Raw genomic sequence first — 72,089 nt, 5'->3', positions numbered from 1 at the left:
ATATGAGTTGTGCATATTGTCTTTCCAGACATGCTGCATCCAGTTGAACACTTAGATACCTATATGGCGCAAAGCCTGATGGAAGCTTAACAGGTGTAAGTTACTATCTGTCTAGGATTGGCGATAATGGTAGTTGTGTATAGGGCGATACGGTTCCTATTGATTTAAAAATTCTGCCATGAATTAGCCACACAACACATCCTATTGATTTTAATATTCTGCTATGAATTAGCCATACGATACATCCTTTATGAGAGTCACTATTTGTAATGGGCTTAAGTGGGAGACTGTGATTTGAGTGTAGCACCAGGTGCATGAATTGCTTGCACGGTGTAGGTTCTGGTAATAAGGCACTGATAAGTTTGACACTTGTGGTTATATTTGATTTTCTGTAAGTGTTATAAGTGGACACTTTCTGGTGATTTGGGCAGTAACGATTTTCTGCCAGCTTGCTCCTCACATATGTGGACAGTAATGATGATGTTTTTGTGTTTTGTACAGTAATGTATTACCCTGTCCTGAGGAGGCTAAGAAGATGATAGGCTGAAACGTGGTCACGCCGACACTAATAAAGAGGAGTCAATATAATTGTAGTGATGCTTTAAATTGTAGGGTGTCACACTAGAAAGATTGGATTAGTTGACTAACCTTTAAGTGTGTTACCTGGACTACCTCTTAGTGGTCTGTCCAGAATCATATGGAAGACACTAATGTAAATATACTAATCACAGATCTCCAACAACTCTGTTGACAGACAAGATCCCACGTTGAGAGTGGATCGTTAGAGAGACGTTGGCAGACATCATGGCAGACAACATGCACTGGTCTGGCATTCACTCCTTCCCGTTAGTACATCGATTTTACAGTCTTGCTCATTAGGCAGTGAGTGCGGACATTAGGGTGTATCATTTATGTGTCAGGTGCCTGCAAGTCTATTAACAGTAGTGTAGACCACGGCCTTGGGGCACAGGGTGTTCTGTGCGTGAAATCAAGTGCGCCGGTATACCGCCATTTTAACAGTCATTCCTTTGCGCCTTTTTCCTTAACAGTTGCCAATAAACTTTTATGCGCGCTTTACTCACAACCCGGCCGCTGAAGTCTGGTTCATATAGCACGCTGTAGTCATATATCGCGGCATGCAAGCATTGCCTCGCACAGCGATGAGGTGAACTAGGTGCTCAGGGAGGCCTCGTGGTTGTCGCCGGGTCCGGGCTCCGATTCGCTCTGCAGCCTCCGGCGGTCAGGGCAAAGGGTTGATTTTCTTCATTTCCCAGGTGCGGATTCGGCTGAAATTTTCCGAAATGCCGGGTGTGATGTTCCGACACTTAATTCCCCTCTTGAAACAGGAGATGGGGTCGATTTGCAGCTCTTTGTTTCCAAGAGATCGTAGCTGCCTGGAGGAGTAAAGAATTACGCCGCCATTTCTCCGGCGTCCAAGCCACGTCCCCTTCCCAGGACATTTCTAATGCAACAAATGCTCGTCGCAAAAAATTCCTTGCCCTTCCTCCTTAAATGCGCCAACTTAACATCCAATAGAGAATTCTTCACCCATGTCTCTGCAAGATAACTCATGATGGTCGATCACATTCATTTGAAGACCCGGAAAAACTTAAATCTTACCTTCAAGGTCTACCATCGTATGGAATGGATACTAATGCTTGAACTTTACCTTCAAGTTCTACTATTATATGGATTGCATGCTAATGTTTGATTTTTCTCTTTTTTAGGAATTTCACCTCTTTTTGTCATGTATACTTAACCACTTTTTTAATTTTATGGTTCTGCATGCCTTTGCTTTCTTATGAGGTTCTTATCCTCCTCTCTTCTTTAGCTCTTTTATGGAGTCCTCTTTCACTGGCGCTTCTTCTGTTGACTGCTTCTGTTGACTGCTTTTTGTCTTACAGATATGGATGTTATTCCTAGATCTGTTCTCTTCTGTCTTCCTCCTGTTTCCTTTCTTTTCTCTCATCTTGTCTTGTGTCTTTTCCTCTCTATTATTATATTATGATAATGTGGGTCTTTTGGAGATTTTTTGTTATGTAATTTTTTCTTGAAGTGTGTTTTCTCTTGTAGTACCCTTGAAGTGTATCTGCTCCAAATGTGCTGTACATTCCCTTTGCTCCCTTATGTGTAACTTTGTCATGTGGAACGTCTGTGATCTCGGGAGTCTAGTCAAAATACAAAAGGTACTGTCTCACCTCTCCAAATTTAATTCTCAGATTTGTTTTCTTCAGGAAACTCATTGTAATGATGTAGAGTCTCTTAAGTTGGAAAGACAATGGGTGGGGCAAGTTGTTTTTTTTCTCCTGCATCTAATAAAAAGGGGGTGTAGCTATACTGTTCCATAAAGCTTTATCAGTACAGATTTTATCCACACAAAATGACAATAATGGACGATGGGTAATGGCAAAGGTTGTGGTACAAAAGAAAACGTTAGTCTTGCTAAATGTTGGTGCTCCCGTGAAACAAGACCCCAAATTTTGGAATGACATTAAAATCTTATTGTCCTCCATTGATTGCCCTAATATTATTGTTGCTGGTGACTTCAACCAATGGCTAGATCCTTTTTCCGATAGATTGTCCAAATGTAAATTTCAACCTGATAAAATCTCATAAAGCTTTTCAGTCTGCCATTGCTTCTCGATCATTATATCATGTTTGGAAAACTTGTAATCCTGATTTGCTTGAATGTACTTTTTTTTTCAATGTTATTCACACCCATTCTAGGATTGATTATATTTTGGTTGGTAAATCTTTACTTCCCTCTCTCCAAAAATCTGAAATTGGATCTATTTTTATATCGGACCATGCCCCTGTTTATGCTGTTTTAGACCTCTCCCTCACCTCTTCCCAATTTAGCTTTTGGAAACTTAATACTTTCTTGTATCTGACACAATTTTCATTAAAGAAGCTACCACTTTTATTAATGAATTTTTTAATATCAATAACCCATTGGCTACCTCTATTCCTAATACCTGGAATGCTTTTAAGGTGTCTTTTGGTGCCTTCACCATCTCCTTTGTGTAAAAAAAAAAAAGAAATCCACACGGAAAAAGTATGAAGGTTAACTACAGAAACTTAAAGGCTTAGAGCATACGTATTTTACCTCTAGATCACTCACTGCCCTTCATGATTTGATTTCAACAAAAACAGAACTTAACAAATTAGCAACGGTTGATGCTTGTAATATTTTGCTTACAATTAAATCTAAATACCATGGAGGTGAGAACAAAGCGGATAAATTGTTAGCTAATTATTGAAAAATTAAGTCCGAACGTAAGAACATTGGCCGTATTCTTAATGAATCTACTACCAAACTAGTCTCATCAGATGAGGAAATTGCTGAGGTCTTTCATGAATATTATAAATTTTTTACTCTGACGATACATTCCCCTCTGACCACATCTTAACCCCCTTTTTTTCAGGCCTCCCTTCACCACCTTCTCTCCCTGATGAATTTAGCGCATTGGAGAAAGACATCACTCTTCAAAAGTCACCACTGCTATTAAAGCCCTAAAAAAGTCCAAAGCACCAGGACCCGATGGTTTATCTGTTGAGTTTTATAATACCTTTACTTCCGTTTTTGCCCCAAAGCTCCTCCAACTTTTTAATTCCTTTATTTCCAACGCCAAAGCTTCTGGTTCTTTTATGGATACCTTATTTGTTATAATACCTAAAACTGATAAAGACCACTCTTACTGTAAAAATTATCGTTCTATATCGTTAATTAATTATGACTGTAAGATCCTTGCCAAAAATCCTTGATTCCCGACTTTATACTATAATTCCTTTTCCTATCAAAACTGATCAAGTTGGTTTTGTAAAAGGCAGGTTAGCATCTGATAATGCTCGGATGTTTGCTAATATCATTTCCTATGACAAAAAATATAAATTTCCCTCTACAGCCTTGTCTTTAGATGCGGAGAAGGCATTTGACCATATTAATTGACAGTTTATGTTTCAAACTCTCCACTGGTTTGGTTTTGGGCCCTCTTTTGTTTCTTATGTTAACCTTTCATACTCTTGCCCTAGGGCCAGTATTTTTGTTAATAATTATTTTTCCAAGTCCTTCTCTCAGTCCAGAGGTACAAGGCAAGGTTGTCCTCTTTCCCCTTTATTATTTATCCTATGCCTTCAACCATTTTAGAACGTATTCGTATCAATTCCCAAATTGCTGGATTCAAACATAACTCTATAGAAACTAAAATATCTTCCTATCCAGATGATATATTGATTTATATTTCTAATCCTGTTGAATCTCTCACTCATTTTTTGAATGAAGTTCGACTATATTCCAGTATTTCTGGCTACAAACTCAACCTTTCAAATACAGAAGTCTTACCTTTAAATTCTATATACTACCAATTTAGCTTGGTGTCCTTTAAAAATTAAATACCTTGGCATCTGGTACTCATCATCTCTTAGTGATACAATTAAATTCACATTCACTGCATTAATGAATAAAGTCCAATCACTCCTCACTACATGGTCCCCCCTATATCTCTCCTGGTGGGGCAGGCTAGATACTATTAAAATGATGATTGTACGTCATGTATTATACATTTATCATAAGTGGACTAAGACACTTGTAACTACGTTACACACAGTTGTGTAGATAACCCTCATAAACGTTATGGTTGAGTTGTTGTGGTTTATCTTGATTCTCCGCCCCACATAAACGTTATGGCATTTATCATTGGGTCATCTATTGTGCTCCATGCCAGCCTCAAGCCTGAGGTCAACTCTGGAGTAGCGTAGTAGTGTCCAGAGAAAGGTGCCGCCACATGAGAGGGTAAATGTTAAAAAACAGCTACATCCAAAACCACTTTATTCTAGAACGGATGTGGTCTGTTATTAAAAAACTACATTTGGGTATACAGTTGGATCAAGTTACTGGGTCCTTGTATATCACTTAGAACAAACTGTCAACATGTTTCTGCTCCCTTTGGCCCAGCCGGGACGGTGGAGCATTCGTCAGGACAAAAACAAATTTAAAATTATACTCACACACTTTTTGTGTTGTATGTCAGTGGTTATGATTGTACCCACTGTGATTTTTTATGGAAGGTTCTGTTAAACCTAGAAAGGAAATTACAATTATATTCATCGCGTTTCTGCACCTACATTTATGCAACATTGAATCGCACTCTTAGCTTAAATTTCTCTGCGGGCACATTTTGCCTGTATGAATTCTTCAATAAGTGTTAGCATTAGTGGGGGACTAGTTGGCGAATTGCAGTGGGGAAGTTAATTGTGAGAATCGGTTTGTATGTTCTTAACCAGGCAAGGTTATTTGTTATGGTTATCGGTTGTACAAATCTGTATCTAAATTCATTCGACACCGTGTTGTTCGTACAGTTAGTGATGTCGAACCTTGTTAGCAAATGAATTATCTGGGTTCTGGTTTACTTCGAGTACATTATGAATTTTAAAAGGTTTACTTCTAGTACGTCATGAGTTTTTAAAGGATCATGTGGCTCATCGTTACTTCTAATGCTCAGTGGTACTCCACATAGATACATAATTCATTATGCTGCGTGATAAACACTGGTTGTGAAGTTACATACGACATATCAGCACAAACATTACCTCAGTTGTGTTAAGTTGTGTGTCCTCGGGGTAATGGACACATGGGTCCTAGGCTGTGGACAAAAGAAGGGGCAGTTTGTGAACATTACCGTCATGAAGTTGCGAACCCACAGTGTTCAGCTGTTGAGAACGATCTCGTTGTCGCTGCGCGTCTCTCCTTACCCGCAATGGAAGGCGTGTTCCGTGTCTGGTGCAGGCGCTGCCCCCGGACATGAAATGTCGTCAGGTTAGAGTATTTGTGTTTTTCAAATTCATGAAGATAGAGGACGGACACACAAAGGATTGATTAATGAATAGACAACAAAAAACGGACTTCCGTAGGTGATAAGGAAGCCCATGGGTCATTTTTAGCGCATAGTCTATGAACCTTATTTTATGCAAAATGGTGCCATTGAACATTGTCATTGAGACCCCTTTGGTGGGTTTTAAGTCTGTTTACCCATCTCTGTTCTTTTTCGTATAGGGTTTTTTCTGCATTGCCCGTTTTATCTGTCAACATTTCAATTACAGTCCATTTTAAATCTTCTGCTTTGTGGCCACTTTCTACAAAGTGTATACAGAGTTTGGTATTGTTCTTTTTTATCCTTACATTGCTCTTATGTTCCCCAATTCTGAGCTTGACTTTCCTGCACGTCATTCCAATGTATTGTTTATTACACGGACATGTGATCATGTATATGACATGTCTCGAATTGCAGGTGGTATGTTGTCTCTGGGTCCAGAGTAATGTCTCTGTTAATTGTAAAGTTTTGCTGGTCGTGGTCAGGTTGCAGGCGAGACAACTCCCACAGGGGTAATGACCCGTTATTATGGTCATTGATGGGTTTCTTAAATTGCACATTGAGAGCTGTTTCTTTGGACGGGTATGAACAAGTATGTCTTTAAGATTGCGAGTTCGGCGATTTGCAAATCTGAGCTTTGGCCATTCAAGATTCCCCGAAGTTAGTATTCGCCAGTTTTTGTTTACCAGTTTCTGAACTTTGTAGGTGGCCGGGCAGTATGTAGTGACACACGTGACCAGATCTTGGACGGGTTCTTTTTCAAAGGTTTCCAGCAAGGCAGTTCTTGGTTGATTGTTCGCCCTTTTTTCTGCATTTTGCAATGGTGGTCTTTTTGTAATCACGACACTGTAGTTTTTTTGTTAGATCTTGTGCCTGTTTCCTGTAATCATTTTGTTGACTACAATTTCTTTTAAGTCTCAAAAACTGGCTATAGGGCAAGTTGTCCCTCAAAGGTTTTGGATGAAAGCTTTTGTATGATAATAAGCTGTTCTTCGCTGTCGGTTTTGTAAACGTTTTTGTTTCCATTTGTCCATTTTTTACAAAGATTGTCAGATCTAGGAAGTCTATACTGGTGTCATCTGCTGAAAACGTGAAATTTAAGCATTCATCTCTCGTGTTTAACCAGTCCATGAATGAATTCAGATCTTTGTCCTTCTTCCAGAACATCAGAATATCATCTATATAACACTTCCAATAAAGCACATTAGGAGCGAAGGGATTGGCGTCAGAAAATACATTATTGCTTTTGAATTGGCTGACAAACAGACCTGCCACCGAAGGGGCAAATGCACTTCCCATGGAAGTTCCATGTTTTTGTAAAAACAGGTTGCCGTCAAATTCAAAATAATTTTCAGTCAATGCCAGTCGGCAACATTCAAGGCTAAAATGACGCGGTGTTCGATAATTCCATTCCTCAGAGAACAGTGTATCTTTCAGCATTTGTAGTGTCTCTTGCTGTGGTAGGCTAGTATATAATGACTCTACATCGAGCCCTACTAACAGCATTGTAGTACAATGTATTTGATTGAGGAGATCTCGAGTATCTTTGAGATAAGTCGATGTTTTTTGGAGTAGGGGTTTCAAAAATTGGTCTGCAAATTGTGATAGAGGCTCTAACACTGAGCCTATGCCCAATACTATGGGGCGACCTGGAGGAGGGGGATCTATTCTTGTGTGTTTTTGGTAAAGAATACAAAAAGGGGATCTTGGGTTCCTTCGTGATTAAGTAATCAGCCTCCTTCTTATATATCCAGGCGTTTGTCTCTCATAGACCATCATGGCAATGGAATTCTTCAATCTTGGTGTTGGATCAGAGATTATTTTAGAGTAAAATCTCTCGTCGGCCAGTAACGACAGGCACTGTTGTTTGTAGCCTTCTTTTCCAAGGATAACAATACCTCCACCCTTATCTGTGGGTTTTATGACGATTTTGTCATTGTTTCGTAGATCTTCTAGGGCTTGTTGTTCTTTTTTTGACAGATTTTGGTAAGTGTGGTTATCTTCAGTACTTATTCTGTCAATTCCTTTCAAAATGGCCTGCTCAAAACGTCATGTATTATATACATTATCTATGGTCCCTATTGGAATCGCTAATGTATATTTTTCTCAAATTAACTCTTTATGTACCAAATTCTTGTGGAACAATAAACACCCACATATTGCCTTAAATAAACTCATTTGTCCTCGGAATGAAGGTGGTGTACGTTTCCCAAACTTTAGAGCTTATCATTCAGATTTTTTATTTAAACAATCATTTGCATTAGCTTATGACTTTGTGGATATTCCTGTCCCAAGATGGATTCTTTTTGAACGCTCCTTATTAAGAGATTTTTCTTTTCAGCATGTAATATTTATGTCTAACTGCACCTTTTTGTCCACTGACCCAGTTTTAAAATACTCCCAAACCTTACTGTAGAACACATTTTCTAAGAATTTTACTCCTCTTCAATGCTTTTTATCCTCTACTGTATGGTATAATAAGTTTCTTAAATATAAGGGTAAATCATTTTATCACAAATATTGGAAAGAAAAGGGTATTATGTTTGTTCATCAGTTACTTCACTATTACTCTATCGTTCCCTTTCATGCCTTACAAACTTGTTATCAGTTACCTGACTCCTCTCTAACTGAATATAATATTATTGTTAATGTCATACAATTTCATCTCACCACTTTTCCCCTTCCACCTCACGCACCATCTATGAAATGAAATGAAATGAAAAATGAAATGAAAAATTCCACTTATATAGCGCATAACTGCCCGGAGGCCTCGCAGCGCTGATGACTGATTACTGTGTTCGACTGCAGGGCACAGTTAGTATGCTTTTGTATATCTCCCTCTACTCCTCTATATCCCTTATTTTCGACCCACAGACCTAAATCCGCTCTTGTATATAAGTTATTGTTATCAAATGCTATTGAAAAACCTAAATCGCATATTGAACTGGCATGGGAAGCTGATTTGTCCGTTTCTTTTCCTATAACAACCTGGGATAAACTGTGGTCCAAGCTCTTTAAAACTTCTGCTGCTGCCCGTATAACCCAATCTTTATATTTTATTTATCAAAGAGCTATTGTTACTCCTGCTACTATCTCTAAATTCTCGTCCACCTCTTCTCCATTATGTTGGTCATGTTCCACTGAAACGGGCACATTAACGCATCAATTGTATGAATGTTCTAATGTTTTATCTTTTTGGAAATCTTGGAAATCTGCATGGAATATTTGCATGTTAGTTTTTCAATTTGATTCTTTTTTAACATTACAAAATGTTTTTCTCGGTTCCTTATCACCTGATGTAGATGTTTTATCTTCTGTTTCTAAATTATTTGATCTTTTTATAGCATTAGCTTTTAAAGGTATTCTTTCATCCTGGAAAGATAACTCTAAAATGTCTCTACTAACTTGGTGGAATTTTGTAAGTGATAAACACAGGATTGCTTCCGTTTCCTCTTCTTCTATTTCTTCTTTGGCTTCCTTTCTCTACATATCTTTCTTCTCACCCTCCTATACATTAATTATTCTGTTTTTTTCCTTTTCTTCACATTAATCTACTACACCATTTTGCTTATTCTTCTCCTTCCTTTCTCTCTGTCTCTCTTTTCCTTTTCCTTTTTCTCTCTATCTCTCTTACTTTCCTCTTCTTCCTTTTTCTTTTTACTTATAATATTTCTATTTACCCATTTGTTTCTTGCATAATTGTATAATCTTAAATATGCTATGTATGTTTTATAATGCCTTTTTCTCTCCTTCATTTCATTGTTCCAATTTTCTCCTAATCTTATGTAACTGAAAACTTAATAAAAATGTCTTTAATATAAAATAAATTAAGGTAAATGTAATACATTTCCAGAAAGGAGTGCTCTGTATTTCTGGATGGTGGATAAAAGTGATTATTCTATTATTTATTCTTGTTAGACCCTGTTATCTGTGCGTTCATTAATAACCCTGGTGCTACCTGCGATATCAAGTCATTTTACAATCACAACAGGAACGTATATTTGAATGGTGTATTGTAGCAGGATTTTACAAGTGCGACTGGAATGTATATTTGAATGGTGTATTGTAGCTGGGTATAAACCCAAACATTTTATCTACCGCAGTTTTATTATGTAAAGTTAGTTCGCATAAAGACTCTCTTTTTTTCAGGAATCATGCATTCTGTTATTTCGGAATCCTGAGGTGGCCTCGAAGTCAGTGTTTGGCACATCTGTAGGGAATGCACGATGGAAGATTCAAAGAAAGATGCTGTGAAAAAGATGGAGAACTCCAGTGCTACAGAACCTGCAAGGCCTATGTCCGAAGTTGACAATAGTACCACTGAGAACGTGATTGTGCCGGTCGTCATAAAAGAGGAAACTCTCATGCAATGCTTTCCCTCAAGCGCGAGGAAAATGAAGATGCAAACGATGTAAGTAATTTCTTTTTTGTGTGATCTTATACTATACCATTCTAACTTGAGCGGGACACAGGCCTCTGGCAGGCATTTTTAACTTTTCTGGGGAGAACATGAGGTTTCTCATAGTCCCAAAGATTGATTGAGGAGTCATGGACGGACTGACTGGTATTGCTGAGCCTTAGCTGCCTTAGTTAAGATAATTAGCCACTGGAGTCTCAAGGCCAATCCTATGATGCCTTTAAACTAGGCCAAGTACAATACTTTTCTACTTAACTGTAATGTAAGGGTGACGGCGGCAGGCAGTTCAACGTTTCTAAGGGAGGTAGTGTCGGGTGCACGAGGTCAGCACTCAACCAACAGACACAGTAACTTCAGTGTGAAGCTCAGTGTGAGTCTTAGAAGGAAAACAAAGGGGCAGACTAACAAGGCCCCTGCAACACTTTTACACCGCTGTTATGTCACTTTTGTGACGCAGCGGTGGCATAAATAATGTGCCACCATGCAACATATTTACAATGTGATGCATCTAGTGTGATGCTTCACGTTGTAAAGCCCATGCACTACATTATACCTACATCAGTTATAATGTATGCAGAGTGGGTGTTCCGTCGAGAGGAAGCCCTGTAAAAGTGACACAGTGAAATTTACAAGGTTTCACTGAGTTACTTTTAAGTCCCCGCTGCGTCAAAACCTAACGCCTGTTTGTAGCAGGCGTAAGGAGTGACGCAGCCAAGCAAGTATAGGGCACCCCTGAGCAGTGCTGGAGTTGCGTCGGGCTGCGACACAACTTCAGCACTGCGTCACATTTACGCCATCAGATGCGCCACGCATCTCTCTATCCTTGCGCCAGGGTGCACTGCATTGAAAATGTGGCATATCCATGGTGGCGCAAGGGGTTTCAACTGTCACGCAAAATAGCTGGCGCATCCCTGCTGATTTGCAGGGATGTGCCAGTTATTGTAAATCTGTCCCAAAGTATATTTAATTGCACAGCAGTACTAAAATCTACACCATTCAATTGGTTATCCATATTTCCCATATCAAATGTTCAAGATTGTTTTCGAGTCTCCCCATACCCCTTTTTAGTATAATGGGTAGGTTGCTGTTCTCACTACTCTGGAGCAATGTGGGTGGCCGTGTGTTGTTTGTACTGCCTGGTACCAACAATAAACAAGCATTTGCAATGCAATAGATAGTGCATTTGGGGGAGTTTAAGCCATAGGCATTGTAAATGACAATGAGAATATTTATGTTTTAAAAACCAAAACATAAATAAAAGGCATTGTCATATACAATGCCAGTAGTTTAAACTTGCGTGAATGCAAGATCTATTGCATTGCAAATGCTTGTTTGCTGTGGGCGATAGGAACACCTACACAAGTGAGGTACCATCTTTATCGGGAATCTTGTGGCTCTATAAAGATTCCATAATATTCCATCACAGAAACATGGGACAAAAGTGTATTTTTCCTTTATATAAAGTTTGAGGTTTGGAAGAGCTTCTAAGTAGGAACACTGAGTAAGAGTAACACAAGTCTCACTATTTCGAACTCTACAATAGGTCTAGTTTTCAGAAAATTGCAGGTTTTTTAGGTTTGCCTGGGTGCTGGCTGAGCTAGGGCCCAAAATACACAGCTATCCAAATTGCAAAAAATACCAAGTGGTTTTAAGTGGAAAATCTTAAACTGTCTATGTTGGGTTTTGGGCATTTCCTGGTGTGGGTGCTAGGCCCACCTGCACAATTGATGTACCATTTTTATCACGAGACATGCTGGGTGGTAGGAATATTTTGGCTCCCAGCAGTTTCCAGAACTATTCCTCAGAGAAATGAGAGGAACATGTGTTTTTATCCCAGATTTGAGGTTTGCAGGGGCTTCTGTGTAAGAACCCCTTTTGAGAGTCACACATGCCACACCACCCTAGACTCCCCCTGGTGACTAGTTCACAAAAATATGTGGGTTTATTAGGTTTACATGGGTTTACACGGTTCAGCTAGGGCTTAAAGCCCACAGGTACCCAAATTGCAAAAAATGGATGGTTTGGAGAAATTGTACCTGCATTTTGGGCCATTGTAATAGGCCCAGCCGCACAAGTGAAGTACCATTTTCATCAAGAGACTTGGGAAAATGTTTAGTTGTAGAATATGTGTGCTCCCCATAGATTTGAGGACATTCTATCCCTGAAAAGTGAGGAAATTGTTTTTTTTAACCCGCAATTTGACGTTAACAATTCTTTCTAGGTAAGAAAACCTCATGAGCATGAGAGCCACACAAGATATGCCACCCTGTATTCCTCTTGGTATCTAGTTTCACAAATGGGTGTGTCTGGTTGATGTTCCAAGAGTGCCAGCTGCACTAGGTTCCGAAATCCACAGCTATCAAATTGCAAAAATAAATTGGTCTTGAGTGGAAACATGTGACCTGTCCATGTTGCATTTTGGGCTGCTACCTGTTGCAGGCACTATACTTTCCCAAACAAGTGAGGTACCATTTCCTATTAGAAGACATGTGGCTTCCGGCGATTTCCAGTCCTTGTGAATGTGATGAAAATGTGTTTTTTAGCCACAGTTTGAGATTTGCAAAGGCTTCCAGGTAAGAAACCATAGTTAGAACAATACAGGTAACACCACCCTGCACATTTAGCAAATTGTTCTCTGAATCTCATGATAGTATGGGTAACCAAAAATGTAGAGATGTACAAATAACTACTGTTCCTAAACATGTATGTTGTGTACATTTCAGCAATACATGGGGAACCTTCATACCTATTTTTCATTCTGTATATTTTACCATATGTACTGCTGAATTGTCAGTACAGATTGAAAAATTATTGTAAGGTTCAGTTCAGTTGTTAGTTCTGGGTATTGCATGTTTTTTCGAGAACTTACTGTTCCTATATATATCATCATGACCAGAAGGGTCTTTCAGACATAACTGAATTTTAGGCTATTCAGTAAGAAGTTACAGATGAAAATGTTCTCAGAAATGGCTGTTTTTTCCTACTCATTTACATTGTTTTACTTGAACTGGACTACCTATCAGAAAAATGCAAAAACTGTGGTAAAACAGTTTTTGGGATTTAACTGTGCTAGTTCCTGAAAGCAGGAAAGATTGTGGGCAAGCACAGAAAATCTTTTGTTGATGCAATTTTTAGAAGACAAATATATGGTTTCTTGAGAAGCACTTTTTCCCATTTTTGGAAAAACAAAAAATATGCTTTTACTATTTTCTTGGGTCCTTCAAGAGGATTCCACCCAAGCCTAGGCAATCTAAGAATCTCTATGGTGATGGGAAGAAATGATCCACATGTGGCATAGAGTTAAGCAGCCATTGCAGAGCTGTGTTGTCTCTGGAGAAGCTTCCTGCTGTGGGTCAAAAAATCCCTCTTTAATTATTTAATTTTTTATGTGACTGCATATCTAATACCAATCCTATAGTTAGGTTTATGTTTCTTTTACATTTTACTATGGGACTGCAGACCCCATGCCGGCAACGAGGACCCCACGACCTGCACATGATTTGTCACTCTCAGGTTGGTCATGAGGTTTATACAAACCCGGCTTTTGTGCCACAAACTGACCCTGACATCCGTGTATAATAACAAGCTAGGATGATCGTATACATTTTATAGCATAGTCACAAGGAACACATGGAGTCTACTTAAGTTTGATTTGGCACTCTTAACTAGCATAATAAACAATAGTTGACTCAAATAAATAGTTGATTCAAATAGGAGAATTCTTGTTCAAATGTCACATGAAAAGTCAAGTAAACAAATACTAACAAACAGCATTAGTATTTGAATGTTCTGAGCAATGTTGTAATAAGTCAGCTGAACCAGGTTAAACTGTATTAACATATCAATCTGGAAAACCCATACGTAGGCATTGGTATTGCTACAATCATGCTACCAATATGATGGCAACAAAGTAACCCCATATTTTCCATTTTTCAGATGGAAACTAGAGCTCTTACATTAGTTGCTGTTGCTTGCTTGCTAGAATGTGATTTTCCTATGCTTATGCTCAACCAGTGTAGTACAACATCTTTATTTTGTAATTCTTTGTACTTCTTGTAGTTAACAACTTGCTGTTTGAATTACTCAGACAAAGTCAGAAAGAGGACTTACACAGCCCACATATTAAACTTAGTCCAAAGGTCAGAGTAAATCTGATTCCAGATATCTTCATGGCTTCTTGTACTTCAAAAACAGGGACCAGGATGCCTGGGAAGAGTAAAATGCAGAAGTTTAAAATGCCACTATTTTGTTTTTACATTTCTTGTAGTATAACATTTTCACTGCAACTTAAACCTCATATTTAAGGAGGGTCACAATGCTGCCACGCAATTCATATACTATATTTTTAAGTGTTAGTTTAAGTGATATAGGCTTTTATCACATTTTTACATATCAAGTCTTGATATAAAGAAGCTGGAGACTCTCCTTGCTCCAATGGCCAATCTAGAGCTTATCAATGAGATACTTCTGTCTGACCTGGCTTGTTTCTTTATTTGATCTAGGCGCCTTGACGCCCACTGGGCTAAGTTAGCGCGATATAAGAGACAATTCATTAGTGTTCAGTTGCATAGTAAGAGAAGGAAGGAGAAGATTCAACTGAAATGATAAACAATAAAATCACTACCAATACATTGACGAGATGAGCATCATTCCACCCCTATGGAGAACGTTGTATTGTACCTACTTTTATATAGTGCTTCACAACTCCAGCAAGATGCCAAAGGGCATATTACCAAGGCAGGCGATATGAAATTATCTCCGCTTTTGCGGCCGTTTTGGGCTGCAAAGCGGCGATATTTTCATTGCCCTATTAGCAAGCTGTCGCTAACATCAGTTAGTGGCAGCTTTTAGGTGATAGCGAGCGGTTTGGGGTCCGCTTTCAATGTCAGCGATTTTTATTGCTAATTACATGCAAAGTGGGCGTATCCAACCTGTTAGTGACAAAAAGCAGTTGCTAACATCGCTATCGCCTATTATCAACGCAGCGTAGCGACAACAAAATTCACGCTAAACGTGAATATCGGTGAAAACTAACGCCTGCTCAGACCAGTTCTTAGCCTGTGTATCTCATGGGAGGTGGATATTCAGGCTAAGTCCCTATTAGTGATAATGCCTGAATATCGCTCGATTTCCAGCGATATTCACGCATTTCGCCGCTATCGCCGGATATTTTATCGCTTTGGAGATAAACGTTGCTAATAGCACGTTATCTTTTTTTTATCTGTATTGATCAACAGGAGATTTATTCAAAAGCATTCAGTAATATATACAAAAAATACAAGAAAAGGAAAAAGAAAAGAAAGAAAAAAAACAACACAAAAAAATCAAAGTCATTTCCGCTATATTTACATCCTTCCATCTTATATCAATTTAGCACGATACCTTAGTCGGTCAAAAACAATGACCCCCAAATTGTCATAAACTTTGTCATTGACTTTGGGCCTCTTGCTTTAGCCAATGCCTGCTCCATTTCGTAGATTTGTCTCACCAACTGCCACCAATCTATGACAGATGGTGGTTTTGGCAAGATCCACTCTCTGGCTATGGTTAATCAAGCCGAAACTAACAATATAGAAAATAAACTGTTGTTATTAGAATGCACGGGACTATAACCCATCATGATCTCCCTATGGGATAAAGAAGCCCCTGTCCCCAGTTTCTGAAATAAAACCCCCAGAACATCCGACCAAAAAGTATCCAATGCCCGGCAAGTTACAAACATATGTATTATATCAGCAGCAAATAATTTACACCTGGGGCATCTTAAACGTTCGCTAGTCGTAATATCATCTTTAGCCCATTTAGCTATTCTTTCTGGGGTATAATACAGGAGACATAATGTACAATGTTGTTGCAGTATTAAATTCGTAGAGTGAACCGCCATATCTATTATGCTAAAAGCTTTTGAGATAAGTCCTGCAGTTATAGGCTCCCCCAACACATTGCTACATTGTTCTGCTAATCTTCCCGTTTAGTCTATGCTATGACTATTCAACCATTTGTAAACCCTACTAATCAATTAATAGCACGTTATCTCTAAATCCGGTGATACGCGGCGATAACAAAAATGTTGCTAAGCTTATTTCGCGATAAATATCGCTAGTTGTTGATAATATGCCCCCAAGTATTTCTATGAACAGGTTGCACTCTACACTAAAGAGATTTTTGGTTGGAATACTTTGGTTCTTTAGTGTGTCTTATGTGATTGAAATTTCGTGATGTGGGGTGAACAATTTTGTGTTGTACACAAACGATGCATATAAACAGGATATACTTTCCCTAGCAACAATAAAAAAATATATATATTGTTAAAAGAGAGTGCTAATACTACAGTCAAGGTATTTCGATAAGATATTATTTTGACAAACTTTAGGTGATTGTTCAAATAATCAGATCTCGTAGTCACACACATCAAAATTGAATACTTCTATATTACCCACTAAAGTTGAACAATCGCCATCCAATATGCAGGGTTGTGATGGACATGTGTTACAAATATATGAACAAAATCACTTTTAAGTCAAATGTCTGCACACAAATGATCTCTATGTGGAATAGTCTATCCAACATTTCCTATGGAGAGTTAGCCAACAACCCTCAGTTCTGAATTATTTGTATTGTACCATAAAGTTCTAGTTAGAAATTGAGGAGTCTTTAGTTGGCAGTGATATGCAGCCTGTCAAAGTAGGGACCCTTCCTTCTAGTCAGGATAAGGGAATTACACACCCCAGTTTAACCGCTGCTCACCCCCTTGGTAGCTTGGCACAAGCAGTTAGTCCTATCTCAGAGGCAATGTGTAAAGCATTTGTATATAACACATACAGTATCACAGTGAAAACACTACAAATGGACACCACACCAGTTTGGACTAATAACGCATCTTTAGCTAAACCTAACAAGACCAAAATGAGAGTAATCCAACATACACAGCGCAAACTATGACTTTTTAAAGAGGTAATAAATATTTTCCATAGGAAACTATAGATGCTGTGATTTTACACAAAGTACCTTCAGATGCTTCAAAGTTCACAAGGCAAAACAGCCACAGAGAAGGGAGGCATCAGAAAACACAGCAATGAGTTGGTTCCTGAGTCCACCATGAGGTAATGTGTCAATTCTGCTGCACGCAGGAGAAGTGTTGCATCAAATACAGACGGTGGGGGAAGCAATGCATTGAAATCCAAGATGATTCTGGTCTGCTGGTCATACATCGAAAAACTTAGCTCACGGGTGCTGCGGCAAACAGACGGTGCATCCCATGATGCGTTGATCTTTTCAGCTGCACAGCAAGGCATGCGTCGGAGTCAGTGTTGGGGTCTTAGACATCGGAGACACAGTGCACTGAACTAGGACTCTGGTGGTTTCTTCAGCAGCGGGTAGCTGCTGCATCAATTTCTTCTGTCACACAGAGGCGAAGTGTGGAAATATTTCTCGCAGGCCGGAACTGCTTTGGAAAAAGAAGCGCTGGAAGGGCAATTTGTAGATTTTTATGTCTTCTTGATGCTTTTTGCAGCAGGAACAACCCCCAAGGGCCCCAAAACTGGAATTGGCACCGCAAGTCAGGTCAGAACTCCGAGCAGTGGAGTTCAGGGCTGCTGCAGATGAAGTGTGTGTGTCCCTGAGACTTCTTAACAGGAGGCAATGTCTATTTCAAGCCCTTAAAGAATGTTCTCAAGCACAATAGAGCAAAGTAAAAGTCCAGTTCTATCCATTGCCCACAAACAGAAGCAGCTTCTGCAGGCCAACCCAGCAAAACAACACACAAAAAAGGTGCAGTACTCCTCCTGACAGCTCTTCATCTCTTCTTCCTGGCAGGCTCCTCTTGATCCAGAAGTGTTCTAACAGTCTGGGGTTTTAGGTCAATTACTTATACATCTTTTGGCCTTTGAAGTCTTTGTAGTTTGCAAGTTCCTACCCTTCCTGGCCTTGGTGCCAGACACACTCCAGGGGGGTGGAGACAGAATTGTGAGAGGACAGGCACAGTCTGAGTCATGTGCAGATGACAGCTACTTCCACCACTTTAACACAGGAAGGCCAATCAGCCTGGTGATGAGCTGTTAGAATATGCAGGGCACCCCTTAACACCCCTTCTGTGACTGTCTAGGGTGGATGCACAAACAGGCCCCTGTCAGTCTTAACCAGATGCTGATTCCACAGGTAAGCAGAGGCACAGAATGGTTAAACCAGAAAATGTCTACTTTCTAAAAGTGGCATTTTAAAACACACAATTTAAAAACCACTTTTACTAAAACATGCGTTTTTTAATTCTCAGCTCAAGGAGCTCAAACTCGAAATCTCTTTCTTTACCGAATTGAAAGTTACACTTGTAAGATGTTACAATGTAGCTACAATTATAACATATGGGAGAGCTAGTCCTCGCAATAGTGAAAGATGAACTTGGCAGTATTTCATTATCATGACATGTAAAACACACAAGTACATGCCCTACCTTTCATGTACACTACACTTTTCCCATGGGGGCATTTTGGGCCTACCTTATGGGTGCCTTACATGTAGCAAATGGGAAAGTTTAGGCCTTGCAAGTGGAGGCATTTGCCAAGTTGGAATGGCAGTTAAAGACTACACTTAGAGACACTGCAATGGCAGGCCTAAGACAAGTTTACACAAATACTCATTTCGGTGGCAGAGCCAGTGTTGCTGACCGATTATTACCATTTGATTTATGGGCTCTGGGCACACACAGTGCACTTTACTAGGGACTTACCAGTAGATCAAATATGCCAATCATGAATACCCATAGGTAGAGTTTCCCGTTTAAACTGGATTTTAGTGTTAGATGGCACTAGGACCACCATAATATTATGTTATCACCATAATATACTTCGACACAAACACCCATTCCTCAGGGCACAAGTGTAGGGTGGCTGAAGACTTTCATGATCTTGAAAATGCCCAAAATGGTTAGGGTTTGCCCCGGGAACTTTTACTTCATTGGTTAGGGTATGCCCAGGCATCAATCCCACTCAGAAGATAGTGTCAGGCATAAAGGTGACACCTCCAGACACTAACTTCAGAACACTGTTGTATCTAACAAAGAATAGAATTGTATTTGACCTGGTATCTGTGTCCTGGGAGGAGCCTTGGTGGATTAGACCTGCTCTGTATTGTATCCAGGAGAAAGACGTATACTCCAAGTGTCATAGGGTTGACTTACTATTCAAGCTATAGGGATACAACAGGCTACAAAAGGCAACTGGGCCTGGAATGGTCTCTTCTTTGGCATCTGTCCAACACCTTTCAAGTCTCTAAGGGGCACATGCATCACGGTAATCATTTGCGATTACCAAATAGCAAACTTTAAGGATTTGCTATTTGGTAATCACAAATGACTATGCATGAAGGGTTCGCAAATATTTTTGAAAATCCTTAACATTCCCTAATAGCGAATCGCAAACTGTGCTTTGCTATAAGGGAAATGCATCCCAATTCATTACTTTGGGCCTTTAGGGAATGCATTTGCAATTTACGATTACCAAATTGGTAATCAAAAATTGCGAATGGAATATCAAGGATGCTATGCTAAGGGGGACTAAGACCCCCCTGATGCACCCCCAAAAAAGGTAAGTGTGCATATGTCGCTCACACACATGCTCCAAAGGCATGTGTGTAGGAAACATGGCACTTTGAAAAATGCACTTTGGTGCATTTTTCGAAGGATTTTCAAATTACCATCAACTTGAAGTTGATGGTAATTTGCGATTCCTAAATGCAAAGTAGCATTTTGGTAATGCCTCGTGAATCGCATTTAGGAAATCGCAAATTGCGATTTCCTAAGTGCACTCGAAAATTAGGTAATTGCAAAAATTGTGATTACCTATTTTGCAATTGCAATGCCTTTGATGCATCGGAAAACGCATGTTACCAGTCGCAAACGGGCCGACTCGATATTACTGTTTTGTTATTGCATTAATGTTTTGAACTAAGCTAAGTTTGTCTGCCTTGTGCCATATCCATTAGGGGGTAGAGCTCAGGTTATTTTAGTGACTTTGGTGGTTCACTCCATCAAGGATTGTATTAATTAATTATAGGGGGAGTCACCCCTCTTACCTAATAAACGTACATGTAAATAGAAAAATCTATGGGAAAGTACTGGCAAAATATTGAGCAGAAGCAGTAGGGTATTGACACATGTGGATCACCCAGGGTTCATAAGTAGCAGAAACACCACCACAAACATGAGGAAGGCTTCCTTATTACTATGTCAAGTTGGAATAACCTGGGACTACAGCATGATTTACTGGAATTATATCTTCAAAACATTCTGGAAATACGGGACGGATCAGTGGATCCTGAAATTGGTGTCCTTATTTTACAGTCAAGTTGCAGCTCTAGTAAAAACAACAAATCTGTGACAGTTGAAGGATAGCTAGGTGAATAAGACAAGAGTGCCTGTTGTTTCTATTGGTTGTTCTCTAGTACAACAAACCCTGCTACTGCTACTTAGATCAAGGTACGAGGAAAATGTAGTACGGTACAGGAATGAGTGATAAATATATCATTATAAGTCAATCATATACTATGATCAATTAATAGCATAACAGAAATACAACATGAACTAGAAAACATACGACTACAGGTGGGATCACTATCAGATGTTAGACTAACCTAAAACAACTCTATTCTGTGTCCTCTCACTGAAGTAGACAAGGGCAGACTTTGTGATTGGCTGCTAATTATTCAATCAATTCCATTGAAACACAAGGCATAAAAATTGGCGTGGACCAACACAGAAGTGATTGTATTGTCACTGTACAAAAAGTATAGAGAAGTGCATGAATTACCAATGTCATTAATGGAGCAAATAGCATTAAGTGCCACTCAATGAGTGTTTTATGTAAAAAATCATATTCCATTGCAAATAGCGGTATCCTACTTCGAGAGACTGGATACATTGTTGAATCGCTTATACTGGAGTGACAGGCAAACATTCAATTAGAGAAGCAGTGGCTGAATTGGCAGGTAGGTAGTGATACTTTCCCCTGACTTTTGAGCATATTACCAAGCTACACAGCTCCCTTACATTGTGCCAGGGGTTAGGAAGGAGGCACTGGATATCACAATTCACCCAATTTTCCTGATGGCCGTGCCTCTGCTCCAAAGCAATAAAAGAAGGTATATGCACACCAATTCACAGACCATAATAAATGTCTGCATAATGAAAGATAAACAAAAAGGGTACAAATATGTGTACATGACACATATGCCTTTATGACATTCTGCTCTATGCCAAGCGTCACCAACATTTGAGGCAAACGAAAAAGATAAAATGAAACTAAAAAATCAAGAAGATCAATGTGGCATATGGCTGTTAATGAGGTACCCTAACTTTAGGACAAGATGGCAGTTAGGCAGCACTCTTTTCTACACATAAACAAGCATTGCAATGATAATTCAGAAAAGCTGGACAGCTTACCCCAAGGAACCAGATATTCACAGAGCTAATCGTGTGGTATTGGACCTGGATAAGGGGAAACTAGTGGTCTCTAAATATGCAGGATTTGCATACCTTTGGAAAACAAAAGGCTAGGTCGTCTAAAGGGATCACCATTAGTGCAAATCCCTGCATGCCCTGTGCCATACGTCCTCTGGATCTCCGGAACTGATCAGAGGAAGAGAATTGCTAAGCTAAGACTGCATTGTGGCTGGCTGACCCAGCTCCTGCTGCCCTAACCGTATGGACACTCAACACTGCCCCAGCTAACCGGGACAGCCGTGGATGACTCCTGGCCTGTCCCTAGCTGAGCAGTGGACACATACGAGGGGACAGACTTGTTCGCCTGGGACCTAGTGCTAGCTCAGCTCCCATCGGACAATCACGGTATCTGGGCCTGCAGCTGCAGGGGGTTGCCAGCTCTCGCATTTTCTACTATGTTGCATCTGGCTCCTGTCACTTTAAGGGAGGCTGGTGGGGCCACACTGAGATGCTGAGGGCATTGAAGGCCACCGGGACTCGAGGTGGGACCGAAAACGAAAGCACCAGCACTCACCTTGCGGAGGTCTCCCTGCTTTCCCCACTTCATTACCGAATGCTGACCCAGGGCCTGATTCATTTCCCGAGCTGCAGGCCCTGCCTCTGCTGTCACTAGCTGTGTTTGGGTCCCTGCTGTTGAACAGTTGGCAGAACAAGAGGGAGGCTGGTGGTCTGGCTGCTCACTTCTTCCCTGCTACCTCGTCATGTCACCCAGACCTGAATCAAGTTACGGCTGTGTTTTGCCCATTGTGGCTGCACTGGTCATCTGGAAAAGGACCAACGTGCTGCTCTGGAGTGCTCTGTCTCAGCTGGGCACTCCCAGTAGATCCAGCATACAAGGCCCATGTAAATATGGCAAAAGCAAAAGTATTCAGTTCCTAAATTGAGGGAGTGGAAGGGGCGGGTTGATTGTTATAACCAGGAGTTTGCTGGGAAAGAAGAGAAGCCAGAGGTAATCCCTTCACTGGTGCCCCTTTGGATCCCCAACTGAGCTCGGGGGCAAAACACTGCTCTCACTGCCATAACATGTTCCATTTTCTCCCGTTGCCACAAGCAAGACGATGGAGCTTAACTCAAAGAACTCCTGAACAGAGAGAGACAAAAACACTCTGTGCACTTCTTATTACAAGATCTCTTGCTAAAAACACTCTAGCTTTCCACGACTTCATGTATGAGCATCAAATTGATTTGGCCTTCGTTACAGAAAGTTGGGCTGATGCCTCCTATGAACCTGATCTCCTAGAGGCTCTCCCTGAGGATTTTAAAATCCTCAGGAAATATAGGGTAGGGAAATGGGGAGGAGTCATAGCGCTAATAGCCATAAATGTTTTCAAAATATGGTTTAAACCAATTCTAGACAACAAAGAGTGTGAAACAGCAATCTTTAAAATTGACTTGATAGTCAGAACACTGTAAATGGCACATTACTGTATCGGCTTCTGAGAACCAAAGCTACTTTTTTATACTCAAAAGGTCAACTCCTAGAGAACAAAGCAGATCAGTCAAATTTCTCTATTTTGGAAGACTTCAATTTCCATTTGGAAAATAGCGCAGACAGGGAAACTGAAGTCCTTTTTGATCATATGGCCAGCGCAGATTTTAGTCAGTTGGTCAAAGGGGCCACACACTCTGCTGGGCATTGCTTGAATGGGATATTTTCTGATCATCCCAACCAAGTATGGACCAGATCATTACCACCAATCTGGTCAGGTCACAATGCAATTAAGTTTGAAATTACCTTGCAACCTTAAATACCCACTAAGGGCCATATGTAGGTACATCTTTTGTAAACACAAACACTGCGATTTGCAGAATCCAGGGTGTTCGCGATCGCAAAAAAGAGTGTTACGATGTAGGTATGCATTGCAGCTCACAAAAATGAGCTGCAATGCTAGCGATTTACAATTTAGCGATTAGCAATTTTGCGTGGCAAAGATTCTGCGATTAAAAATGCGAATTCGCAAGGTGAGTATCAGTATTTGCAAAAATCGCAAATACTGTTCACGCAAAATGCGACTTTGCAATTTGAGATTTAGCAAAAAATCACAATTTGCGATTTTATGAAAATCGCAATTTTGCACTTCTCTCTACCACCAACTCTGAACAGGTGGTAACCATGTGCAACCTATTTAAACAGGCCCACAATGCCACTGGGGCTTCCCACAATGGATGGCCTGTATGTGATAGCCAGGAGGCTGCATATCCGAGAGGCTGCACAGAGAAGGAGACGCCAGGAAAGGATCTACAGAGCACCCATCACCCATTTCAAGAGTACCCAGGAGGACATCCATGTGCCTTCAGGCTGCACCCAGACAGTATCCTGGACTTTATAGAGGAGCTGACACCCATACTTGAACACTCCACATACAAGGCTCCCACCCACATACAGGTGTTATGCTCACTGCACCTCCTAGCATCAGGGAGTTTTCAGGAGGTAATAGCCACAGCAGGAGGGGTCTCCCAGAGAGCCTTTTCACACTATTTCCACGTATTCCTTGATGCTATAGTTCAGAGGATGCATCACCACATCCAATTCACAAAGACACAGCAGGCACTAGACCAGACCAAGCAAGATTTTTACCAAATAGCCCAATTTCCACACGTGATTGGCTGCATAGACGGGACCCATGTCACACTGTCACCCTCATCACAGAATGAGTATGGTTTTAGAAACAGAAAATCCTATCATTCCCTGAACATCCAGGTAGTATGCAATGTTAAACATGTCATCACAGATATTGTTGCAAAATTCCCAGGAAGCACACACAATTCCTTGATTTTTTGCCACTGTGGTTTACATCGCAGACTCATAAATGGCAAGTTTGGAGAGGGCTACCTGCTAGGTAATTGCATGGCACACACACACAGAAGTAGGAAACGTATGAACTGGCAGGATAGTACTTAACATCAACCTGCGCAATGCTACACAACATTGCTACCAAGAAGGGAACGCCAGTGGATCTGACAGATGCAGACACAACAGATGAGGAGGATCCAGCTCCACAACGCAGATGTGCAGGTGGTGCAGGGGCAGCTGCTGGGCGCCTGAGATGTGATGGCATCACACAGAACTACTTCTAGGTGAGAAATGACGACACAATGCCAAATAATTATGCTCAAATAAGATGTATATTTCCTTAACAGCAGGATTAGACCTGTCACACCGCGTGACTAAAATGTTGCCAGTTGCACATGTTGAGGTCACAGTGCTATCATTGTCAAGAGTGACTTAGTCCATATGGCATGTGTTGCCTCATACATTGCCATGACTACATGCTGCCCCTTCATTTCCTGCGTACACGCCTTGTTGTTCCTCGTTCAGCCTGTGGACTGGCCTCACTGGTGTCTTCCCCTGCTCTACCCTGACACCCACTCCGGCGTCTTTCTGCAGGAAGTGGAGGAGTTAGGCTGTTCCTGCTTGACTGTTCATCAGTGTCCAAGCTGCCTAGTGTTCCTATGCCACCTGTGGCTACAGCACACATTTGGTCAACCGCATGTGTGACCTGCACCAGGCACCTACCCACATCCTGGCAGCAGTGGGCCATTTTGTGCTGCATGCTCACACATCACCTAACTAGCAGGGATATGGTGGGGAACTGGCTGTTCACAGCCTTAGTGTAGAGGTCCATCCTGGTGTGTAGGCGGTATTTCTCCCTGAGCTTGGCCAGCCTGTCTCTCCTGATCTCCCTACACAGTCCTTCCAATGCTCCAGTCATGGTATTCACACTGAGCCGCAACTCAGACATGTGATGGTTGTGTGTGGCAAGTTGGCGCTGGATTGATTGCCTTTATCTTGCAGGTGCTGTGCTCTTAACATGCTGCCCTCCAGGCCTGCAAACACTGTCTGTTACGGATGGCGCATTGCTGGTGGTGGCCCGTGCCCTGCGTCTTGCATCACTGCTATTTGATATTTGTCCAGTGTACTGTGGTGTGTGCTGCCTTTCTAGTTTCCCTGGACCCCGCTTTGCCTCCTCATCTGCATCTGTGGACTCTGCCTCCATCAGTGGCAGTGGTGAGACAATGTTGTGCAGTTTGGGTGGCGCAGTTTGTGTGTGTCTTGCTGTGCCCTGCTCCTCCTGCCCTGCCACGTCCACCTTTGCTGGTGTCTTCACTCCTTCAGCCACTGTTTCCTGTGTTGTTGGTGGTGTTGTAAAATTAAATGCACACATTAGTTGTGTGTCATGTTAACATTTTTGTTACGCATTAAAGTTTGTAAAACAACTAATCACATGACTTGCACATTCCAAGTATGTCTCTACCCTATGTCCCCTTGCTGTGTGTCACAGGACCAAGTATCAGTGCATGAAACTACATTTCCCATAATGCAATTCTGGGTGTGCTTGTGGACATGTACTGGAGTTATACTCAGGCATGGGTGTTTGGGGATGTTAGTGGGCTGGGTATGTTTTAGGGATATTGGCATGCATTCTACCTTGTCTGGTGTCTGCATTTTCAGAGCTGTCCAGGTCAGACACGCCAGTCACAATCTCAGGCAAAAGTGTGCCCTCCACCAATTCCTCCAGGGGAGTCAGCTCTGGTGCTGTTGAGGTCCCACCCCCAGTCAGTTTTGCCTCAGCTAATCTGGTGGCCACCCTCTTCTTGGACCTTGGGCGCATGTCGTACCACCATTTGCATAAATCTTCAACTGTGCAGTGGGTTACGCCAAATGCGTTAACTTTCTCCTGGATCTCATTCCAGATTCTCATTTTCCTTGCCTCTGGAACACTGAGTGAGTTCTTTCCAAAAAGGAGGTCATGTTGCCTTACAACTTTCTCTGTTAGCACCTCAAGCTCCCTCTCAATAAACTTTTTTATTTTCCCTATGGTTTCCTCTGGCTGCTTCTCACTCCCCTGAGACTCCATTTCTCCTTCCTGCAACTGCTGAGTGAAAACCACACTCCCTCCTCACAGTCCCTCAGGCAGTTTCTGCTGGCAATCAGGTGCAGCATGGGCAGTCACACTTCCTGGTTGTGATGTCATCATTCTACACCAGAATTGCTGTTTTCCGTAATTGTGATTCCTTATTAGCGATTTTGCTATCAAGGAATCTCTGTTTGAGTAATCGTTAAGCATGGGCGTAAAATCCGTTCCGCTCGCGGATTTTGCGGATTTTCGGTAAATCCGCAATCCGCGAGATTCGCGGATTTCCCGCAAAATCCGCAAATCCGCGCGCTGCGGATTTTTTGCTTGTGTTCGCACTGCTCGCGGCCCGCGGCGCGGGCAGCAACAATCTCGCACTCGCGAAATTACAAAAATTATAATTGGGGAGGGGTGAAGGAAGGAAGTGGCCCAGTCTCCAACTTCCTGTTCCTGTCCAGCAAGCTCCTCCCATTGGGGTGGGGTGAAGGAAGTGCCCCAGTCTCCAACTTCCTGTTCCTGTTTCCTGGCCATTTTGGATTCGATCTTGACTGGGAAGGATTACTTTTTGTGGATGCTGCTGGATATTTGGATTTGAGGCCTTTTTGGATTACTTTTGGATTCGAAATTTGATTTCACAAGTAAGTTGATAAGTTGATGTTGTTTGTGGTGATTTTTGTGTGTGTTTTTCGACTTTTGGGGTGGTGTTGGGGGCTGGCTATGTTGGTGGGGGGCGATTTGGATTACTTTTGGATTCGAAATTTGATTTCACAAGTAAGTTGATAAGTTGATTTTCTTTGTGGTGATTTTTGTGTGTGTTTTCCGGCTTTTGGGGTGGTTTTGGGGATTTTGCGGGTGTTTTGCCACGTTCGCGTCGTGAAGCAACAATCTCGCACTCGCGAAATTGCAAAAAGTGCAATTCTGCACCAGAAAACCACCAGCAGGCAGCATAAACCTTCTGAAACTTGATGGATGGCATTGGATTGTGGTGATTTGTGTTGTCTTTTTTGACTTTTTGGAGTAGGGGTTGGGGGCTGGCTATGTTGGTTGGGCCCATTTTGAGGCATGGTCCTGCCATGTGGATGGGGGTCAAGCGGCCATTTTGAAGGCAGGCAGTGAGCTTTGTGCCATAGGCCTGCACCCATTTTGCCTTGCTTTCACCCATTGTGCCCAGGTTGAGTCAGTGGTACATGAAACTACAACCCTCTCTGTGGGCTCTCTTGGATCAATGTTAAATTCCTGTTTCCCAAAAATTTAGCAATTCTTATTTTTGATATTTCCATATTGTGGTGTGCACGTGTGTATTCAAAATTTGATTTTACAAGTAAGTTGATAAGTTGATTTTGTTTGTGGTGATTTTTGTGTGTGTTTTCCGACTTTTGGGGTGGTTTTGGGGGCTGGCTATGTTGGTGGTGGGGCCATTTTGAGGCATGGTCCTGCATGTCCTGGCCATGTGGATGGGGTCAAGCGGCCATTTTGAAGTCAGGCAGTGTGCTTTGTGCCATAGGCCCACCCAGTCTGCTCTGATTTCATTCATTATGCCCAGGGGCCCTAGAACTCCCGCGGATTTACCGAAAATCTGCAAGTTCCCGAGCTGCGGATTTTTTTGCTTGTGTTCGCACTGCTCGCGTCCCTCGCAGCAACAATCTCGCACTCGCGAAATTGCACAAATTACAATTCTGCACATGAATTGAAAACCATCAGCAGGCACCATAAGGAGTCCATTTTGTAGGGGTGGGTGCCCACCCCCACAGAATGGGGTGCCATAGGCCTGCACCCAGTGTGCTCTGATTTCATTCATTATGCCCAGGGGTCCCAGAATCGGTCTGTTCGCGGATTTTGCGGGTGTTTTGCCACGTTCGCGTCGTGAAGCAACAATCTCGCACTCGCGAAATTGCAAAAAGTGCAATTCTGCACCAGAAAACCGCCAGCAGGCAGCATAAACCTTCTGAAACTTGATGGATGGCTTTGGATAGTGGTGATTTGTGTTGTCTTTTTTGACTTTTTGGAGTAGGGGTTGGGGGCTGGCTATGTTGGTTGGGGCCATTTTGAGGCATGGTCCTGGCCATGTGGATGGGGGTCAAGCGGCCATTTTGAAGGTAGGCAGTGAGCTTTGTGCCATAGGCCTGCACCCATTTTGCCTTGCTTTCACCCATTGTGCCCAGGTTGAGTCAGTGGTACATGAAACTACAACCCCCTCTGTGGGCTCTCTTGGATCAATGTTAAATTCCTGTTTCCCAAAATTTTAGCAATTCTTATTTTTGATATTTCCATATTGTGGTGTGCACGTGTGTATTCATAAATGCCTACTTGCAAACTATTAATTGAAGCGCCACATATGCAACATATATTTAACTGATGTTCCTCTGTCTTCGTTTGCTTTTAGGTGCACAAAGTCAAGAACTCCGCATCATCGTTGAGCATCAGTGCCATGAAGAAGTCCTGCTGCGGCCTGCTGTTCCGACATCTGAAGAAGATGGGTCCGAAAAGAGGTGCCCGTAGCTCCTCTTGCAAGAAAGATGTCTCCACTAAGGAGAAGAAGAAGCAAGTGGCACCACTTACCAAGGAGTCTGGTGCCTCGACCACTAAATTTATGTGGAAAAAAGAACAAAAGTTCACCATGAGTGCTGCACAGGTAGCCTGTTTAGTGGTTCAATCACCAACGACCGGTGATGTTGGCTCAAGTACTATTCAACAACCAAAGCCGCAACAACAACTGCATGAGCTAACAGTACAAGCACAAGTACATGCGCAAGGAGCTGTCCGAGAAGGAGCTGGCCGAGAAGGAGCTGTCCGAGAAGGAGCTGGCCGAGAAGGGGCTGGCCGAGAAGGAGAAGGCCGAGAAGGAGAAGGCCGAGAAGGAGAAGGCCGAGAAGGAGAGGTCCATGGAGAGTTGCAAGTAGAGGTCAGTAAAGAGGCCCATGTAGCGGCGCATGGAGCGGTGCAAGTGGCCACAATAGTGGTTCTTCCAGAAGTAGGGGCACAGGAGGAAATTGACTTTGGAGCCGGGGTATCATGTCAGGAAGACGAAGCCACTCCTCCTGATGATTCATTTTCTCCCAGCTCCCCAGCAAGGAAAAGATCAAGGAGGGTGTGTAGAAGTTCCTCTTCAAGCCCCGCTCCATCAGATGATCTGGATCCAGATTGGCAACTATCTCCGACGTCTGAGAGGGAGGCACACCATGAGCTGAGAAAGGTATCAAATGTTAAAAGGAAGGGCCCCGGAAAGCTCATACTTATGGATCCGAACGTCGGACTTGATGAAGTGGTGCATTCTGATGTTGATGGACAGGATGACAGCAATGACCTAGTCATCACACACGTCATTCCAGCCACACCGGCCATGCAGCAGACAGACATTTATACCCTATCCCGACGTCATGCTGAGCGTGACCCTGGCGATGTGGCACTGGTAGCACCACCAACGCAGTCAAGTAGTACAAGTTCAACAAAACCTACAGCTCCCATATTTTCTCCCCAGAGGGGAACTCCATCCAGCTCGACTCCCTCAAGTAGGGTTGCTGCAATAATTGCACAACCCAGTAGATGTCTGCAAGGCTCATCCACCACTGCTTCATCTGGCATTGGCAGTATCACCTCGTACGGCAAAACCAGAAGTTTCCAGTCCCCAGTTTGGAACTTTTTTAGTGTCCATGCAAAGCATGATAACCTAGCCGTTTGTTCCATTTGTACGACTACAGTTAGCCGTGGTAAGATTGGTACCAACTATGGTACTGGAGGCCAGATAGGTCATCTTGAAAGAAGGCACGCTGTCGAATGGTTTGCGCATCTAGCAAACATCAAGGGAAAGCAATCCCAAAGGGCAAGTGGCCAAAATATACCGTACTAGGTGTGTCATCTGAAGATGACGGGGAGGTAGAAGAAGCGTCAGACTTTTATCCGGGCGCACCCAGTACCCCTGGCAGCACCACACCCTCCGGAACACATAGGAGGCACACTGAGAGTCTGGGAGACACACCAATGCGGAAAATGTCAACACTGAGCAGAAGTGGGTCGAAGAAGGCATCAGCATGATCCATTAAACTTGTCCAGCGCAGCATTACAGACATGTTCTCCTCAGATGCGCCATTTCAACGCAACCACCCAATTGTGCGACTGTATAACACTAAGCTGGCTAAAATGCTAGCGGTGGACCTTCTCCCTTTTTCGTTTGTCGAAGGTGTGGTTTTTTTGAACTCGTGGCAACACTGGCCCCTAAATGGAAGGTTCCTAGCCGGTTCTATTTTGCCAGGGTTGCTGTTCCAGCACTACATAAAGAGGTGCTTGAGTTGGTTGGGGCAGCTTTGCAGAAGAGTGCTGTTCACACTATACACCTGACAACAGACATGTGGACCAGTTGCCAAGCCCTTGATTACATGTGCATCACTGCACACTGGGTCTCTTTTTCAGGGGTTGCAAAACGGATAAATGCAGGTGGTGACTTGGTCGACATTTTTAAGGGTGCTCGTAAACATGCAACATTAGCCATGTTTGGCATGGAGAAAACTCATACTGCAGACAACATTTTGGATGACTTTAACAAAAAGGTCTTGCAATGGCTGCCCAAAAGAAATCGCAAGGTTGGTTATGTTTCTACTGATAATGCCAGCAATGTAGTTAAGGCCATGGCGGACGGTGACTATTTTAGAGTGCCGTGTTTGGCGCACTGTATGAACCTTGTCGTGCAAAAGTTCTTGAAAAAAGAACCTGCAGTCGACAAAATACTGACCATCTGCAGAAGAATATGCACACATTTCAACCATTCTTTTAAGGCCCGGAAGGAGCTGAGGCGCCAGCAAAATGTACGTAGAATGCCAGTGAAAGCACTTATCCAGGAGGTGGCAACGCGTTGGAACTCAACCTTCTACATGCTTGAGCGTCTGCATGAGCTGTTTCCAGTAGTCAATGAGTATTTCTACAACCTGGGTGGTGATACGACAGAAATGATGCTAGCGGTGGAGCAATGGCAGCTAGTTAAAAGCCTGACAGACATGCTTCGTCCTTTTGAGGTCTTCACGCGTGAAGTCAGCAGGGAGAACTGTTCTTTGAGCAAAGCTATCCCATTGTTGCTGAAGCTCGAGCACCAAGTCAAGGTGGTGTCTTCAGAATTAAAGGATGCTGGAAAGAATGAAGCATATGAGTTGGCGCAGAGATTATTACAACGCCTAGTTAGCAATAAACGGCTTGTAAATATCAAGAAACAACAGCACTACATTTGTGCTACTATTCTGGATCCACATTACAGAAAGCCATTGTTAGGCAAAGTATTAATTCCTTTTGAAACTTCAGATGTTACAGAGTACAAAAGTTGGCTAGCTCGGTCAGCCATTCGTTTTGAAAGAGAGCGGAAGGAAACTGTAGGAGAAGTCAGTACTAGTGAATCAGCAGGCCAACAGGCGTCCCAAAAAAGCACTTCTGTGCCTGTGGCAGAAGTGAGTGTCTTTTCCTCTGAGCCGTTAACCACACCAGCAACCGTATCATCTGCACCAGGCACAGACGATATGTCTGAAGAGGATTGGCTAAGTCAGCTAGGGTTTCCTTGTCCCAGAAAGGACACAGAAGTGCAAAGTACAGGAATGCGGGAGAACATTGTTTCAATGGTGCAGGCCTACCTGGACGACTCAACAGCGGTCAATATTACTGAGGACCCATTGGCGTATTGGCATGGGAAAAGAAACATATGGCGAGAGCTCACCAACCTGGCTATCAATTACTTGTCTTGCCCACTCGCAAGCGTGTCTTCAGAACGTGTTTTTAGTTCTGCTGGTGGCATTGTGACTTCCAAAAGGTCCCGCCTCTTGCCAGCAAATGTGGAGCGGCTCACCATGATAAAGATGAACCAGCACTTCATACCACCAGATTACAAAGTACGAGAATGCACGCAGGAAGAAGAGGACACCGACCTACCTGAGGAAAGTTCTCCTCAGTTACCAGAAGTACTACCGACTGAATTTGCAGAGTATGAGGACGAGTTCTGCTTCCCTGACAGCGAGTTCTGAATATGAGTCAAGGATTCATTAACTTTATTTTTAGTCCGACTCCTTATTCACTTTTATTCTTGTGTGTCTGTCTTTCTTTGTTTAGCAAGTGCTTGATCCCATTCACAACAAAACTGTAATCACCCAATCAAAGAACAAGCCCATCAGCAGAACTGTCTTGATTTTGATGCCGCAGCATTCATCAGGTTCACAAGTTAGTTGCCAAGAACTCAGTCCTGGTCGTTTATCCTCCTCCTACAGACTCACCCTATCCATTTCCCGTAATGCTGATGCCTGGATTCCGCACAATGAAGAAACTTACGTTGACGAGTCCCCTAAAGAGGTACTGGAAGTAGTGAGTCCTCATTTAAATACATTTTGCTAAGTGTGGCTTTTTTCCCGGATTTGCTTTTTGGCTGTTTGGGGGGTGTCAAACTTGTTTGCGCCTGGGTTTACGGGTCTTGGCTGGGCCATTGCTGGCAAGGTCCATTAAGGGATGAAATTGGTTAGGATGAAATGGGAGGTGAAAACGTTTAGGCGTTATTAATGCTCGCTTGCCTGTCTTAGGGGTGCTGTCTGTGGGGCTTCTAGGGTTTTGGGGTCTGTGAGCCCCGCTGGCACATTTCAAATGTTGATTGCTTTTGCTTTGCAGAAAATCCACGCCGGGAAACTCCAGTTGGGGCCCTGCTGCAGAACGCTTTAGGACACTGTCAATTCCAGGTGGAGACAGCCCTCAAACACAAATTACAGGTAAGATAAGCGTTTGGATGGGAGGTAGTATAATGGAGTATTAGGAGGAGAGGCGAGAGAGTGACAGTGGTACTACCAGTAAACTCCTAGGACTCTTGATTTAAGAGACTCTGTGACAGGCATTTAACTTTGAAAACATTTGGCTAATTACAGGTGAACGTTTAGACGTTATTAATGCTCGCTTGCCTGTCTTAGGGGTGCTGTCTGTGGGGCTTCTAGGGTTTTGGGGTCTGTGAGCCCCGCTGGCACATTTCGAATGTTGATTGCTTTTGCTTTGCAGAAAGTCCACGCCGGGAAAGTCCAGTTGGGGCCCTGCTGCAGAACGCTTTAGGACACTGTGAATTCCAGGTGGAGACAGCCCTCAAACACAAATTACAGGTAAGATAAGCGTTTGGATGGGAGGTAGTATAATGGAGTAGTAGGAGGAGAGGCGAGAGAGTGACAGTGGTACTACTAGTAAACTCCTAGGACTCTTGATTTAAGAAACTCTGTGACAGGCATTTAACTTTGGAAAACATTTGGCCAATTACACGTGAACCAACACGATGACAGTGTTCAGTAAAACGAACTTACTGCAAAACCACCACCCACTAGGCTCAAAAGTAGTAAAAAACAGTTATGCTCAGATAAAGTTTGAAAAAGTATATTTTTATATCCCTAACAAAATAATCTCCTGCAAGACCCTCCCTAACCCCAACAAATAAATAGTCCTTCAAAAGTCCACAAAAACCCCAACTCCCAATTCCCACCCCCCAAAAGTCTCTAAAAAAGGGGCAAGGGACACTCTAGGGATGCATGGTGTGGACTTTGGCCTCCAGGGCATCATGCCTTAGGGCCAGGGCATCGTACTGCTCCCGGAGGATGGCGTGGTCTAAGCGGAGGCCCTCCAACAAATTTTGGTATTCTTTTAACTTCCGGACCTCCTCCTCCAGGTCGGACACTCTGTGCACTGCACGACGCCAGCGAGCCTTTAGAGTACTGTGAGGGGCAGCCTTTGCTGCTCGGCGGTGGCGTCTGCCAGCCCGGCTCCGTATCGCCGGAGCACTGCGCTGGCTGGCAGAGCGTGGGGTCACGGAGGAGGATGCAGGTTTCTCATTTGATGTACTGGACTTTGTGTCCTCCCCCTCCAGTTCTACCAGCCGCCGATATTGGGCAACAGTAGCATCCAGCCTCCGTTGCCGGGCCAGTAGAGTCTTCACACTCCTTGATGGTTTTGATTTTTTAGTATTACCAACTATATGAAGAAAGAAAGACATAATCTGTAACCAATGCTCTTTAAGAATATGATTAACACAAAATGATTCAGCAGAAAGTTGTGTCACAGTACAACTAGCAACTAGCCAGCGCAGCACAAAACTATTGAGGCCAGTATCATGGGCGTCCGCAGGGAGGGGCAAGGGGGGGGCGCTTGCCCCCCCTCGGATTGCAGGTCCATCCAGTGCTGGCCCAGTGACTAATTACAATATGGTAATTACAGCAGGCTGGAACCGACAGACAGAGGCAGAGGCAGGGACAGAGAGATAGAGAGGGAGATGGCGAGGGAGAGAGAGAGAGGGATTGAGACTGAGGGTGACGGAGGGAGGGAGACAGAGAGGGAGACAGAGAGATGGAGACAGAGGGAGACAGAGAGACGGAGACAGAGGGAGACATAGAGACGGAGGGAGACAGAGAGAGAGGGAGACGGACGGAGTGAGTGAGACAGAGGGAGAGAGAGAGAGGGGGAGAGAGAGCAAGAGAGGGAGACAGGCAGAGAGGGAGGGAGACAGAGAGAGAGAGGGAGGGAAACAGAGAGAGGGAGGGAGACAGAGAGAGAGGGAGGGAGACAGAGAGAGAGGGAGGGAGACAGAGAGTGAGAGAGAGACAGAGAGAGAGGGAGGGAGACAGAGAGAGAGGGAGGGAGAGAGACAGAGAGAGAGAGAAAGAAAGATGTGTGTAATGTGTATGCCAGGTCTGGTGGCTCAGTGGACGAAGGCATCCGCTGCAGGGGCATGAGTTCAACCTCATGGTCATAGTTTTTTTTGTTGCTCTAGATCCAACCCCCTCCCCCACTGACCCTGCCCCCTTCGGTGCGGCCCTTGGCCACAAACCACACTGTTAATTTGGCCCCGAGAGAAAGTTTGTGAGGACCCATGCTCTATAACCACATCCTCCTGATTTAGATTGAATTGTTTTTTTCTGGCATTTGTTGTTTTTCCCTGTTTTATTGTAGTTGCCAGGTCATCTGCTGTGGTGCCGCACAAGATTTTTCTCTTCCCCCTATGGGGTTCTTTGTTTATTTAAGCTCTATGTCGTGTTAGATTTAAAAAAAATGTATGTAATACTTGTGCTCAATCATGTCAGGACTCAGGAGATGGTGATGATGTTGCCCCCCCCCCCCCCTGGAAACATTTCATAGTATTTTCGTAGTTCATCCAGTGACCGTCTACTCTCTGTAGATACACATCATATGCTATCTAAGAGTCAGATAGTACAGCTTACCTCTACACTCCACCACCACTGTCTGTTTCCTCACAGTCTCTTGTTTGACCACTTGCGCCACCGCCGCCTCCTCCCCAGAGTTGTCCTCGGACCCGGAGTCTACCACCACCACCACATCCGAGCTGGCCCCGGCACCAGATGTTCCACCTACAAAGTAGATTTAAGAATGTTAGATTACACCACTCACTAGTATTTGGTCTAGGAATGAAGGAACGTGAATACAACAGAAAAAGTAATTGACTGTCTACTCTAGTCTAAAGTAAAAATGTCCCTCCTTCCAGGGAAGGCTGTTGTCTTGCTGCACTTTATTGTCACAATTGATGAATGCTTGCTTAATTTTAACACACACCATTTTTCTCTGAACAGACAGAAGCTGGACTTCTAAGGACAAGACCAACATCAACTTCAAACCAGGTGAAAGCTCGGCTCGACAACAAGAAATGTGTTCCATTACTCATCAACTCAGCACCAAGCACTTTTCCATTTCCAGCTAACTTAATTTTAATATATGTGTTTACTTTTACTTTTAATAAAGCTTTTAAACTTGAATAGACTCTGTGGTTTTTGGTCCTCCAGACTAGAGTGACTGAGCGAAAGGTTTTGCAAATTTTGGCAAGGAGGAGTCCGTGCCGCAGACACTACCAGGTTTATACAGTGTGCCAAAACACACCACTCTGAAAATGTATTACTCTGGTGTTTAGTGTCCACAGTTCGGTTTGTGGAGAATTGTCCCTGCAACAGTAGTATTATGGATTGTGCTCCTATCCAAACACTATTTCGAAAAAATTAAATTAGGAACGCTTGGACAACAGTAGGTCCTCTATATTTAAATGAAAACTTACTGGGGCCAGCAAAGGAGCACTCGCCGCCCTGGCCTGCATCCTCCTCCTCTGGAGCCACAGCATCCTCCTGTTCCACTTCCGTCCGCTTGCCCCTGGGGGGACCTGACATACAACATGAAACAAAGAACAGAAAACATTGATGATTGCTGCTTGTCGATGTCCTTGTCAACCAAATCAAACATTTAGAAAGAACAAGAACCAACTATTTCAGCCAAAAAGAGGGCTACAAAGGAAGGACTGCACCCGAGCCTCTACTCTAGGGGCAGATTTACAAGCCCCTTGCAGCTCTTTTGCTCCGTTCTTGCGTCACTTTTGTGATGCAGCGCCACAACAAGAGAGGCGCCATGGTGTGGCGTATATCAACAACGTGGCGCATATGGGAGATGCATCCCATTTCAAAGCCCTGCGCCATAAGGGAGCGTTCCAGCGCAAGGGAGGGCGTTCCTGCGCAGGAACGCATGCTAAAAGTGGCTATGGGGAATATATAAAATTTGAATCAGTCATTTAGGACAATGATGCTTCACTCAAACCCTGCACCTGCATGAAGCAGACGTACGGCTTGACGCAGCATTGCTGGAGCTGCGCCATCGTTGCGACGCAACTCCATCAATGAGCCGCCTTTACGGCACCGATGCGTAAACGCTTCGGTGATGTTTTGGGACCATGGTGTGCCGCATTGTAAATACGGCGCACCATGGGTGGTGCTGGCGTGCCGCACACTTTGCAGGGATGCGCAGGTAATTGCAAATCTGACACTTAGGGGCATACTTACGAGTTCTGCCTGCACACCTCCAGAGGTGCACCAGAACAAATGCGTAACGCAAAACTAACCTTGCGTCACGGCAGATGTGCCGCAATTACAATGCGGTACACCCTGGCGCAAGGGTAGGCAGATGCGTGACGCATCTCGTGACGAAAGAGGGGCGCATCTCTAGAGTCGCGTCGCAGGCGAGATGCAACTCTAGCACTGTTCAGGGCTGCCCAATACTCAACATACCGCATCAGTCCTTACGCCTGCTTCAACCAAGCAGGCATAAAGAATTGACGTAGCAGCGTCGCGGAACTGCCTGCGTTAAATCTTGTAGATTTCACGCAGGCACTTTTGTGAGGCGCACAGCTGCCTGACCGCCCCCCCCCCCCTGTGTGGGGACGCACCCATTGTGGCGCAGGCCCAGGCCTTAACGTGGCGCGTCTCCCTAGATGCATCACGTTGTACATGACACGCAGGGATGCGCCACGTTTACGTCGCTGTTGCGTCAGGTAAGGCAGCGTAAACGTGGCGCAAGGGGATTGTAAATCTGCCCCTTTGTGTCTAGCATTACGCAGTTCTGTAAAGTACACTCATACATTACTCAGCCCAATTAAATGAACACAAAATAGAAAACAAATAAGCAGTGGCACCGCCACAGAGAAGGAGAGCAGTGCACCTGAAATGCACAGAAGATTTTGAAATATTAATTTACCTCTACTATCAATGTAATCGGCAGCATTATTGCTCTTTATAAAAAAGTTTAAACAAACATTTGCAATATAACACACAGAGCAGGAGAAAAAACAGAGTAGAGAGTGATGAAAAAATTGCTACTACTACTCACCAAGCCCGGGGACCTCCACTCCCAGCAGGTCGAGCAGTTCGTGCTCCCTGTCCAGGATATCCGTCCAGCGGTGGGTCACCTGGTTGTAGGTGCGCTGGACCCCCGAGATGTCAAACAGGGCCCGGCACACCTGCTCCCACCGCTTCCGTCGCTCCTGGCAGTTGGTGTAGCCAGCAGCGATCCTGCCGCCTGCCGCGATGGTCCTGGGGAGAAGGCGCTGGACATAGAAAACCAGTGAGCCCACCTCCTCAGGGCTGAAGATCTCCCTGGGCACCACCATTTCCACCCTTAAACGGCCACACGGGAGCCGGGCACGGGCTGCGGGGCCCGTCTTGGGCAGCTTCACTGCTGTCTTCACCATGGTCTGGGCAGGTGGTAGGAACAAGGAGAAAAAATGAAAAAGAATAAGACTAGGGAAGAAGAAAATAAAAGTTTAAAAAAGTAGTTGAAAAGTAAACAAAAGTAGCAAAACACACAACAATATAAAGCTAGAAAACTAGAGGGATAGATAATAATTTAAATAGATTCAAAAAATATTATAACAAGCAAAGGATGGCAGAGATATAGAGAGGATTAGAAACAACACCTAGCCCAGACACAGGAATGAATGAAAAACAAGATGGCGGCCCGATCACGTGAGCGTAAGTAAGTTCGCACGCGATTTCTCTTGCGAACTCGTGCGAACTTGTATTCGCAACGCGCTCATTCCGCGAGATTACACTTCGCGGGCGGAAACGGAAATACGTCACGCAAACAAAATGGCGGCGCCCATACTCGACCTTGGGGTATTTCGAACGAGTTCGCGGCTTCTACGGTCAATTTTGCACGACGTCGCGCCTCGCGAATAGCGCGAAATTACAGAAAAACGATTTTTGCAAAAGCAAAGGCTATGAGCAGGTGCAAAAGTTCAACCTCATTATTTGTAACCATTCCCTGTAGTGCTTCCTGAAGGGGCCCTCCAGAATTCGGTTAGGTTCCTGTTAAAAAAAAAAAATTGCAACAAACAGGAAAAGGAAAGGAAAGGGAGCAAACAAGCAGGTGCCAGCCTTCATTAATGTCAGTTGGGGCAGGGCAGGTGTTGTTGTAATTTAATTTTGCAAAACTTAAAGCACTTAGCAGGTGTGCTTTGCTTTGCCACAATAATGTACACTCACTGGTCAACCAGAGGGTGCTCTGATGACACCGAGGGTGGCATGGGTGTGCCAGCCAGAGGGTGGCATGGGTGAACCAGAGTGCCAGTGTTGACAGAGGATGGCAGTGCTTTGCTTTGCCCCAATAATGTACACTGGTGAACCAGAGGGTGCTGTGATGACACAGAGGGTGACATGGGTGAGCCAGAGGGTGGCATGGGTGAACAAAGAGAGTGCCAGTAGTGACAGAGGGTGGCAGTGATGAAGAAAGGCTTGCAAACAGGCTGGGCACGTAGAAACAACAAGTTCGCAAAACTGGCGACCTGACAAGTAAGTTCAAAATTTGCGAAATTGCACAAAACCCTCGCGAACTTGCAGAAACCCGTGCGAACACAAAAAAAAGAAAAATCCGCAAAATCCGCGAGGATTCGCGGATTTTGTTGATTTTTGCAATCCGCAAATCCGCAAATCCGCAAATTCCCGGATTGCGAATCCGCAAAATCCGCCCATGCTTAGTAATCGCTATATTATTCTGCAAATTTTTGGTAATGGCATTTTTTGTGCGATTATTTACCTACATCGCGATTTGCGTTTCATAAAATGCGATTCGCGGAAAATCGCATTTTCCGAATCACAAAACCTATTTTACCTACATATGCCCCTAATTCCTTGAATACAGTTATCACCTTTCGACCTTGGAACAAGGAAAAGGCACAAGACCTTAATAAGGTGCTTATTCGTTCCTTACAGTCTGCCCCAGCCGACCGATGTGGCAGTGATGACCTATTACTCCTGGGTGAAGTTTGCAGGCCAGCAGTTGGCCTCACAAGCCACCCTGCGATCAGTCAAGCATTCGCCATCAGAACCATGGTTCAAATAGTTACTGAAAATACACAAACAAATGTGCTGCACTTATCCACTTAGATCTCTTAGCGACATTTGACACTGTGAACCATGATGTGCTGGAGGAAAATCTCGCCTCACTGGGGATCAGGGATAAAGCGCTCCTCCTGCTCAGTTCATTTCTGTTGATAGATCTTGAACGTTGGCTCATGATGCACCATCGGCAACCCACCCTCCCCTACCGACCACGCACGCAACCTTGGATTCATCCTGGATTCCGAACTCAAAACAGACCTTCAAATCAATGCTGTCTCTTTCTCCTGCCACCACATCCTCCACCTCCTACAAAAGACCTTCAACTGAATTCCACTTGAACACGGGAAACCATCACCCATGCCCCCATCAGCAGCAGACTGGACAATGGCAACACACTTTACACCCGGATAAAAAAGAACCTTCCCTGCAAACTTCCGAACATCTAGAACGCCTCCACCAGACTAGTCCTCAACCTACCACACCACTGCCACTTCACCCTTCAACTGGGGACACTACATCGGCTCCCCATCGAAAAGAGAATCACCTTCAAGATTCTCACCAATGCCCACAAAGGCCTCCACAGCACCGGACCTGCCTACCTGAACCACCGCCTCTCCTACCGCACACCTCAAAGATCCCTCCGCTCAGCCCAGCTCCCCCTGGCTATGGTGCGGCAATTCAAGAAGCCCAGAACAGAAGGTTGGTCCTCCTCCTTCCTCACAGGCAAGGCATGGAACACCCTCCCTCTTCACCTCCAACAAACTCCTACACTTTTCAAGTTTACAAAGTACCTCAAATCCTGACTCTTCAAGGATATGCTGCAAAACATCTGGGAGCTGCATTCCTCCCTCAGCGCCTTGAGACCCTTTCTGGTGAGTAGTTGCGCTTAACAAACCAGCAATTGATTGATTGATTGATCACAGGTTCAAAATGAAACAATCATATCACACCTGAGCTGAAATCACTAAATTGGCTCCTGTATGAAGCAAGGATACATCTAAAATTTACATGCATGACCAACAAAGCTTTGCATTTCAACACCGCAATATAACTTTCACACAAACTTAAACTCTCTGGTGGCTCCAGATCCTCTAGAGGCTCAGAGAATCTGAAATTCCCTGCCCCCAGAAATCAGACTGAATCATTCAATGGCTACTTTCAAAAAGGAAGTTAAAACAAAACTGATGAAGACATTGCTGGCCTAGATCCCCAGCCCCTCAGGCACTCTAGGACTCACTTGTTTATATCTATCTTTACTGAACTGTTATGACTGTATTTTGACCTATTGGTTTACTGTTACTATTTCTGTTACCTTCGTGATAGCCAAACTGAAAAGCACTCTGATACACCCCGGGGTCAGGTCCACACTGCATATAACTTTTAAAGTAAAATAAAATAAATATTACTTTGCAATGCATGATTGTGCACAGGATGCAGCAAAATGATATTGCAGGAGCATGGAAGCACTGCAAGAAAAAGGGGAACCTCTATTCTGACCTATATTTCTTTACACATGAGCATTAAAGTTTCTTCAGATTTACATACAAGATGCTACTGAAAACAAGAAGTCATTCACTTAAACTTAGTATTTGTATTTTATTTCTTTCATTTATTTTCTATCATTTTCATAACAATTTTGTTTTTTTTATTTTCTGGTGATTATTTTATCAAAATTACAATACAGTGACATGGTATCATATGTACAAATCAGTTTAAAATGCAAGGTTAAATCATGTATTGACAGAAAACCCTAAACAATACATGTAAGTTTACTCTCACTCATACCATCTTTCATACATACTCAATCTTTCATACTAATTGACCTAGCATTACTAACACAACATACAACAGTGAAAAGAAGTGAAAAACAAATAATGTGTACTCTAGTAGACTCCTCAAGATGTGACTGCAAGCCGTAATTTTTTAAATCTTCCTTTTTATTTTCAGGGTTAATAGTCTTTTGTAATCCTTTCCTTTCTTTCTTCGGGGTTTGATTTAATTTTGTATGAGGGTCTCTGGTGCGTACGGCCATGGAAGCACTGCAAACAACCAGCACACAAGTATCTTTTGTTCAGGTCAATTTTGTTTTTACCTTTTTTTTTCACAAATTGACTGAGGAACAACTTAAGGGCTACAATCTAGTGCCAAATTACAGATTTGCATTTTACATAATTATCCATCATTTAGCAACATTTTCCCGAAATTTCACATAATTACGCTAAAGCAAATTATGCAAGTTTCACAAACATCTATCTAGGAAATTCTTTTTATATCTCTGGCTGTTCTCGAAATTTGAGAAGAGAGTTATCTTGATCTTTATGCTATGTTTGGTGAAACAAAATACACACTTTCTTACACTGTACCTCTTCTCAAATTTTAAAAAACAACCCCAGGAAATAGAAAAACTTTGGGTTTATTTAGAATCCCCTATTTGTTGGGAAAAAAACACATTTGGCCTAGATGCCTTTCAAGAATAAACAAATATAAAGGCTTAAGCTCAAACGGTCAAAAAAATTAAAAAGCACTGGTAGGTGCTTTAGGTTTCACCTATGTGATTTATAATAAGCTGTTTTTTGTTGCAAGTTGTAGCTTGCTGAATAGTTGTGTAGTATAAGTTACAGAAAGTCTCTTAAAGTGTTATGACGTGTTAGTGTACATAAAGGCAACATTTGTGCTGTTTCTAGTAGTATAGTGCGGGTAGGTAATAGCAAAATTCAGAAAAATGTAATAAAAGACGGAATGAATAGAATTAATTAATGTAATAGCAATATTATGTGTTTAGAGGAGTACTGATAATGTTTTGGCCCAGTGCCACTGCACCTGCTGCATCATTTAAATCATGCCTCTAGAGCCTGCAAGATAACGGCATGTGTGGTTGCCTGTTTAATTGTAAAATAGTGCAATGTTTGGTGTTTAGTGGAATTAGGACAAATGTTGACCCCGGTGCCATTGCACCTGCTACACCATTTAAATCAAGCCTCGTTCAACTGCAAGGTAACTGTGAATGTGACTGCCTGTTAGTTGTAAAATATAGCAATATTCAGTGTTTAGAGGAGTTCTTAAAACCTTTTGGCCCAGTGTCACTGCACCTTCTGCACCATTCAAATCATGACACAAGTGCCTGCAAGATAACTGCAGTTGCAACTGTCTGTTTAGTAGTAAAATATACAAATATTAGTTTTTTTGTTGAGTTCTGTCATTTTTTTGATCCGGTGCCACTGCACCTGCTGGACCATTCAAATAATGACCCTAGTGCAGTGATCTTCAAACTTTTTTGCTCAGAGCCCCCTTCAGCAAAATGTTTTGAAGTCAGGCCCCTGCTAAAACTTCATGGCATGACTTGAGGGGTCTGCTGCACTGACTATCGCCCTGTTTTGGACCCTTGATGATTGGTAGAGCGAAACGGTAGATGAGTCTTCTGGTGACGTCATCGATATCTTCAGTTAAGTATGAGTGGAGTGTCTCCCAGTCCTTAGTTTCGTTCTTAGTTCTGGTATCCTTTTTTTTGGATCGCTTTGATTTGGAATTTGCAAATACCAAAGCCAAAGGACTCGTGTATTCGCGAGACTATCGTATTCGATAATCCTTTGAAGTTTGAAGCTAGACTAGAGAGCGTAGATGCCTGGTCTTAGCAGACTTGGAAATATGTTTTGTTTTGGCTATAATAAGGATTCCCGATTGGAGGACTCGTGTCCGGTTCCTCCGATTGGAACTCCAACATATGAACTCTATGTGAAGCATGGCGTAGGCCCTATCGCATATAATGAAGTATGGATCCGATACACCAGGAAAGATGGTGTTTTAAAATGGCCTCAATATGGTAGTTTTGACACAGAGATTTTGGATAACTTAGAGGTTAAACTTTTTAAGAAGAAAGCCCGGTCGGCAATGTTTGACTCTTTTCGCATGTGGCGCAAAGAAGCCAAACAGAGAGTAATTAAATTAGCGAAGAGGAATAAACGAGAACGAGGTATGTCTATGGTACAAGCAGCTGTTGCGTTCAGGGATAATGAGGAAGAGCAAGAAAGCAAACAAATACTTAGGGTGAAGAAGTTAGCGGTAGACAGATGCTACCCAGTTTTGCCGCATAAAGAACAGGAAGGAAGGGAAGATCTTCAGAAAGATCCTTTAATGTCACATCTCTTGAGTTCACCACCCCCTTATGCACAGAGTGCTACGGCACCGCCGCCACTAGCTGTGATTGCACAACCCCCAGTTGTTGTGCCACCTGTGATTCCACCACAGCCAGCTCCTTTTCCGTTAGCTACTCTTCCTTTGGCGCAGCCTCCTCAGGGGCCGCCACCTTTGTCTCCTTCTTCATCTGCTACTTCTACGCCTGTTCTTAATGTTTCCTCCATTCTGACTTAGAATTCTTCTGCTACTGTTCCGTCTTCTCTTATTCTTTCACCTTCTCCTTTTGCTAGACAACGAATGACTACTGCAGTTACTGGTTTCTTTTCTCCTTTGTTGGGACAGTTGGGTATGTCTCCTGTTATTGAGCGTAGACAATCAGTTGCCGAATATGGATGAGTGTGTGATTTTGGACCATATGGCGCATAAATGGATTATGTACAATACGCGGTATGATCTTGAGGGTGTTATGCATCTTTTCCTTCAATGGGAAGCACCAAAGCAGTGGTACGTTTTCGATACTATGTGTGATTTTCTTGTGGAGAAATGGGATGAGGAAGTAGGGCAAGCTCCTGACAAGTTGTATAGCATATGTTCTGAGTTTGCGAAGGGAACGATTGTGAGCCCATCTGATGTTGAGAAAGCAGTTGTGACGTTGTTGTCATTTAGGAAAGAGTCTCCTTCTCGACAATTGTTTGAGTCTGATTCTTCAGTTGGGAGAAAGGCACGACAATATCCGATGAGAGAAGTTCCTCCGGTGTGGAAGGAAGAAGTGGCTGCTGGTCCAGGTAATAATCCGCCAGCTGTACCGGCTCATTTTCAGCCTATTTGGGTACATGTTCCATGGAAACATGCTGAAGTTTTAGCTATTAAGCAGTCTTTGCCCGATCCACGCAAAATTCCAGCAGGGTACTATAAAGAGTTTGTGTATTATGAATTTGGCGGACATCGACATGTTGTTTGGCAATGTTGTTACACAACCTATTTGGAGTAAGATTCGTCATACGGATCATGCGGATGAATTAGGTGATACATGGGTTAATCTTAGAGACGCCGACATAGACAAGTAGGCGGTGCTAAGCCTGAGGATTTGATTACTGAACTTCCTGAGAAAATTATTACGTATATGAAGACTTTAATGCCCGAATTGCGTGTCAATTGGGACAAGTTGTCTGCATGTAAGCAGAAGAAAGATGAAACTGTGTCTGACTTTTTCACGAGGTTCGAAGAGACCTTCGTAGATCATAGTGGTCAGGATATGGCTACCAAAGGTGGTCAGAGATTGTTTGTTGACAAGTTTGTACATAATTTGCTTCCTGAATTGTGCAATAAGTTGAAGAATTCTGAAAGTGCTTGGGCTGTTTCCATGTCAGCCCAAATTTTGGCTACTGCCCAGTACTATGAAAATAGGCGCAAAGATGAATTAGAGAAAGTGGATAAGAAGACTAAGGAATTGAAGACTAAGGTTCTTCTACAGCAAGCTTATCCACCCCGTATTATTAGTCAGCGCGATTATCAGCAGCCTCAGCGGTATTCGAGAAACTCGCAAAGAAACGAGTCTTCTCAACAGCGTTTTCCGTATGGGCCTAATCAGTGTGCATATTGTAAAGAAGAGGGTCATTACAAGAATAGTTGTCCGGCTCTGTTACAACGCACGAATGGTGCTTCTGGTGTGAGAGGTAGAGGTGCTCAACAAGCGCCTAGAGGTAGAGGTCGCGGACAGAATGTACGTCCTTTGCCTCCGCAGAACTCGATGAATAGTTTTGATCAACAGCAAAGTTCGTCTAGTAGGACAACACAGTACTATGTGGATGATTACTATGTTGAAGGTGATGTAGCAAATGGTAATGATTATTAGGACAGCCATGGACAAAGAGAGGGAGTTGTTTCAGTTCCAGTAGATCAGAGTGGACCTAATGTTGAAGTGATTACATCAGGTGTGTCAGAACCTTTTCTGTTGGATACTGGTGCTACAAAGAGTTCTATTATGCATTCTAAACTCCCTGGCGCACCTTTGTCTGGCTTCCATAATGTTTCTGTAGGTTTTCCTGGTGCCCCCGTTACGAATCCGATTTCTGCTCCATTGTCTCTTTCTGTTGGTCCGCGTAAGATCGAAGCTGCCCTTCTTTTGACTACAGGTTGTAATGAGAATTTGTTGGGATTGGATTTGTTAAAGGGATTGTATGCGACGTTGTATTGTTCTCCATCAGGAGTACATCTTATTCTAGGTAAGAGAGTGATCTCTCCGATGTACGTGTCGAAAGATTGTCTTCCATCTGAATTGTCTCTCTTACCAGATTCATTGTGGGCCTCTGGTCCAAATGATGTGGGTTTATTGGACATTCCTTCATATGTCGTGACACTGAAGGTGAATGCTAAGTTACCGCGCATTCCACAATATCGCATCTCGAGTGATGGTGAGCGTGCACTTTTAGCAAATATTTATGATCTGATCGAAAAGGGTGTCATTGAGGAAACGAGAGGTAATGTGTGCAATAGTCCTGTTTTGCCTGTTCTGAAGAGAACTGATCCTTCACAGCCTCCTGTATATAGGTTTGTCATCGATCTTCGCGAAGTGAACAAAATTGTTGTTCCACAATTTCCCGTTGTACCTGACATTACGGCCTTGTTGACTTTGATTCCAGCTACTGCCACATGGTTTTCGGTGATTGACTTGAAGAATGCTTTCTTCAGCATCCCAATTGCCATGGATAGTAGGGACATTTTTGGATTCTCTTTAGGAGGTCGCAGTTTTCGCTTTAAACGCGCTCCTCAAGGCTATTGCGAGAGTCCATCGATCTATAGTCAAGCATTGAAGACACAACTTGATCTGTTGATTTTACCTGATGGCGCAGCCCTTATTCAATACGTAGATGATTTACTAGTCGCTGCTGACACTGAGGAGATTTGCAGGGACGCCACTTTGTCGTTACTACATCACTTGTCTGATTGTCATCACAAAGTTTCTCTCTCGAAGTTGCAATTTTGTCGACAAGAAGTAACCTACTTAGGTCACCTCTTATCGAAGGAGGGAAGGAAACTGACCCCAGAAAGAATTCAAGCTATTGCGAAAATAAGTGTGCCTACGACACACAGAGAAGTACGTGCGTTTTTGGGTATTACGTCATACTGTAGACAGTGGATTCCTAATTTTTCTTTGTTAGCGAAGCCTTTGATAGCCCTTACTGTTAAGGATATTCCAAATCCTATTCCTTGGACTGACGAATGTCAGAAGAGCTTTTCAGAACTACGCAATGCGTTGTGTTGGGCTCCTGTGTTGGGTACTCCCGACTACAGTAAGCTTTTCACATTGTATGTTCACGAGAGAGAGGGATGTGCATTGTCAGTCTTGACGCAGCAGTTCGGCGATAAGCAACGTCCATGTGCGTACTTTTCGTCGACTTTAGATCCGGTAGCTAGAGCTGCTTGAGAGCTACGGCGGCAGCGGCTGTTTCAATTCGACAGTCTGCTGGTTTGGTTATGGATAACACGTTAGTTGTTATGGTTCCACATGCAGTGGATACCTTGTTGAACCGTACGAAGACACAGCATTTAACTAGTGCTCGGTTGTCTGGTTATGAGTTGACGTTGTTAGCGAGTCATGTGCACATTAAACGATGCAACACGTTGAATCCAGCCACATTGTTGCCGATTTCAGTTGAGACAGATGATGGTAATGAAGAACAGCATGACTGTTTTCTGAGAACTGAAGAAGAAACGAAAGGGAGAATATATTTGAGGGATACTCCTCTTCCTGAATGTGATGGTACTTTATGGGTTGATGGTTCATGCTTTAAGTTGCCGAATGGTGATACGACTGCAGCATATGCTGTTACGACTTTGCATACGATTGTTGAAACTGCACGTATCCCACATAATTCAGCACAAGCAGCGAAATTGATTGCACTCACGAGAGCGTGCGTGTTGTCGAAAGGTATGAGAGTGACCATATATACTGACAGCCAATACGCTTTTGGCGTGGCTCATAGCTTTGGACGTTTGTGGCGTGAACGTGGATTTTTAACTTCGCATGGGACGAAGAACCAACATGGACAGTTGGTGAATGAGCTTCTTGAGTCACTGACCTTACAGTTACAAGTTGCGATTGTGAAATGCAGTGCACACAAAAAGGTTACTGATGATGTTGGTCGTGGTAATGCATTTGCTGATGAAATCGAAAAAGAAACAGCAAAAGATGTAATGAATCGAATGTATGTAGCAGGCCCTACAAGATAGGTTGGTGATGTTGGAATGTGTGAAGATACGATTGAGAGCGTGAAATCCATTCAAGCTGAAGCTACACAGAAAGAGTTGAATGAATGGAGAGAAAGTAAGGGTAGATTGGATTCGAATGGTTGTTGGATTGATTTGTCGAAGCATCAGAGATGGTTGTTACCCGATGCGTATGAGCTTGCAGTGGTGACAATGGCTCATGGAATGGCACATATTAGTGTGAAAGGGATTTGTAAGTTGTTGGCTCCGGTTTGGCAAAATGCGGGAATTTCAAAATGTGCAGAGAACTTGGTGAAGAATTGTATGGTGTGTCTGAAATACAATCCTGGTAGGGGAACTCCAACTCCAACTGGTCATTTTGCGCCTCCTACGTATCCGTTCGAGGTTTTGCAGCTAGATTTAATTCACATGGAAAGGTGCAACAATTTGAAATACGTACTCGTTGTTGTTTGTGCCTTTTCGAGATGGGTAGAAGCATACCCCCTAAAAGACAATACTGCCATATCCACAGCTAAAGCCCTTGTCAAGGAATTCTTCCCCAGATTTGGAATGGCGAGAATGGTCTGGAGTGACAATGGAAGTGAGTTTGTGGGTCGAGTGATGAAGAAAGTATGTGAGGGGCTACGCATCCAACAGAAGTTCCACGCTGCAAATCACCCCCAATCAGCTGGTTTAGTAGAATGCTATAATGGCACATTGAAGTTGAAACTAGCAAAAATTCAAGCGAGTTCTGGTCTTAAATGGCCTGACGCTCTGCCTTTAGCACTCCTATCAACGAGAATGACTATTCACTCTCGAGTGGGACTTAGTCCCTACGAGATTGTGTTTGGCCGTCCGGCCAATATATGGGGAGTTCCAAGGCCGAAAAAATATAGTGAACTCAAACATCCTGTACTGCTTGATTATTTGTACAAATTGACGGCTAAATTGCATGTTTTACACCAACAGGTTTATGATACTCTGCCTCCGGTCTCTGAAGCTCCAGGACATCATATTGATCCTGGATCGTGGGTGCTGATCCGGAACTTCCAGCGGACAAAGAATGACAAGCCCCGTTGGACCGGACCTCACCTTGTTCTTCTCTCAACGAGATCAGCTGTCCGAGTAGAAGGCAAAAAGCACTGGATCCACGGCGTACACTGTAAGAGGGTCCCACTGCTTCCCTCCTACAACCGTAGGATCCAGGAGAGTATCGCTGTCTCTGAAACTGAGACTGTGCCTCATTTTCTGCATTTTAGCGATGTACCTATAAAGGGAACAATTTCTGAACAAGAAAGCGACAATATCTTGCAAGAAGCTTTGCCACCGTCAAGTCTATTGAACACTACAGAGCCGGAACTTTTGTTTCAGGACCAGACAGTACATGGAAAAAGCCGTTATAATCTGAGGCCGAGAACTATGGACAAATAAAAATTCTTTTTATTTTTGAATGTGCAGCTCTCTCATCTGAGAAACGTGCTTATTTTTGTTTTTGAACTGCCATCTGGTTCAGCTGCTAGGGTCGCGGTTGCTTAAGTCTTTGGAGTGCGGCTGAAGACGTTAGGTCAACAGTTCTGGTTGGTCTAAGGGAGTTGCCCTGGACTGAGAGAAGCATTCCTTAGCATGGAACACCCTACCGCCGCGGGCAGCTACTTAGAGAGGATGGAGTTTTTCAAGATGGAGAGACCTGCCAAACAGATGAACTTTAAAGCCAGAATGTGTATAGTAATGACAAGAAAACGATTTTTGATATTATGCATTTGTATGTTGCTTAGTGTAATGATGTTTTAAATAGGATATGTTTTATTCTCTTTTCAAGTGACCTTTGCACCCACTACACAGCCCATACCTCCTCCTACTGTTTCTTCGCATTCTTTTCACCCTCTGCCTGAGCATGAGTCCACTAGAAGATTAGAGTTTATCAATAACTCTTTCATCCAGCTTTTGCACCAACACCAATTAGTAGTAAACACAACTAATTGTTGGGTGTGTGGTCTTATGCCACATACAACAGATAAAGGTATCCCATGCTTGGTCTTACCATTTAGCTACAATGGTTCTTTGTGGGCGTTTCAAACGATGTTCATATATGCTATTGAACCATATCCCCCGCGTTCCACGAGAAGTAACTCGAGCAACAAAGCATTGGTAGTAGGAATTGCAAATATGAGCAGAACAATTGACTCGTAGAGAACGATTCCTAGGGATGAGTTGCAAGCTTTTGTTAGATGGAATGTAACAAATAATGGAGTTGCTTTGAGTGAGAACCAGCGAACGAAGAGATCCTCCTCTATTTGGATCGTACCCCATCAGGGTCACCTATGTCTGCAAGGTAATGGCAAGAATTCCGGAGCTCAGTTAGGGAGAAGTATTTGCACTGAGACATACGTTTTTGCGTCCCAGACTTCCCCTCCGTTTCTAGCAGCTAAGGCTACCTATTTCATCTGCCATGATAGAGCCTATACATGGTTGCCCCCTGACTTCTCGGGCACATGTTATGTTTCGTTCCTGTTGCTCCCACCTACACAGCTACAGCAGATTACCACAGGACAAGGATAGTTAGAGGTGTCATGAGTGAAGGAGACACTGCAGGACAAGAATTTGGAGATTTCGTGAAGGGTTTTCTGCCGTTTTGGGGACCTATGGTTAACAGCAGGAACATAAGGCAATTGACAAGGGTGGTTGAATCCACTATAGTTGAAACTGCCGGTGCCCTTAGTAATTTGACGGCTGAGCTCCAGTCAGATCACCTTATGACTCTTCAGAATAGGGTCGCGTTCGTTCAATCAATCAAAGCATTTGTATAGCGCACTACTCACCCGGAGGGTCTCAAGGCGCTAGGGGAGGGGGGGTCCGTACAGCTCGAACAGCCAGGTCTTGAGCTGCTTCCTGAAGGCCAGGTGGTCCTGGGTCAGGCGGAGGTGGGTCGGGAAGGAGTTCCAAGTCTTGGCGGCGAGGTAGGAGAAGGACCTTCCCCCTGTGGTGGCTCTTCGGATGCGGGGGACGGCGGCGAGGGCGTGGCCGGTTGATCGAAGCTGGCGTTTGGGAGCGTAGAAGTTGAGGCGGCTGTTGAGGTATCCTGGGCCCTGGTTGTGCAGGGCTTTGTGTGTGTGGGTGAGGAGACGGAAGGTGATTCTCTTGTTGACTGGGAGCCAGTGCAGGTCTCTCAGGTGTCCAGAGATGTGGTTGCGCCGGGGGATGTCCAGGATGAGTCGTGCTGAGGCGTTCTGGATCCGCTGGAGTCTCTTCTGGAGTTTGGCTGTGGTTCCGGCGTAGAGGGAGTTGCCGTAGTCCAGTCGGCTGGTGACGAGAGCCTGGGTTACCGTCTTTCTGGTCTCGGTGGGGATCCACCGGAAGATCTTGCGTAGCATGCGTAGGATGTTGAAGCACGACGAGGAGACAGCGTTGACTTGTCTGGTCATGGAGAGGGAGGAGTCCAGGATGAAGCCCAGGTTGCGTGCGTGGTCTGTTGGTTTGGGTGCGCTGCCTAGGGCGGGGGGCCACCAGGAGTCATCCCAGGCGGAGGGTGAGGATCCCAGGATGAGGACTTCCGTCTTGTCCGAGTTCAGTTTCAGGGGGCTGTTCTTCATCCAATTGGCTACCTCTTTCATCCCTTCGTGTAGGTTGGCTCTGGCGGTGGCCGGGTCGTTGGTGAGGGAGAGGATCAGCTGGGTGTCGTCGGCGTAGGAGATGATGTTGAGGTTGTGCTGGTGTGCGATGGCTGCGAGGGGACTCATGTAGACGTTGAAGAGGGTTGGGCTGAGCGAGGAGCCTTGAGGAACGCCGCAGATGACTTCGGTGGCTTCTGATCTGAACGGGGGGAGGCGGACTCTCTGTGTCCTTCCGGCGAGGAAGGAGGTGATCCACTCCAGTGCCTTCTCCTGGATTCCGACGTTGCTGAGGCGCTGTACTAGGGTATGGTAGCAGACAGTGTCGAAGGCTGCGGAGAGGTCTAGGAGGATGAGGGCCGCTGTTTCTCCGTTGTAAAACAGGGCTCGGATGACATCGGTTGCTGCGAACAGGGCGGTCTTGGTGCTGTGGTTGGCCCGGAAGCCAGACTGCGAGAGGTCGAGGGATCCGTTCGTCTCGAGGAAGGCAGCCAGCTCCTTGTTGACGGTTTTCTCGATGACTTTTGCGGGAAACGGGAGCAGCGAGATGGGTCAGTAGTTCTTGAGGTCGGTGGGATCGGCTGATGGCTTCTTTAGTAGGGCGCTGAGTTCGGCGTGCTTTCAGCTCTCCGGGAAGGTAGCAGTGTTGAAGGAGGTGTTGATGATGTCCCGCAGGTGGGGTGCGATGACAGCGTCGGCCTTGTTGAAGATGTGGTGAGAGCAAGGGTCGATTGGAGATCCGGAGTGGATGGAGTTCATCGTGCAGATGGTGTCTTCGGTGCTGATCGGGGTCCAGGCGCAGAGGGTGGTGGTGGGGGGCGGTGGTTCGGTCGTGGCATGCGTCGGTTGAGTGCTGAAGCTGTTGTGTATGTCCGCGATCTTGTTGTGGAAGGAGGAGGCGAGGGAGTTGCAGAGGTCTTGCGAAGGGGTGATGTTGTTGTTTCCGGCGTTTGGGTTGGAGAGTTCTTTAACGATGTTGAAAAGTTCCTTGCTGTTGTGTGCGTTGTTGTCCAGTCGTTCCTTGAATGCAGTCTTCTTGGTGGTGTGGATCAGTTGGTGCGTTAGATGTCATACTTGCAGACCGAGGTGGGGTATGTAAAGTGATCCAATCAAGTTGTTGTATTTTCATCCCCGATAACGCTCCGACAGTTTACCAGGCCATTTCCAATCTGCATAAGATCTCCGAATCTATCCACATGGATAAAGGGGGTTGGTCATTGATGGGATGGTTCTGGGAACTGATATCCACCTGGGGATGGAAGATTCTGATAGTCATTGGGATGATCTTACCCATTCTTTTCCTGTTCTGTCTGTGTGCACAGTGTGCTCCTGCAATATGTGGCCTTTGTGCTACATCGTGTGTAAGGAAACGTGTATCAAGAATCGAGCTAAGTAATAGGATGATGCTACAGCAGCATCTCAATGACTTTATGAATATAGACCTGGGCTCAGATTAGCGTGAGTGTAGGTTATTGCCTATGTAAGGGCAAAAGGAGGGACTGTAGTACTGAAGATTCTGGACCTCGTATCATGACGATTTTGGTATCAGCAGACCGGTAATGATTGAGATACTATGCACAAGCATTTCTGTCATATTCGAGTGACGAAATCACCCTGAAATCGGAGTTTCCGTCTTGAAACTTTGGGTTCCATTTTGTGAGCGGCAGCCATTTTGTGATTGCCCTCACACAGGCTATGACTAAAGCCGAGATCAAGTCAGAAGGACACGTATACCTTCGCTGACACCTCTGTGACCTGGGCGAGCTGAGTCCACTCCCTGAAGCCAAACCTGTTCGGCCAGTTCCTTTCCCAGTGGCCGAATGAGATTAGCATCAAGGCGCACATGTCGTAAACCTGTTCATCGCATACAAACTATGTCTAATATCACACACCAGATAAGGATGCCCATCAGTCACCACGTGGAACCGCCCTTCATCATTTGGGTTTCTCTTAAGACCACTCTTGGTGTTATCTATTATCTTTCACATGGAGGGCTGAGGTTGTTAAAAACCCTCACATGATCAGATAGATTTTCTGTGGTCTTACTTCTCAACTAGGAGGATGCTTGAGTGTTGAAAGAAGGGACTGATGTCGCAGTGCAAAAAATGGTGAAATAACAAAGGAGAAAGTGTGTGAAATAAAATCGGATGAGGGGGTACTGGACGTAAACTTATTTTTGGATCGTCTAGATGTATTCCAGGGTCAACATGTTTCAGCAATTTATGACCCAGATTGTCATTGCTTTCATCAGGACCACAATAAAATGATTGCTACTACGAACAAGTGCTCTTAAAACAAAAAATTGGTGCTCAAAACTTTGAATACATTTCAAAACCGATACTTAGATCACCTGTATCCACTAGGTGTTCACATTGGTAGCTTCACCTTTCCAAGTTAGGGGTTTCTGGGAATAGTGAAAACATGGAAATATTTAATAAAAGTCTTGTTAGTAAACACCACGTTCTTATACTTATATATATATATATATATATATATACTATGTTCTAACTTTTCAATCCTAGTAAAAAATGACATTTTTTCAAGCACACCCATAGAAACATTTTTTTCAGTGCAAAAATCTCAACAATGGATCGAATTGTCAAAGTAGCCAAAGGAGATGACATCTTACCCCACTTGGAAGATGTATGGACCTCACCCCACCTGGCCACGGCTCAGGGTAAAGGGGAAGCACCGCTCTAGAAAAGGGGCAAAAAACAGCAAAGCTGAAAGTGCCACTTGTATCTCATATGTTTAGACAGACAGATATCAGCGCCACACAGTGCCGTGTGTTGTTTCACTCAAAAGGGGGTTGTAGCCCCAGCACATTTAATTCAGAAGATTGTAGTGGAGTTGTTGACCACTACCTCACCCACTCAGTATGAAGGTTACAGTACTCGCCCAGTTTTGGATCAAGAATAGTAATGGAGTTGTCAACCACAACCCGGCATACACAATTTACAATACTCGCCCCCACTCTGTATGTGAGTTTTAAAGTAAGTAGAAGCGAGTAAGACCAAATACGTCTTAACCATCGTGAAAGCACGATCACAATATGCCAGCATCACTCTGCAAAGCCCCTTACCTCACCGTCGGTACTTCTTGTCGGCATCTGAGCCGATCGGGGAGGTACCGGAACTGACTTCGGCTGCTGTTTATGACGCATAGCGTCATTGGCCGAAAGTCGGTCACGTGGGTATCCCGGTGGCAATACGACGTGTGTGATTGGCTGCATGCACGGCCAATGAGAGTGCTCAACGGGCGTTACATAGAAAAATGTAAACAAACCGGGGGGTTTGTTGTGTTAAAGAAGTAGACATGTAGTTTAACCCTGTGCACCCGGATTCCACATAAACACACCGGAAAGCAACGAATTATGCTGAGTGTTTTACCACCCTACTTCTAAAAGGTGGGTGGAGGGGGAAGGAAACATTATTACTTCATAGTGAGAAGGGAAACTACTGTATGTTATCCTGTGTAGACTAGCAGGGGTGTCAAGAATGGCAAATTGTATGTATAAAGTTTCATGCATACATACAAAGTCAGGCAAATACCATTGTAAGTTTCACCAAGATGTTTTGAATGAAACTTTTATGCATCACGTTATAAAACTTGTCTGTCAGGAATTACTGATGGTATATATGGGGTTTCATGCATGCAGAATTTCATGCTTACAGAATCAGGCAAACACCATTGTAAGTTACACTAAGGTGTTTCAAATGAAAGTCTTACGCATCACTACCTTCCGTGAGTCCCAAAGTAATGGAAATCATAGACTAGCCCACGGTATATGATCATTGAGCCCCACCCGGTTGGTGCCCAATTTAAAAACCCACTTCTGTTCTTTTAGTAATAGAAATCTGCCAATGTCAGTGATGTGTGTCGGGATATGAGGTTGTTCGATCACCGTCCACTGAAATGCAGTAGATGGATGGCGTGCCTCCAAGAAGTGGTTCTTATTGTGGTCCCATCTGGGGAGGAAATTGAGGCCCACCGTATTGCCATGAGTTGGGGGGCCACCACATGGGTGTTTGGTTATTTTGATTTCCCCTCCAGTTGCTACGGAAGTTTCTCCTTCCTCTACCTCTTTGTTTCGAACCTTGATTGGTAGACCCGGTGTCGCTTCCTGAGGTATTGTCTTCAGAGCTCGAGGTTCCATAATTGGACCCATTTTTTTGTCCATTAGCAGTGAAATCAGGAGGGACATACGTATCGCTCGTGTAAAGGTATACCTTGTCAAACTTAAATCTATCCAGGTCCTTTCTGAATTTTTCGATTTTGACCGACAACGTGAACTCTTTGAACTCTCTGTTGTTTTTATTAGTTTCGTCTTGATTTCTCTGGAATGCTTTGCTGGAAAGAGTTGTTTTAATGTGAGACTCTAACAGTTGGATCTCAACTAATATGGTGTCTGCAATCCTCTTAGAGGTTTGAATGATAAGTATGAGCCAATCGCTGGTACATCGCCAGGCGATCATTTTATTGTGGTCCTGATGAAAGCAATGACAATCTGCGTCATAAATTGCTGAAACATGTTGACCCTGGAATACATCTAGACGATCCAAAAATACTTTGGTTGTCTCTGACTACTTTTAAACATTGGTAGAGAGGGTAGCAACAGAATAAAGTTTACGTCCAGTACCCCCTCATCCAATTTTATTTCACACACTTTCTCCTTTGTTATTTCACCATTTTTTGCACTGCGACATCAGTCCCTTCTTTCAACACTCAAGCATCCTCCTAGTGGAGAAGTAAGACCACGGAAAATCTATCTGATCATGTGAGGGTTTTTAACAACTGTAGCCCTCCATGTGAAAGATAATAGATAACACCAAGAGTGGTCTTAAGAGGAACCCAAATGATGAAGGGCGGTTCCGTGTGGTGACTGATGGGCATCCTTATCTGATCACTTGGTGGGTTCAATGTAAGGCTGACCTATATCTCTAAAGTACACACATGGCATGGTATTAGAGTCCTCTGTACGTGCATATCCGGCGTTCTTGTTCTTGTTAATCCTAGACCCTCTGATACTTTTTGTCTTTCAAGTATATGTAGGGGCCACATCAGAGCTTGGTCTTTAAAATCCCCTTTGACCCTCCTTAAATGTTTGTTGTTCTTGCTAATCTCACACACACCTGTCTCTGTTTCTTTCTTTATGACTTACTTTACGATGAGGAGGTGCCCATTTTTATTAGGGGTCCGTCAATATCTGATGGAAATACTGGGCCTTGCCGGATAGTTGATTGTGGGCTGAACAAACTGAAATATGGGCTTGTCATCATGACTCTGCTTTTTCTTTGTAGTGGAAATATGTGAATGGTCAACTGTAAAATAAGGAATGTTTGCCTGAAGCATAATATTTTGTATAAAAGAGAAGGCTGGCTTTGTAAGATTGAGCAGTCTCCTGAGAACATACACCGTGTTGTACTTCTAGGATACCTGTTACTGGCTGCAGCCAATAAATACGATCTTTGACTTCACCTAGAAGACTCTGTGTTTTTGTAGTCTGAAACAGGAAGAACTCGAAGTCTTCGGGTGTGTACCCTGGCACCGCTGGGTTCTTAAAACCCGGTACTTCAACTTGTTGATGGTTTTATGACCCCTAACTGCAACATGCTTTCTACCTCTTGTTTAATAGCCTGTCTTCTTGCAACGGGAATTCGATAAGGCTTTTGTTTTACTATCTTCCCTGGTTCTGTATGTATAGCATGTTCTGTCATTCTGGTTTTTCCGGGCAAATCAGAGAAGATTGATACAAAAGGGGTCAGAGTGTCATGAAGACCCCTATTCTGCTCTGCGGTCAAATCTGGGTTTACGACCAACTGTTGTACGGTGGTCGTAGGTTGTGGAAGTTGGTCGACTTTCTGTACATCCTGGGGAGGGGGACCCAACCATTTTTTAAGAGGGTTTATGTGAAACAGTTGAACCCTTCTGGGTGCTAACCTTACTTTATAGGATGGTATGCCTACTTTTTCTACCACTTTGTATGGTCCTTGCCAGTTTGTCTTGGTTTTCCCTATAGCTGATGGTATGAGCACTAAAACCCAGTCGTTGACATTGAGTTGTCGCCACTTCTTGCCCTTGTTGTACACCAGTTGTTGTTTTACCTGGGCCTTTTCCATATTAGAGTCTGCGAACTCTCTAAGTTTGTGTAACCGGGACCGAAGTCCTTTCGTATACTCCAGAAAGGATTTTGTTTCCTCTTCCTTCTCTTATTCCCAAACCTCCTTGGTGATCTCTAGTAGACTTCGAGGCTCTCTCCTATACAGAAGCTGGAATGGGGAGCAGCCCAAACTGGTCTGAACTTGGCTTCTCACGAAGTACAAGGCCAACTGAAGCAACATGTCCCACTCATTACCTTCCACGGTCAGGAGTTTTTTTAACGTGAGCTTCTGTGTGGCGTTGTATCTTTCACATGAACCATCCGTCTGGGGGTGGTATACAGACATCTTAATGTGAGAGACATCCAAAGTTTTGCATATCTGATTCATTAACTTTGAAACAAAGGGGGTCCCTTGATTGGTTAAAATTTCGCGAGGGAACCCTACTCTGGAAAACAGTTCCAACAACTTCTCTGAAATACTTTGAGTTGTGGGGGTTCGTAAAGGAAAAGCTTCTGGATATTTTGTGGCGTATTCTACCACAACCAGTGCATATACATGGCCTCTCTTTGTGCGTGGAAGTGTCCCAATGAGGTCCATCCCCACTCTTTCGAATGGGTTACCTACAATTGGGAGAGGCTGTAAAGAAGCTGGAGGTGGCCTGTAAGGGTTCTTCCTTTGACAAACCTCACAATCCTTACAGAACCGGGTGACATGTGCAAAAATGCCAGGCCAATAGAAATGTTGTAACAACATTTGGATGGTTTTTTGGGCACCTCTATGACCTGCCAGTAAGTGTGAATGGGCGAAGAAAAGGACTTGTTCTCGAAAGGCTTGAGGAACAACCAATTGTGGTGAGTCTCCTTGTTTCCCTACTCTATACAGCAGTTCGTTTTGTATGGAAAAACAAGGGTAAGAGATCGGGCCTACCTGCGGTTTTTGTTGTGTTTGTTCCCAGGCAGAGTTGGGTCATTTTTTTGGGCATATCTAAAGCTTTTATCAATCAACTAAGGGGCTTGCGCTAACAAGGACGGTTGGGGAGAGTCAGTGGGACTGGCTATATATAGTTTTTCTTCCAGTATAGTCACAAAGGAAGGGTTATCCTGTCCTATGATCATTTGCTCTGGTAAGGCAGGGACAACCCCAACGCGTACCTCCATGATTTGACCTGTATGAAGGGTTACAGAGAGGTTAATTAGCGGGTACACCTTGACATCCCCATGAACACACCTTATGGGCACTGTCTCTATTGACTTACTGTTATAGGGTCCTACTATAGGCTGGAGTACCACTGATTGTTTACACCCTGAATCGAGTAAGGCTTTTACAGGCACCCCCCTCACTCTGACACTTACGTGAAAGCTAGGTCCTAATTCTGCAGAATACAGGATGGAACGTGGAATACAACCAATGTCCATAGGTTCCTCCTGGGGCTTTTTTCTAGGACAATTCCTGGCAATGTGTCCCCACTCTCCGTATTCTAAGCACTGTGGGTTGCGTAAAGGAGGAGGGTTCAGTCTGAGCGGTCTTGGCTTTATGGGTTCAAAAGATGGCTTTGCAGGTTTTTTCTCTATTTTCCCTGGCACAGTTGTGGGTTTTGTTGCTTTATCATTGTCCCATGGTAAGGCTCGGGGTTGGGTCCTGTAGAACGTGGTAGCCATTTCTATGGCCTGTTCTGGACTGAGCTGCTTATGTTGTTTGAGCCACCTCTGTATGGGATAGGGAAGAGCCTCCAAAAACTGTTCGAGGTAAATCATGGCCATTATATCCTCTTGTGAATTAGCTTGGGGTTTCAGCCACTTATCAGCGGCACCCTTTAGTTTGAAATACAGGGCTTTTGGATTGTCTGCAGGGGAACCTCGTTCTTTTCTGAATTTTACTCTATAGGCCTCTGCATCCATCCCCATATGGTCTAGTATCAGTTCTTTTATTTCCGAGTATGGTGTATTCCCGTTCGGATTGGCCACTTGGTACGCAGCCTGGGCTTCCCCTGTAAGGAGAGGGGCTAGAAAGAAAGGCCACTTTACCTCTGGCCAACCTGACGCTTTTGCTGCCCTCTCAAAATTGAGAATGAAGGCATCGGGGTCCTCTCCTGTGACGTATTTTTGTAAGGAGACATTTGTACCGGTTCCTGCCCGTATTTGCAGTTTGGTTGTTAATTCTCTGAATGAGATTTTCCATGATGAGGCGACGAATCCCACTTCTGACACCATGTGTAACACGGTGGTGAAGCAGACCAGGACTATTGGGGATGTTTATACTCGTTAGGGTTTATTTACAGTCACAACCAAAACAAAGGAAGTCAATGGCTCACTCCGATGTAGAGACTCAAGTCCAAAAACACAAAGCAAGGGATTCTGGTTGTTGTGGTTTGTCACCCTCGCGTCTTCTCTTGGAGGACTCCAAAACAGTCTGGTGTTCTGTACTTGAGGAGTGTTAAGCTTGTGTTGAACTCGGGAAGGGGAAAGAAAACAAAAACAAGAGCAATCGTAAGGTGGAGTCTAATACGAGGTATGGTGCAGGAAGCCGGGTAAGTGTGTGGGGGGGGGGGTAGCACCGAACCTTCACCAGTGAGCTTGTGGTTTCTTTTAAACGACCCTCTACGCGCCGTTATGCCACGACCTACTGGGTTCCTCCCTCGTCACCTCGCCCCTTTCCCTCCTCCGTCCTGCGACCCCAAGGGAGATGCAAGTGTTCTCGTTCCTTGTGCAGCCACGACCCCCGGTGGCCGTGGCTGGCGTGCTCGCGTTGCCAGGTGGGGTCTGGCTGCCCGTCTGTTTCGGTCCTCGCTCCTCCGGCATCGTCGGCTTCCTCCATCGGCGTCGAGCGTTTCAGGTCCTCGGATTCCGTCCTTGTGCTCCACGGCGGTATCAGGAAGGTTCTCTCCGGTGTCTCTTCCTCGCTTGTGTTGTGGTATGGTACTCGAGAACGCCGGACATTCTCCGCCTCTTCCGTGAAGTAGCTGCTCTCCGCACCACGTGACTTAGTCACCTGGTATGCCGAAGTGAAGTCCTTAAAGGGCCAGTCCTCTCCATGCCCGGTCTGTAAATACATAAGGGGAGACGGGGATAGGAAGGGTGTAAACTGTCCCGAAACATCATCCAGTGATTTTACTTCCTCACAGCGTAACACAATTTTAAAATAATGACAAACCTATCCAGGATTCTTTTTGTTACAGGCTGGGACCTCATAGCACTATAAATACAGAAGTCACTATTCTGCTCTGCGCCAACCAGGATTTAAATCTGTAGCTCTCTGGTCTCACAAACAGACAAGGCAGGGCAGTGGGCAAAGTCGCGCTGTATAAATCCTTTTCAATTCAATTCAATTCATTGTGCTAACAAATTGAGGTTTAATAACCTAAAAGAAAGAACTTCCAACTAATTAGTTTAATTAGCATCCACTGTACAATTAAAAGGTGTGCATCATTGTTATAGCCACATCATTGCCCGTTCAGGATGTGATCTGCAAAGAGACAATATGGCTTTAAGTGAATTTAAATCAGACAATGTCAGGCAGCCGAAGCTCGTATATAACTGACAGCTGTCAAAGAAAGAAGGAGCTAAACAAGTGTCAAACGAGGAACACTGCAAGAAATTTCTTTGCATACAAGAATGCCAAGAATAGTTAATCACCTTTCCTGCAAATGGGAGAAGCAGAGGGGTGGGAGGCACTGCTTTCTTTTTAATCACCATAACGCTGACCAAGTGTAGTATGGTAAGCCTTCGATGAGGGCTTGGACAACCAGGGAGGCAAATCCAGATGTCACTGCCATCCTCCTTTTCAGAAAAACAAAAATAACGAGCTTTCTAGGTCTAATATAACCACAAAGCACACTGTAGTCAAACTATCCTAGCTGAAGACGGCTGATAGCCAGAAACCGGTCAGGATGCTTGTTCATTTCTTCTCTTTAAAGATACTTGATACTGTTGTTGACACATCCATAGTCCTCAGAGTAATATGCGTTAAATTTCAGAACTAGGGGGCATATTATCAAGGGGGTTTATCTCCGCTTTTTTGGCTTTAAAAGCCAAGAAAGCGGAGATAAAATTATCTCCCTATTACCAAGCTGTTGCTAACACCAGTTAGTGACAGCTAATAGGAGATAGCGACCATCTTGGGCCCCGCTTTGCATGTCAGTGATATTTATCACTAATGACATGCAAAGTGGGAGTGCCAAGATGTTAGCGACTGGAAACAGTCCCTAACATCGCTATCTCCTATTACCAACTTTTGGAGATATTCGCGCTAAGCGCGAATATCTCCAAAAGCTAACACCTGCCCTGAGCAGTTCTTAGCCATGTTATCCAATGGGAGGTGGATAACATGGCTAAGAGCATTTGCTCGATAATGCATGAATATCGCTGACTTTTCAGCGATATTCATGCATTGCGGCCGTTTTTTATCGCATTTGCGATAAACCTTGCTAATAGCAAGGTTTATCTGCGATAAAAATCGCCGATGTGCGGCGATAATTTTTGTCTCTAAACAAGTTAGAGACAAAAATTATCGCTAGTTGTTGGTAATATGCACCTAGATTATTTAAGTTTTCAAGAACTCAGTTATATTTTTCACCTTCTCTCATGTTTCTTCCAAGAGTAATTTGTAGCAATTGAAAACAATGCCTACCTATGTTCAGCATTTGCTTCACTACTACCACCATGTATTGTGTTTTTCTAAGCCTGCAGCAATTGTATTGGGTGGCTGTACACTAGTGTAAGGCTTTGCTATTGAAGGATTGCATTTTCTGTTCTGTTTTTACCAACGTGCCATTTTGAGCTGTCTTTTCAATGTTTTTATTTACTCACTTTTTTATTTATTTTAAGATTTGTTTGTGTTCTAATAACCACCCAAGTACTGCTCTGAGATTGCTCAAGGAGATGGAGGACAATGGGTACTTGGGGATGTCCAGAGCTAGTAAAGTGTTCCAGTCAGGCCTACTGCTACAATGTAGTGAATGTTCAACATTATGAAAGAATCTTGGGCATAAAAGAATTCAGAGACTGGAAGTAAAGTGTTGAACATTCTTAAACATCTGAAGAGCAGGACTGCAAAAAGGCTCAGATATCCGCTGCTAATATGATGGCAATATTATCAGAATGGCAGGGTGAAAGGTGCACCTTCTAGATTTCCTGATTTTACTTTTCAAGTTTCAGGTTTAGTAACAAATTCCTGTGAGAGCAATTCTGTTTAGGAAATAAAAGATGGAATTGCTTGTATAACAATACGTCTTGAGACTCTGTTTGAAATGGCCCTTTCTGCAGGGCCACCCCAAATGTCTTGCCTTCCTCCCTCTTTTTTTGCTGAACCCACAATTGCCATATTTAATTTACTTCCAAATCACTAGGAAAGTGTGCCACCTGTGTCCAGGGCATGTAAAGGAAATGCTACTACTGGGCCTGCAGCACTGATAGTGCCACCCACTTAATAAGCCCTTTAAATAGGTCTCAGGCCTGCCACTGCAGAGCCTGTGTGTGCATTTTACACAGTCATGTTGACATGGCATTTAAAACCCCTTGCAAGCCTTCAACTCGCCTTTTATTACGTATAAGTCTTCCATACGGTAAGCCCAATGTAGCTCATATGGCAAAGTGCTGTATAATTAAAAGGTAGGACATGTCCATTGAATTTCCTGGTAGTGAAAAACTCCCAAATTCTTTTTTCAATTGGAAAGAGGTAGATCCATCCTGTTTAGTACCTAAGGAACTGCAGTGATACATATTCTTTAATGGTAAAGTCAAATGTATCATTGGATTTGGAAGAGACTACATCACACCAAGAACGATGAGGCCAATAGCTAACCACATTTATATCCCTATGGCACCTCCCCCGAAGAAAGTTATCAAAAAGGGAACAACCAACTGCATACTTATAAACTACAGATCTGCAACCAAACACGCAACTGAACTGGCAGAAACCATCCTTAACCATGACATCGATATTACGTTCATCACAGAAACTTGGTTGAATGAATCTTCCTACCCAATCTCTACCCAATCATTGACATGCTTGTGCCCCCCTGGTGCTCAGTCATCAATAAAGACAGACAGGACCATAGTGATGCGAGTATTGCAATCATCCACAAGAGCAGCATTTCCATAACCCCCTCTGAATATCTAACCTCCACCATTGAGACGAATGACAACAACATGCTATACTGTCATCTCCTCTACCATGTGCCAGGCAACACACTCACATTCAGAGAACACCTTTCTGACCTGATAACACACTACTCACTCTTGGACTCCCACAACATAATACTAGGTGACCTCAACCTTTATTGGAATGACGAAAACAATACTCTAATCCAATCCTTAAACAAACGTCTACTTAATAATAATCTTATCCAACACTGCATGGAGCAAACCCTTAACAATGGCTCAATACTTGATGCCAATATAGCTCATGAAGATACAGTTACTATTGACCACATCCTTCCTGTCGAATGGTCAGACCACAACATCTTTCTATTTCTTTCTATTTCACATTGACCAAATGACTCATTGCCTACACGGTTCCCAGGAATCCCTTAATTCGGGTAGAAATTAAAGACATATTCCTCTTGCTGACTTGAAAGAAAGGGTGATAACACCACTTCCCCCCACTAAGAGTTACCTCTCTAAAACCGAACTTACTACACACTACGTCCCGAGTCGTGACAGAGATTTTTAGTAGAAGAAAACTTCTCTGGGAAAAAATGTAGTGTTCTGGCACACCCTTTTTCCAGCCCAAACTGATTTTTATGACCTCCTCTACACGTACACGTTCCCAATGTTCCCTTTAGTAAAAGTTGCATTCTGGCCCATTTTAATTAAACTTTATCTGGCCCGAGCTGGAAAGTGCGGCCCGAGCCGGAGAGTACAGCCAGGTGCGGACATAAAGAGACAACTCGAAAATTACCTCTGTGTATACCAAAAGTCGTAAATAACTTCTGTGAATTCCAAAAGTCGTAAAGTTAGACGTTTGTCTCAGATTACCTTTGCAGGGCCGATTCTACGATTAGTCAAGACTAGGCGGCCGCCTAGGGAGGCAAAAGGGGAAGGGCAGCAAAAAACATTAGTTTGGGAATATCTAATGCAATAATTCTTCTAGCCTGGAAGACAGGGGGAGAGAGTGATGGTAGTAAAAGGAAGGGGGCGGCATTTTCCAGTTCTGGCCTAGAACGGCAAAACACCTAGAAACGACCCTGATTGGCCCCTATCTTTCTAACTAGTTGTGATATATTTTTGTGTGTGTTTTTTTTTTTACTGTTTAACTGCTTGAAGGGTTTCACAAATACTTTACAGATTGCCTCTTAAGTTAAGCCTGACTGCTCTGCAGCAGTGCTACTGGGGAGTGAGCACAGGTTAATTTAGGGTGTGTTTGTTACGTGCACCTACTAAAACTGTGGTTTCCGCTTGGACGGTGTGCATACCTCTGGCAACCGGAAACCCAATGTATAACAGACAGGACTTCTAGTTCAGGGTTCGGGTTTGAGGCACAGGGGCAATGTGATCATAATGTTTTGGGCATAACACAATCATAGCAGCACAGTTTTGTGCCTTTTGGCGCTTCGAGACTCCATATTCAAGAAATTCCAGTGAAATGACCATCACAATAATCTAGGCAGAACATGACTAGGGTGAGGATTAAGGCGATTGACAGCATACAGTGATACAGTGGCAGGGTCCCTTCCAGATGTCCTAAGAGGAAAATATAGTTTTGCAGATTGCATCAATCAAGAAAGAAAATGAGAGCTCACTGTCGACGATGTCACCCAGATGTTATACAAGACCCATGAGCAGTATTTCACATGTAGCCAGTTGTTCTGCATGGGTGACTATGAGAGAAGCTATAGAATAGCTTGGTTTCCCGCTAGGTTCCTATAAGTTTCCTATAAGTCACCACTCTGCAAAGAAACTAACACGGAATATAAAGCCATCTTGCAGATCAGGATCTACACCGATTAAACTATGCAAACGTTCATGTTCTGCAAACATGGTAAGGAGTTTAAAAGACAGTAATGCTGTTTATTGTTAGTTGTATTTGACATGTGTATCATAAAAAGCACTTTAAATAAACATGCACAAGACCATGAGAAAAGAAAACCTGATGCAATATTTGAGGTTTTTTTTTATTAAGGCCAAAGATATTGTGCTGGGAATTTTTATTGCAGTAAGAAAGTCACACAGTTATCCTTTGTGAAAAATAATCAAGATCTACTACAGATGCAGGGACGCATACTTTTTTGTATTGGTGGGTTGACCTCTGTCCATCCTAGGAGGGTTCTTGAATGGTGTTTAGTGAATAAAGTTACTGCCATTGCTTTAGAACTTCTTGTGACTAGTATTTTTCATGCAGAATAAATTCATCACGTATACCAGTCTTAAACAATACCTTAGAGGGCATTATTGGGAAACTTCACCTAGAAAAAACCCTATGACAATGGTCTCTGTCTGTACCGAACAGAACTACAACAAGCATTTGCAATGCAATAGGTCTTGCATTCATGCTAGTTTGAGCTATTGGCATTGTAAATGCCAATGCCTTTTATTATTGTTTTGTGTTTTAAAACATATATAAAATGAATTGTCATTTACAATACTAATAGTGTTGTATATGAATTTAGGACCCTAATGTAATTTTCCTGATTCATGCCAATATATAGGTATAAATCACCCTATCCTTATATAAGCATAGAAATCATAACCATATTTAGACTTAGCCTATGCAGTCCAAATACGGTGTGGCTACTTCCACTAGTTTCGAAAATCCACAGCGAATTCTTGGAAAAACCCGCCTTCAGCAGTCAGGGACTTCCCCTTGCTTGAACATTGATTTATCCAAGAACTCATGGAGTTTTCAAAGAACTGAGTCTTTGAAGACGTTATTTTGTCCAACCTTGCGTCAAACAAGGCACCTTCAAGGTATAAATATACCCACACTTGCCCAAGCAAACACACAGTGGTTTGGAGCAGTTCGACTATCTACTTGCCCGAGGCCATGCTACAGCAAGTGCCAAAGGAAGCCGACCCTCCAGCAGACGCACTGAGAGAGACTCTGTCTTTTCTCCTGCAGAGAAATCCAGCTCCAGTGTTTCCAAGCTACACTTGCGGGTTGTTGGGAAATCGAGTCCTGAGAAAGAGACCTACTTCATTCTAAAACCAAGGTACGGAGCTGATTAGACCCTTAGAGAATTCTTGGAAAGATTCTTGGCAAAAGAATACTGAAACTAAGCTACACCTCACTTACTTCTTCCCTTGTACTAGACCTAGGTTAGGTACACCGGGGTAGGCGTATTTCAGAAGCACCAGTTGAGTACTTTTTAGTCTTTATTTATTAGTGTATGTATTCTATGTGTTTTATGGCTTAGAAACCATATCATGCTTCTACAGTATTATTTTAAAATACTCTTCGTACTGTACGCTTTGTACTTTGCAACCAGTATTACGAATGTAGCAGTTCATTTCCTCTGAATGAGAAAGAAGACTGTTCAATAAATACCCTTTTATTGAAAACGCCTGTCTCTCTATTTTCTCTACACCTCTGGTGAAACGAAGCATGCACGATTGACTGAGTGAAATAACTATCTATTGTTTCCGCGACTCTAGAGATACATTTCTTATTCTTGAGAAACAAAGTTGTCATGTTTATGCGGTTATCAGAAACTAATCCCTTCTTGTGTATTCGAGAAAGTTTCTAGTGATCTCTGAGCTAGCTGGCACTCACAATTAAGTCTAGTATATTCGATAGAGACCAAGTAGACCTCAGTCCTCCGTCAAATCTATAGGATATATTATTCCAATGCGCAGAGCCTATTGGGAATATAGGAATGGTGCCCAATGTTTGGTACGGTGATCATTTAACGCTAGATACTAGACCCCTTTTTCCCGTAAAGTTTTCCAATAGACATCTGGAGTGGGTTAAAGGATATAATATCCGCCATAACTGAGTAGGACGAAAATCCTATGTATTAGGATTTGGTTTGTTCAACGCTGAAGGATACAGTGTTCCAAAATATTGGGCACCTAGGGCCAGATGTAGGTAATCCCCGAATACCGATTCTTAAATACCGAATCATACCGATTCAGTATTTAAGAACTGTCAATCGGGATGTAGGTATATTTACTGAATCAATTACCGAATCGGTAAGATTCGGTAATTACCGAATCAGTATTTACCGATTCGGTAATAGCCATTGATTCCTATGGGCCTCACGAGAAACACAGGATTCTGACAATCTGTTTACCAATGGGGATTGCACCACACTTAGAGGACTGCGACACTTGGAGTACAGTCTTTGCTTCAATCTACACAAAAACACATGCTGTTCCGTCTATGGCGGTAATACCAGACGTTCTAAGACAGATTCAAAATGAATACGGACCAGAACCTGCCTTAAATCTTGGTATGAAGCTACTGAAAGATTTCAAACAGGTCTGAGCTTGCCAGAATTATTGAAAAATCCTATGAAGAACTAGGTAGAGATAGTTTCGGTGGGAAACCAGTAAAACCCCAACTAACAGAAAATCCTGAAAAAGTTTTTATTAAAAATAATCTCACTACTCCTAAGAAGAATTGGGAAACACCAAACAGACACTTCCTAAAGAGAAGCGTTCCTAGTCCAGAGGAAGGTCTCCTCAACAGGAGCCCTCTGAAAAGAGATATAACCTTAGAAATAGGGATAATTTGAGAAAACCTGATAGATATCAAGATATTGATACACGTTCCTCTCGTACCTTTCAGATTTCCTCGCAGAAATCCGAAAGAAGAGGACGATCAGAACAAAAAGAAGAATGTGTGCAGTCCAAAGACGAACAGCACGTTCCAAAAAATAAGAAAACTCAATTCACCAAGAAGAAGCTAGCAAGTCTAAAGATCAGACATGCCGAGGATCTTGAGGACACAATGGAGAGTGGGCCCAGAATGTAAATCGATACTTGTATAGCGCACTACTCACCCGCAAGGGTCTCAAGGTGCTTGTACGAATACCACTGTGGAACCCATCCTGGCTTTCCCTGTGAGGCGTCCACTCCTGGGCACCCCCAAGGGAGATGCCAGGCATCCTGAGCATTGTGGGGGCCGTTGTAGAGATTAAGCAAGCTATTGCCCAGAGTTGCAGAGTGGGACTCCATGATTGGAATAGGCAACGAGGTGAGAATTTTCAGGTCCGTGGAATTTTTTAGCCTAAGACCCACCGAGGCGGGGAATTGAACCCTGGTCCCGGGCTAAACCCCTGCATCAGGGTCTGCCGCTCTAACCATTTAGCCACACTTCTCCACTTCTAGACAATGCTAGACAGCGCAGCAGAGGTCACCATAGCTCGCAAGATCCTGAAGGATCATCTGGAGACAGTGGACTTGAATGAATGCATTCAAGTTGAAACTGCAGGCACCAGGGTTATTGTACCCCATAATTGATATGAAGTAACGGACACTCGTTTGGGAGAAGCTATCAAAGGGTTATGAAATTCTTCTAGCTGAACAAGACTGGCCACCTGAATTTGTCGGGGAGTGCCCACATGGCAAAGAAATAATTATGTCAGCCTTCTCAAATCACATTCCAATTCATAGAAAATACACCTATGCCAGGAAATGGGCTGTAGCCCAGGCTCCAGCATTATACAAAAATCACGTAGGATGGGATGAGGACTCTCCTCATCATAAAATCCAGTTAAAAAATCAACTTACTGCACAAAGGCAGTATCCAGTTAAGCAAGAAGCTAAAAAACAAGTCAGGGAGATCTTAGATCAACTTGAATACCAAGGGGTGATTGAAACATGCACCTCATCTATGAACAATCCTTCGTTTCCTGTATCCATGCCAGACAATACATATCGTCTAGTTTTGGACTACAGACACTAAAACTCTTGTTGCAAAACTTTTGCAGTACAAAATGCACACAGTGCAGCACTGATGAATAATATCTTGCGTAAAAAGTATAAAACCACATTAGATATTTCTAACAGATTCTTCTGTCAAAACATTGCACCAGAAAGCAGGTATTTGACCGCTTTCTCAATCATGGGGACACAGCGACAATTTTGCCGTCTCCCCCAAGGATTCAAGAATAGTCCAGGGTTATTCTCAGCCAGAGTAACAGAGTTACTACAAATGTATGATGATGAGACATTTTCTTATGTCAATGACATCTATCTTACAGACGATGATTTGGACGTGCACTTGAAAAGAGTGAACACCATAATACTTGGGTTAACTTCTGAGGGGTACAGCCCCTCCGCCAGGCTGAACGTCGCTGGCGTCAGAAGTACGATCCTGCACTCAGGATTGAATTTACTACCTTACTAAGTAAATATAAATCTTCTATTCTAGAGGCTAAGACTTCTTACTTTTCACGCAAAATCTTGGAGTCGGCTTCAAAAGCCAAGGACATCTTTTCAATCGTTAATGAGCTCTCCCTTCCTGATCGCATCACCCTCCCGCCTGTTCCCACCCAGGCTCTGTGTGATGAGCTCAATACCTTTTTCCAGGACAAGATCTCTACAATTAAAAACAACATCTCCCCACCCTCTCCCTCCAATTCCTTCCCTCTCCCTTCTGAAAATGCCCATAAATTCTACACCTTCCCTCCCATTTCTATCACTGAATTTCACAGTCTTCTCCATAAAGTCAGCTCTGGCTCCCCCAGGGACTGCTGCCCCCCTCACATCTTTAAAGAAATCTTTAGGCTCTGCCCGAACCCTGCCCTGGCCCTCCTCAACGCCTCGTTGACATCAGGGGTTGTTCCAGAGGCTTTTAAGCAGGCCATTGTGTTACCCATCTTGAAGAAGCCTTGCGCAGACCCTCTTGTGATGAGTAACTATAGACCTATCTCTCTCCTCCCTTTTTTGGGAAAGATCTTGGAGACATACGTAACCAAGTGCCTAAGTACCTTTATGGAAACTTCCTCTTTCCTTGACCCTCATCAGGCTGGCTTTCGCCCACTACATTCCACAGAGACGGTGATTGCGGCAGTAATGGACACAATCAGAACCGGTGCCGATAATAACATCCCTCAGGCTCTTGTTTTGTTAGATCTGTCGGCGGCTTTTGACACGGTCGATCATACCATCCTGATCGACCGTGTCAGCAACGCTGGGGTCCGCGGTGTCGCCCTTGACTGGGTTCGATCCTTCTTGCAAGGCCGCTCTCAGGCTGTCCACCTCTCCACTTTCTCCGCCCCTTTTACCCCCCTCACCTGTGGTGTTCCCCAGGGTTCAGCTCTTTCCCCGCTTCTCTTCAACTTATATATGCAACCACTCATGGCATCCCTTGGTCACTCCCCAGCCACCATATATAATTATGCAGACGATTTGCAATTGATTTTTCCTCTGGACACTTCCCCCACCTCCCGTCTTAACATCCAAACCACAATGCTACTCATCTCCGATTGGATGGCTCATAGCCAACTCAAGTTGAATCCGTCCAAAACGGGACTTGTCCTGGTGGGCGGCCGCACCAACCCTTGGGATGACAACTTTTGGCCCCCTTCCCTCGGCGCCCCCCCTCGCCCGGTCAGTACCGTGAAAATCCTTGGAGTGATCATCTCTGAGGATCTATCTATGAAACCTCAGATCTCTGCAGTAACATCATCCTGCTTTTTCCAGCTGCGCAGGATTCGCAAGATCTGTAGATTCTTAACCAGAGAGGCACTCATTCTAACCATCTTGGCCTTGGTCATCTCCAGGGTTGACTTCTCTAACACCCTGTATGCGGGGATTCCCGCCTACCAGCTTCAAAAACTTCAGCTAATTCAGAACCAGGCTGCTCGCCTG

General features: G+C 43.7%; 1 protein-coding gene across 1 annotated transcript; it reads right to left on the bottom strand.

The window, feature by feature from the left end:
- Window positions 1–34,147: 34,147 nt before the first annotated feature.
- On the bottom strand, window positions 34,148–38,557 carry LOC147671269 (uncharacterized). The gene is made up of 4 exons (XM_086948112.1): window positions 38,278–38,557; window positions 36,683–36,784; window positions 35,841–35,987; window positions 34,148–34,596 (listed from the first exon to the last, which is right to left on the bottom strand). The coding sequence occupies exons 1-4, from the start codon at window positions 38,555–38,557 to the stop codon at window positions 34,148–34,150; spliced, it is 978 nt and encodes a 325-aa protein (XP_086804238.1).
- Between the last annotated feature and the right edge of the window lie 33,532 nt (window positions 38,558–72,089).

This window comes from Lissotriton vulgaris, unplaced genomic scaffold (genome assembly GCF_964263255.1).
Source record: "Lissotriton vulgaris unplaced genomic scaffold, aLisVul1.2 SCAFFOLD_859, whole genome shotgun sequence".
Classification (NCBI taxonomy): domain Eukaryota; kingdom Metazoa; phylum Chordata; class Amphibia; order Caudata; family Salamandridae; genus Lissotriton; species Lissotriton vulgaris.
This window is presented reverse-complemented; position numbering and strand designations above follow the sequence as displayed.

Bases quoted from the DNA above. Each gene is read 5' to 3' on its own strand.
- LOC147671269 (XM_086948112.1), bottom strand. From the start codon at position 38,557: ATGGTGGTGCCCAGGGAGATCTTCAGCCCTGAGGAGGTGGGCTCACTG. The intron at 36,785-38,277 runs GTGAGTAGTAGT...GTTGTATGTCAG, and splicing joins AGTGGAGGTCCCCGGGCTTG to GTCCCCCCAGGGGCAAGCGG. The intron at 34,597-35,840 runs GTAAGCTGTACT...TTCTTCATATAG, and splicing joins AGTGGTGGTGGAGTGTAGAG to TTGGTAATACTAAAAAATCA.